The sequence below is a fragment of the Salvia splendens genome, chromosome 18 (assembly GCF_004379255.2).
Source record: "Salvia splendens isolate huo1 chromosome 18, SspV2, whole genome shotgun sequence".
Lineage (NCBI taxonomy): Eukaryota > Viridiplantae > Streptophyta > Magnoliopsida > Lamiales > Lamiaceae > Salvia > Salvia splendens.
Window position 1 is genome coordinate 9451240 of NC_056049.1, and position 71458 is coordinate 9522697.

The window sequence follows — 71458 nt, forward strand, 5'->3', positions numbered from 1 at the left end:
GTTCCCTGCTCCCCTGACGTTGCCGCCGCCGGTCGAGACCTCCGGATTCACCACTGGTCCGAGGCCGATCGTTCCCCCACGACCCCCGTTCTTGTTTCGCCCCTGTTCTTCCTCGGTTAATCCGACTGCAATTTTCGCCGCTCTCGTTCGCTGCCTCTCCTCCCACCAATCGGGGTATCCCAACCGTTTAAAACATGTCTCGTACGTGTGTTTGGACCTTTGGCAGTGGGTGCACCACAGTCCCAATTTATCCGGACGGTTTCCCGGTCGGCCGGTAGCTCCTGCGGAACGCGGTGGTCCTCCACTCCGGTGCGGTGGCCTTTGGGTCTGTGCAGCCAGTCCGCTCCCAATTCCTCCCCCAGATGATGTATCTCCGGCATTCACGCTGACGGTTTCAAGGGTGGGGGAGGACGATGCCGGTGGCATGATGTGTCGTCGAGCCGCCTCCGTCTTCACCCACCCATAAGCCGACTCCACTGATGGGTAGGGATCCTCCTTGAGGATATCCCTCTTGATCGAGTCATACTCCGGGTTCAGCCCCGCCAAGAACTTGAATAGCCGCTTTTCATTCGAGTGAGTCCGATATTGATCGACTCCCTTGTCACAGCAAGTAATCGGTTGCTTCTGGCAGCGGTCCACGTTGATCCATAATCCATGGATCCTCCGGTAATACGTTTCCAGATCCATGCTTCCCTGTTTAATTGTGATAATTTTCTCTTCCAGATCGTAGATAAGGTATTTGTCTACCTTGTTTTCGAACGTCACCGCAAGGCTATCCCACAGTGCCTTGGATGTTTGATGGTGAGCGAAATCAGCTATGATTTCATCTTCAATGTTGTCGACGATCCACGAGAATACTACCAGATCGTCCTCTTCCCATTCATCGTACCCCTTGCTTCCTGGTTCTGGGGGTTCTTTCCTGATGTGTGAGTATGCGCCTCGGCCGCCTATCTTGACTTTCATAAGTCTCGACCATATCGGGTAGTTTTTTCCATCGAGCTTGAATGCCACGGTGACATTCTTGCTATTCTTCAACTTTGACAGTTCTGGATTCGGTTTTGGTTCCTCTGTTTCTGACATTTTTCTGCAGGATTTTTTTTCTTTTTGGTGGTGAATTGGTTATTCTGGGTCTCGGTTTAAAGGGTCGGGAATGGTATTTTCTTCGGCTATGATGAGATTGCTCTGAGCCGACGTAGAACCTGCTCGGATGCCATGATAAAAGTGATCGATTCTATGGAGAAGGGATTGTCGATTTCATTGCAGAATATCATACATATAGGGCTAGGTTAAGCTATACAAGGTAAACTACTAATTTACACTGATTTGGTATCTTCCAACTTTGGTATAGTATAATTCTAGAATGATTCCATGATCTTCGGTAATTTGGAGTTGATCCTCCGAGATCTTCTCCAACAGGCTGCAAATGGAGCGGGAGAGAATGTGTCTCAGTGGTGCGGCAATGGGGGAAGTGATGGAAGAAATGGAGATGAGGTGGTGTGGCTGGCGAACAGCGCCGGTTAGATGGAGTTGGGGAAGACGATTTCCCAATTCCCACTACGCCCATGAATTCAATTATGGATGTTTTGTTAATTTGTTTGTCATCAGTGAATACCAATATTCAGCACTTCATCGTGTACTCCGTCGTTGAAACGTTTATTTTTCGATACTGGATTTAATATAACGTTGTTTAGTGAATTAAATGTTTAATGAATTCATTAACAGAAGATAAAGTAAGATAAAAGGTTGAATGGAGATGGTGGTATTTTTATTTTAGTAAATATTTTATTTTTAATATGATAACACAAAAAAAAACGTTTCCTTTTTATTGTGGCAGAGAGGTATAAAAACAAATAAATTATCGTAATTTAAAAAAATGTCATACGTATACGAGTAGTCGAGTATATAGTACTTCCTTCTTTCATTATTATTTGTCACTAAATTTGTTTGTCCATCGGAATACTTGTCATACTTATCATTTTAGGTAATGAATTTCATTAAATTATTTTATTTAAATTTTATTATTTCTCTCCGTCCTATAAAAATATAAGCATACGATATGGTACTAGAATTAAGACAAAAATGTTAAAGTAACAGAGAAAAAGAGAAATGTAGTTGAAGTAGTGCGAGGGTGGATTTGCAAGATTATATCTCATTATTAAATTTATAAGTATTATATTTGGTTCATGAGATTAAATCTCATGACTTAATCCCGTCATGTGATAATTAGTAAGAGCCACCCCTTCTATTAAATAATATCACAACTTAATTCTAGATTATATCTTGCTACTATTTTATCTAGTAAACTGAATATCACATTTATGGATAGTGGGAGACTTATATTATTATTGTCGTTTTGATTGTTGTATAAGTGATAAATAATAATGTATAGTATAGTAATTTTTATGGACATATATAGCATACATTAATATGGTACTCCAAAATACTAAAATTATATATTTCCCAACTTCTTTTTAACTAATTTTTATTTATAGTAATTTATAATTCGAGCTAACTCAACTTGGGGTAATTATGGTGGAGAAGAAACAAAGAAAAGTAGTAAGCAGCAGAGAAGACAAGACATATGGAGTAGTATATTTTTGACACCAAATTTTTTTAGCGGCCCCACCAACGTGACGCGCGGCCGTGCATTGACTCTGCTCCGTTTCATCATACACCTGTTGGGTGGTGGGTGGGGTGGGGGATGGATAGGGAGAGGAGAGGAGAGGAGAGGAGAGGGCAGCAGAACTAATTTAATCATATTCATATTTGAAGTTGGGTTTTAACAGCTACAAAAAGTAAAGGAAGGATTCATTCCACCCAACCTCCATCTTCAATTTTGTTTCAAATAAAATTATTTTTTTGCTTTTCCGGAACGCCTTTGAATTTCATGAGAATTGATGGTCATCCTGGGTGGATTGGTTGCCGGAGGAGTTGAGATTTTCTAGGGTTTTGGCTATGGAGAATATAGAGACACTGTTAGCTGCCGTAGCTCAGACCATGGGCTTCGGCGATGAGGAGCCGGTGGTTCCTACTCCATCGGAGCTGGACCTGGAGAGCTCTGCCTCTCCTGCGGCTGTCGGAGACGCGCATCCTCCACCGGCGGTGGTAGTTCCAGATCTGACTGCTGCTGCTCCGGTTCCGGTGAGTGCGAGCGCCGTCTGTGAGAAGCGTAAGCGAGGACGGCCGCCGAGAGGGCAGCTCACGGCGAAGCCTCCACCGATTAAGAAGGTGAAAGTTGAAGATGAAGATGAGGATGTTTGCTTTATTTGCTTTGATGGAGGCTCTCTGGTTCTCTGTGATCGAAAGTGAGTTTGTAGATGACGATGATTAGTTTTTGTATGCGCAGCTGTTAGTTTGCTAATTGTAATTGCTGTGATCATTTCATGCTTATCCATGTTTTCATATGACAGATTAAAGGTTTTTTGAATGTGGATATGTTAGTAGACCAAGTGATAGTAATATAGATCCAATTTTGGGATATAATGAGTTTATGTTGTTTTCTTTAGGGGTTGTCCAAAGGCGTACCATCCAGCTTGTATCAAACGCGACGAAGCCTTTTTCAGATCAAAAGCTAAATGGAACTGCGGTAAGTCGGCTTTAGTTTCACTTGAAGAACTAAGAATTTCAATGTAGTTCTAATATTCTGCACAATTATAACTTTTGCTGAAGTAGCCCAATCGTTTTTGCTTTTCTTCTTTCATTCCATAAGTCTACGTGTTACTTGTCTAAATTGCTATGCTGCTATTTCTCCCAGGGTGGCACATATGCAGTGGATGCAAAAAGACTTCTCATTATATGTGCTACACTTGCACCTACTCGTGGTGCAAGGGATGCACTAAAGATGCGGATTTCGTGTGTGTGAGAGGAAACATGGGGTTTTGCCCAACATGCATGAAAACTATCATGATGATTGAAAATAAAGACCAAGCAACCAATGATTCGGTATGTTGATTTTTCTTTTGCATTTATTAAATTCTAAAATTGTTTAGCCGAATTGTAGGTTTATTGAGTTAATTTGTTGATGAGATTTACTTCACAGTGAGGAAGGCTTTGTTATTCATTATTTTGGCATCATCATAGATCTCTCTCTTATAAACTGATTGTGATAATGAGTAGTACTTTCTTTTTGTTCCTAGAAATCTTTGGTGGATTTTTATGTTCCAGCTTAAAAATGGACAAATGCGGAATGTTAGTGATATTGAGGAATTCAAATTTCACATAGATAGTTGTATTTAAGGTCTGCCATTTGGGGCAACATTACTTGTTGAGTCAATACTCCCGTAACATGTCTGAAAGAAGTCTTCAGAGTACCTATAGTAAATAACTTTCTCATGATGTGAAATTATAATCTTTAGAAAAAATGGAAGTTGTACCTTTGTGCAGTATTTTAATTTTATTATATCCATACTTGTATGATATGTGTTTATTCTACTGGGCTTGTCTTGTGCAGATTCAAGTAGATTTTGACGACAAACTTAGCTGGGAGTATCTCTTCAAGATGTATTGGGTAACCTTAAAAGAGAAATTATCTTTTACACTGAGTGAGCTCATTCAAGCCAAAAGTCCCTGGAAAGGGGTGGCTGCAGTGACGCGTAACCCGCGGTTAAATAATGCAGTTCCCTCTTCAGTCGGCGCAGGCGTTTCTATGTCATATAGCGGTACTGGACATTTCGAGTTGAATAAGCCCCACATCGAGATGAATTTGGTACAAAATGATGGGTTACGAACATCACTGTTGAGTAATGGCAACCATGTCAAGAAATTAAACAATGACAATGGAGAATATGGCCCTACTTACAGCAAAGAGACTGTAAAACCGAAAGTCGAGACGAGCATTGCCAAAATCAATGACAAGCCAGACATTAAGGAAGTTGTTCATGAGCCATGCATTAAAAAAGATCTAGATGATCCGTGCAGCGTAAAAAATACTAGCAAACTGTGCATCAGCAAGAACACAAATAGCATAGAGACAGACAAGCTGGCGGTTTACAGTACTGAATGGGCATCTAAAGACCTCTTGGATTTTGTTAAACACATGAAGAATGGCGACACATCTGCTTTGTCGCAGTTTGATGTTCAAACACTATTGGTTGAATATGTAAAGAGAAACAATCTCTGGGATCCACACCAGAAGAGTCAAATTGTATGTGATCAAAGGCTCAAAAATATATTTGGAAAGCCATATGTTGATCAAACTGAAATGCTGAAGCTCCTTGACTTTCATTTTGTTGTAAAGGAAGATACACAGAAAAATCCGTTCTTTCCTGCTAGAGCTGTTGGATCTGCTGCAAATAATTTGGATGCAGATGGAAAAATAAATGGGTTGCCAGTGCCAGTGCCAGTGCCAGTGCCAAGTAACAGTAGAAAGCGGAAAACACGCAAGAAGAATGAAAACAGAGTAGCCCAGCTTGATCTGAATGAATATGCTGCAATTGATGTTCATAATATCAATCTGATCTATTTGCAGCGTAATTTGATGGTGACTCTTGCTGAAAATAGTGAGAGTTTCAATGACAAGGTTATTGGATCTATCGCAAGGATCAAAATATCAGCCAATGATCAGAAACCAGAAGTTCATAGGCTTGTCCAAGTTATAGGTATAGTGCATGTACTTACTGCCTCTTGCTTTAGCTGTTTCGATTTTTTCTTTGCACTGCTTGCTAGGACCTTTGTCGTGACATTAATTTTTCTTCAATATATTATATTTTTAATTCAGGTACTAGCAAGGTGTCTGAGCCCTATAAAATTGGCAACAAGACAACAGATCTCATGCTTGAAGTTTTAAATTTGGACAGAAGAGAAGTTGTATCTATCGATTCCATTTCAAATGAAGAGTTTACTGAGGTAACAAAAGATATCTTATCAATGAGTTTCTTACAGATCTCTGATACTTTACTTCAATTTCAGATATTTCTGGAGGTTAAATTCATTCATGAAATGTTTGTTTATTTTACACATACACACGCACTCACCAGTGATGTTAGGGTCGCGGGGCGCACTGGGTCGATGAGGTGAAAATTCGGGTCGCGGGTCGATGAGTCGACGTGGTCGAGAGACCCACGAATCTAGGCTTATTTTTTTGCCTTTTAATATTAAATCAAATAATATATTGCTCTAATGTTTATAATATATCAAATAATATAAATGTAGATGTAATTCATGTGAATAGAGATAAAGTGGAAAATAGAAATCATCAAAAATATCAAAACAATTCTTAAGTCATAACACAAAATAAATAATTGAAACCATTATCTGAAAATATCAAAAGAAAGGAATATATGAAGGGTGGCAGCAAAAGATCTTTGAACCGAATTCTAAAGTGTAGAAAGTAGGTTTGAAAAGTTTGATGTGGTGCATGCATATATATATAGAGAATTGAGATTGAGAAAGTCAGAAAACGTGTGATATATTTGAGAAAATAAGAGAGAACAGATTTTTAGGCAAGTTTTACTTTTATATTTGGTTTATTTTAATAAAAACAAATCAGCATCGAAGGGAAAGATTTACATAAAAAAGATTTAGGGATTTATCTTAAAACATGACTGCGCAGCATGTGTTTGGGCGACCCAGCCGACACACTCGACCCGGGCGACCCAGCGGCGACCCTGTATCTCGATCAACCCACCCATGTTGGGGCGGTGATGGTCTTGACCCAGGCGACCCGAGCGACCCGAACGACATTTTGACAACACGGGCACTCACACAGTCACAGTTCAAAAGTTATGCACTGTAAAGATCATTAAACTTATTTATGAACTATATATGGAGTTTTAAAATTGAATGTTTTTTTGAAAAATTATAGAAATCGCAGCCTTATGTCTGAACATGTGGTAGAATTCTTATATATAGTATCAGCATATACTTATGTGGACCCCACAAAATTCTGGCCCAACTTGACTGCACAACCATGAATGCCCGTATCTTTTTCCTTAAAAGTTGTGTATGATAATGTTACTCCTATAATCTTTATTCAGGATGAATGCAAATGGCTACGTCAGAGCATTAGATGCGGTCTTGTGAAACAATTTACTGTTGTAAGTCCTCATGCTCAATTGCTTCTTAATCTGGCATATAACTGCAGCACTATCATACCATTTATCTGTTTTATATTTGCAGGATGAGGTAAAAAAGAAAGCCTCTGCACTTCAATCAGTTAGAGTCAATGATGTAAGTTTGCTGGTTCTTCTTATCTGTGAATTTAAGTTTTGTGATCGGTTACCATGATAATGTTCTTCCAAAGAACCAGTTCTCTTCTTGTGCCCTTAAAGAAGCAAGAAAAAAACACTACATCTGATCCATAGCTTTTTTCTTGGTTCTGATTTTGTAATTTTCTGAACACAGTGGCTTGATGCGGAAATATTGCGGCTAAGTCATCTTAGAGACCAAGCTGGCGGGAAGGGGAATAAGAGACAATATCCTTCAGCTCTTACTACTGCATTTATTATGAAAATGTAATCATCGCATTATACCTCCTTAAATTATGGTGCAAAAACATTTGGTTTTCTAGATTCAAATCCCAACTTCTTGAAAATCACTGACGTCTTCCCAATTTAAATCATTAGATGACATTCTATCATCTCATGTCTTTACTGATATGCTGCACTTTTAATATTTCTGGGGGCATATTGAGTTAGACCTTTGGTGCTTTTTTTTATTCCACGTTTGTTATAGACAGTTTGCAAAATAAGGTTTGAAATAATTTATTCATTATTTGTAGCTAAATAACATCGTTATCTTCATATACTTTTTTATGTGTTCCATTAAGTTCCTTGACTCTCTTCACGCTTAGAAAAAATGCCGAAAGATTACTGTTGCTAAAATCACCTGAGGAGCGCCAACGAAGAATTTCTGATGTTCTAGAGATACACGCTGATCCGACAATGAATCCAAATTATGAATCTGAAGAAGATATCAGAAGTAGTGACCACATTAAAAAAGGTACATCACACAATACTCTTCAGATGCTGTTTATTAATTGCACCCCACACGTTATTATATACTTTATTCTCCATTTCCCTGAACTGATTGTGAGTCCATTTTTTCTAATAAAAGATGTGACATTTAGTTGTAAATCTATCAATGAAATGCTCGCTCTTCCTCAATTTAATATGCAGAAATTTGCTATGCATCTTATTCAGGCAAAGAAGAGCATTCTGTAGAGGTGCAAGATAGAATCACGAAGAAAACAAATGCTAGTGCATCAAATGATTTGGAGAAACACACAAACCAGATTGATATTGGTTGCTCACCTTCTGGTGCTGGGAATGATCAAACCATGGAAAGGTCTGGGTTGGAGACATCGACTGCAATTGCCTCCATCGGAAACTCACAGGCTGCTGACAACATAGAAACTGAGAAACTTTGGCATTATCGTGACCCCAATAGTAAGATTCAAGGGCCTTTTTCCATGATGCAGCTGCGGAAATGTAATAGTACTGGACTGTTTCCACATGACATGCGGATATGGACCAATCACGAGCAATATGACTCGTTACTTCTAACTGATGCTTTGGATGGGAAATTATATGCAGCACCAGACATGTCACATAAAGCCTCTTCAAATTCACAGGAAAACGGGCCCGCTGGGGGAGCTGTCCCGAGCGAGGGTGCAAATGGGACTACTAAAGATGCTAAACAAACAGAAGTTGCTGGGTGTAGTAATTCGGATGGTTTGCCTGACGCTGCTGCTAGACCCGTGAAAGTAGATGAGTCTTGCTCCTCTGGGTGGCCTCAATGTTGGGATTTGCTTAAAGATGGTAAACCAATTGCTGATGGTGTCCAATTACGTGATCTGCTTCCTCCATCAAACCCTGAGACAAGAGATGAACCTTTGACTGATCGAGTCCTAGAGAGAGATGAATTAAACCTTAGTTCACAAAATGGAGAAAAGAATGCAGCTGGCCCAACTCAAAATCCTATGCCCTGTGAAGATGAACTTCGAACTGAACATAAAGATGATGACCGAACAGGTCAATCTTCAGAAGGAAATTTGAGATCCCTGAACATCAACTTGAGCTCAACCATCCCTGAACCTGTGCCGGTTTTGACTTCTGTGCCAACGTCGCTAGTTTCAAGCAAACAGCCTGAGAATATAGATGTCTTGGATCTTCTTAGTCCTACCTCAAAGTCTGAAAACCAGCAGTCAGTCGATGCAGATATTCCTGCTCATGGCACGAGTTTTCTGGAGCTGCTGACTCCTGCACCAAGATCCAACAATGAAGATCAGGCTGCTCAGGAAACTGACACGAAGCCTGGGTGTAAAAATCTTCCTATGTCTAATTCTGGCCCCGGCTGGATAGGTGCATCTAGTCTAGGTATCGGTGGCGTCCAGCTCCCAGATGTAGCTGATGAATGGTGTGGATATTCTCAGACACATGCTGCAAAACCACCTATGCAAGAATGGGATTCTGGTCTAGTCTCCGCATCTGCTTTAGGGCCACCTGAAGTCACCGGGGAAAATGCTGATGCCTCTGCACCCGAAGCTCACCATCTTTCTCATACTCCTCCGTCCCATCCTCCATCTAATGGACCTAATTGGCTTGCCATAATGAACGAGCCAATTGAGTTTGTTGCTCTAGGTGAGGATTCAGTGTCTGATCTGTTGGCTGAAGTGGATGCTATGGAATCGCGAGGCGCTCTGCCTTCGCCTACTTCAGCCATCAAGTTTGCTCGGGAATTGCTTGAAGATTGTAAAGACGATTGCTTTAGTTCAATGGAGGGTTTTAGCCCTACCCCAGAACCTCGAAAAAGTGATGCATTCAGCTCCACCACCGATGTACATCTGACATCCCAATCCTCTGCCCCATGTAAACCAAATGGAACATCTCCAGTTGACGCCTTCGATTTTTTCCGGAGGTCGAGCGTGAATTCATCTGCAAGCAGTGAGGGTGAAACAAGCGCTGCAGTTCATTCTGGGGATCCCGGTTCGGAATTCCACCACTCTCCTGCACCAAACCAAGAGATGGTCGGTGCTGGTGCTGGTGCTGGTGCTGGTGCTGGTGCTGGTGCTGGTGCTGGTGCTGGTGCTGGTGCTGGAGCAGGAGCAGGAGCAGGAGCAGCCATGGCTCCCGGGCTGGGATCCGATGCTACGGATCCCAGTTGGGGACAGATGCAGGGCAACATCAACCTAGTCACAGTGCAAGGTAATGTTAATCTCGTCCTCGGAGGATCGGCTGCCCAGGGGATGGCGAACCTCCCATGGGGAGCGAACCAGGGCCCCAACTGGGCCAACCCAAACTCGATCCGGAGCCCTAGAAACGGGAGTCAGCCATGGGACGGGCAGCGCAAGTTCGGTGGGGATAGGTTCAACTGTCCTAGAGAATGGGGGGGTTATCAAGGTAGTGATCCGGGATTCGGGGGCGGGAGGGGCAGGCCGCCGTGGGGCCGTCAGCAGTACAACAGTGGTGGATATTTGAGGCCTCTTCCAAAGGGGCAGAGGGTGTGTAAATTCTACGAGAGCGGTCGCTGCAAAAAGGGAGCTTTCTGTGATTATCTTCATCCATGATTGTTGTGAGTTTTCATACACTGGATTTGGTAACTTCTTGTTGTATAATTATTTGTTAAGAGTAATCTCTCTAGGCCAGATATCTTTTTTTTTGCAAAGTTAATTTTGAGAGTAATCTCCTTAATTAGCTGTAGATTTGTACTTGGAGCTTAATTTTAATAATAATAAAAAAAATAATATTGTTACTCTAATTTTACTAGCATGTAATCAGTACACATCCAAGTAAATTATGTTTTATGTTTGGGTTAAAACTTTTAAAAATCTTGTCCACCGACTTAGTGATGATCCTAGCTCATCTATATAATTATTGATAATCCTCTCTCTTATAAGTAGGGATATCAATGTAACTCGGAATCCGCGGGCCTGCTCGAATAACCCGATAAAAACACGCGGTCGGGTCGCCGGGTTAGGCGGACTGACTCGGTCGGGTTACGGTTCGACCCGTCAGGTTGAGGGCATCTGGACAACGCGCAGTCTTTGTAACGGGTATAACTTCTCTATAAAGCTCCGATTGAGGCATGCAAGATACTCACACGAAGCTCTTTCGAAGACGAAGAGAATGATATGCATTATGGGCTTATCGGACTTCAAAATCGCGAGAAACATTACCTCGAACAAGGCTGATGCACATCCACATATTTTATGTACATTTTTCTAATCCATTTTCAATTAATTCTCAACAAACATGTAAACATACCAAAATATAGAAATATAATCAAAATCATCCAAGACAACTCTCTAAAACCTTGTAAAATCCAAATACGTCAACCGACTATATAAGATCACGAAAAAAAAATCATTCGGTGGTTCATGAATTCATAAATACTCGTATATATTAGTATTTGACTTATCTACAGTTGAAATAAATTAAATTTGACCAATCATAATTCAAGAAAACTTTAGAGTTACTCCAATTAGCTAGCATCTTGATAATTCACTCTTTAACAATTCAAAATATTTTTGTTACATCGACCCTCCACCTCTCACGTTATGAAATTTTATTCAATTTACTAAGAATTGATTTATGTTTGAATTTTGAAAGAAAGTGTTGATTTATATTTTAAATACATTAACATAAACATATTATTGATAGATATTTTGTAAATAATTATGTAAATATGTAATGAATAAGTTATTTTAATTTGAAAAACTTAATTTTTTTTTCTAAAATCTTAAAGAAAATTAAAAATACATGTTTATTGTTGCATGACTAATTAAAAATATGTATATAATTAAAAAAAATAAAAATACATATTATTTTATTGAAAATAGTAAAAAACCCTAAAAATACGTGTTGGCCCGAATAACCCAATGGGTAAGCCCGAAACCCAAAGGGTTAAGGGTTATGGTTGAACTTTTGCAACACGAAAAAAAAATCATAACCCGAATAGCCAGTACCCGAATGGCCCGACAACCCAAACGCGTTGGCCCGATTGACATCCCTACTTATAAAGCTTTTTAAGGGGTGAGTGGCCTAGAGGTGAGCATTCGGGTTTCGGTTCGGTTTTTTGACAAAACCGAAATTGAAAACCGAACAAAACCGAAAAACCCGAAAAACCGAAAAAAACATATAATACATATATATATATATATAATATAATTTATTTTATTTTATTTTATTTTATATATACTAATAGGATATACATATATATAATATAAAATTAATAATATATATTATATAGTAGAATATACTAAAAGAATATATATATTATATATAATATAATATATTAGATTAATAGAATATATATAGAGGTGCGTTAAAATGATAACCATATTTATGGTGATAACCTAATAACCTATCATTTTATGGTATTCTATTTCATAAAATGATATATTTCGTCCATAGAATGATAGGTTATTAGGTTATCACCATAAATATGAGTTATCATATGATCACATCCCTATATATATATATATATATATATAGATGGATGTATTCATTTCCTTTTTTGTATCTTTTGTTCTATTGTTCTTTTTAATCTCAGCCCCACGATTTTGTCATCCGACGGTTAGATTGATGCCACGTGTCATTTAATAATGCAGATTTTCAGTTGAATAATGCATACCGACTAATAATGCAAATTTTTCGTCAAATAATGCAGATCATCACAACCATCCAATTCAAGGATCCAAGGGTTGTGATTAAAAAGAACATTGGACTGAAAAGCTGCGAAGGACCTTAACACACCCATATATATATATATATATATATATATATATATATATATATATATATATATATATATAGGAAGATGATCAAAATAAAAATGCATTTAAATCCATAAATGCAGCCCAAATCTTGGCCCTAGGATTAGATGATCTAATGGTCAATAATTAACCAAAAACACGGAAGGTCATAATTAAGTAATTTTAGGTCATATGATAACATTTGGGTTTAATGTCATGCTAAGATCATTTTAGGTCATGCTTTATTAGCATGACCTAAAAATTAACTAACTATGACCTAAAAGTGCCCTACGTATGATATTGTTCTGCGTTTCTGTATTTAAATCTAGTTTTGCATAGATCAAAACCCTATATATATATATATATATATATATATAGGGTTGTATTATATACCAAACTAGTTTAAAACACTAAACGCCAAACACATCATTATATAATAACACGAAGTTCATTACAACTTTATTTGTAGTTCATTATAGGGAATTCTGAGATTTAAAAACAATGACATCATCATGCATAGTTTAGAAATCTGAAGTTCATTATAAGTTTGTTATTAGTTCATTATAATGGACTCCAGGTTATCATATAATGATGTTGTTCGGCGTTTAAGGTTTATGAGTGGTTTGATATTGATCACAATCCTATATATATAATTCGGGTTTTCGGTTTTTTTTTGCCCGAACCGAACCGAAATGAAAAACCGAAATTTTTATATTTTCAAAACCGAACCGAACCGAAAAACCAAAAAAAACCGAACCGAATTTCAAAATTTCGGTATGGTTCGGTTCGGATATTCGATTTTCAGTTTTTTTGCTTACCCCTAGAGTGGTCCATTTTTAATATGGTATCCGAACAGCCTCAAGTCAATGATGGATTACCTCCCCCTTATAAGGTTTTTTAAGGGGTGAATGGTATATTTCTAATAGTTTGTATCATGTTTCTGTATCCCCTATATTCTCATTTATCTATTTTCATTTTTACCGTCGCATTTGAGTCAAGCTTGAGCCCACAGTTTCTTAGTGTATTTGGTGTTTTAGATAAAATAATACTCTTTTTGTCCCACAATAAGCGTCTCACAATAAGACTCAACATTTTATTTTTACCATAAATAGTGAGTAGGTCCCACATTCCACTACTTATTTCACTCACATTCTATTATAAAACCAATATAAAAAAATGGACTCTATATTAGACTAACTTTTCCAATCCATCATTATTCACATTCGTGTCCGCACCAAATGTGACTCCTATTGTAGGACGAGGGAGTAGGAAATACAAATTAGATAAGCCAAAATTGAATATATTGTTAAATGAAAGATTAACAAGGTGTTTGGTTGACTTGATAAGTTTTCGTATAAATAAAAACATGCTTGGTATCCAATAATATAGTGCCAATATACTAATGAGCGTCGTGTCTTGGAAGTTCGTCCTTCCTCCTTCTCTATTTTCATTTATAGGAAAGCGTGAGGTCTTGATCCTTAGGGTATTTTTTCTTTGGAAAGTCTGCTTTACCCTTTACCCTTGGGGATCTTTCTTGTGTGACGCATTAGTCTTCTAACTAGGTGCTCTCGCTGCATGCCATTTGATCCAACTTGATCCATTTGCGTAGCAAATTTGACTCCTTCTGATCCATTCGTCCCCCCAGTTGATCAACTCAGTTTCTGAAAATGGCGGACTTTCATACACAACTGGCTCAAGATTATACGTTAGTTCACAGAATTTGATGTAGTTTCATGATAGAACACATGCGTGAAACGAGCCTCATCATCTACCTCTCTTACTTTACCAATTTTGCATTAAAACCCGTGCCGAACACAAAATGCATATTCTTTGGAGACAGAGAGAGTACCTACTTTAAAAAAACTTAGACAAGGTTATAAATGGCACTGTTTTTAATGCATAACGACACAGGTTTTACTGCATTGGTAAGTAACAAAGGAGAGATGGGGAAAAGGTGGTGGAAGTAGTGTTAATGGATTGTGACGTTCACATTTAGAATGATGTGTAGAATTAGTATCTGTTTAAAAGTCTCAAGTTGGTGATGCATGGGTGAATCATATCCCTGCAAAACCGTCAAAAGTGTGGCTTGACTTATGGGACGTCATGAGCTACTTCCCCATCTCTTGCACCATCGCAACATCATTTTCTATCTTTGTTCTTTGATCAAGATTGATATTAAATTCATGATATATTTCTTGTCGCAATTCTTCCCACAATTTTTGGTGGAATTATTGGCGCAATTCCACGCATAATTCCTCTCGTATTTTGGCTCGCACAAAAGGATCTAAGTTGGCCGGAGCTGAGCATGCATTCCTAACGTTCATTCCGAACTGACATCCATGAGGCTTTTTGCTAGATTCCCAGTTCCAAACATTCTTTTTATTTTTTCGAGTTTACCTCCAATCTGATGATGTGTTCGAGAAGACTACCCCTTGTGCATCTATGTATATGAAACCTGACCCAAGGCAGTGTTCAGAAACATATTGATGCGTAGTACGAATGGCTATAACTTTGGATACATGGGGAAGCAAAATCCCATACTGACAATATGAAATGCATGAATAAATAAACTGTCATGCGATAGCAATATAGAACCTGTGCCGATCATAATGGACTCTGAATGTAACTACATCCGTGTAACACCGCTAGCTTTCGGATGGGGCTGTTCCAGTGGCGAATTGTGGAACGCAATGAGTTGTGGGGTTTGCGGGAGGGCATATTTGTTTTCCACCTTGTGCCGTTTGCCATTCTACAAGCGTTTTCCAAGCGTGGTCAACTATTACTCCAGGTGGAACACAATTTCCACTCCATACCACCTGGTTGCATGCCCACGAAATCCGTCGAGAAATCATAATAAACTCTTCCATCAAATATTTGTTGTTTAACTCCTTGATAGTTTTCTAACACTACAAATGGAATTTATAAAGTTGTTTCATATTTTCCCCAATATTGTCACATGGCTCTTGCTTTATGACTAGTCAATAGGGCATGGTTGAGATCTTCATCTAATGCGCCTCGGCCGCAGATAGTATCAATAGATATGTCGTGTTGCTATAAGCGACATTTCGTTGGTAACACATTTTGTAACACACGCCATAGGTATTCACAAACTTTTGGGGGAACGTGGAGTTGTCATATCTTCTTCCAGTCAATAACATGGAATAGTTCAGATACTCTATTGAGATGTGATGCAACATAATAACCGCACTTCACTGTGTAAATGCTACATTTATCAAAGTACCAAATACATCTGTCAGGGATAGTCGGGGAGGTAGAGATAGATAGAATGGTAGGAATGTCACGTTCGTTGAATACAATACAAACTTTATCCAAATTCCATTGTTTTTTAGACTGGTCAAGTAAGTCGACAATGCTTAGTTCAGAATAGATAAAGTTGTTGGAAGAAATAAAGTTGTTCGCCATTAGGGATGTCAATCGGGCCAATCCGTTCGGGTTGTCGAGCCATTCGGGTTATAAAAGTTCAGCCCTAACCCTAACCCTTCGGGTTTCGGGTTTACCCATCGGGTTATTCGGGTCAATGCATATTTTCACTTTTTTTAATATTTCTGAAAAAATAATACATGTTTTTAATTTTCTTTAATTATATACATATTTTAAATTAGTCATGCAACAATGAAATACGTATTTTTAATTTTCTTTAATAATTTTGAAAAAAGATTAAATTTTTCAAATTAAAATAACTCATTCATTACATATTTACGTAATTAATTATAAAATATCCATGTTTATGTATTTAAAACATGAATCAACACTATATTTCAAAATTCAAATATAAATCAATACTTAAAAAACTGAATAAAATTTTCATAACGTTAGAGGTGGAGCGTAAATGTAACAAAAATATTTTGAATTGTTGAAGAGTGAATTATCAAGATGTTAGCTAATTGAAGTAACTCTTAAGTTTTCTTGAATTATGATTGGTCAAATTTAATTTATTCCAGCTGTAAATAAGTCAAATATTAATTTATCTTTGTTTTAAGAATCATCAAAGTACATATAATGCATATCATTCTCTTCGCATTCGAAAGAACTTCGCTTGGGTATCTTGCACGCCTCAATTGAAGCTTTGTAGAAAAAGTTATGACTGTTACAAAGATTGTGCGCTGTCCAGAAGCCTTCAACCCAACGGGCTGACCCATAAACCGACCGGGCCAACCCGCCTAACACGGCAACCCGAATGGTCCGAATTTAAATTCGAGCTGCGAAATTGCAACCCTAACCTTATATTTTTACCGTGTTATTCGGATCAGCCCACGGATTACATCGACATCCCTATTCGCCATACAAGAATCCTAGAGTAGCAATATTTTTAATTATTATTAAAATGAAGCTCTAAGTACAAATCTACAGCTAATTAAGGAGATTACTCTCACAATTAACGGTACAAAAAAGATATCCGAGCCTAGAGAGATTACTCCAACAATTAATTATACAACAAAAAAGTTACTAAAGCAAAGTGTAGGAAAACACAACAATCATGGATGAAGATAATCACAGAAGGCACCCTTTTTGCATCGACCGCTCTCGTAGAATTTACACACCCTCTGCCCCTTTGGAAGAGGCCTCGAATATCCACCACTGTTGTACTGCTGACGGCCCCACGGCGGCCTTCCCCTACCGCCCCCGAATCCCGGATCACTACCCTGATAACCCCCCCATTCTCTAGGACAGTTGAACCTCTCACCACCGAACGGGCGCTGCCCGTCCCATGGCTGACTCCCGTTTCTAGGGCTCCGGATCGAGTTTGGGTTGGCCCAGTGGGGGCCCTGGTTCGTTCCCCATGGGAGGTTTGCCATCCCTTGGGCAGCGGGTCCTCTGAGAACGAGATTGACATTACCTTGCACTGTGACTAGGTTGATGTTGCCCTGCATCTGTCCCCAACTGGGATCCGTGGCATCGGATCCCAGCCCGGGAGCCATGGCTGCTCCAGCACCGACCATATCTTGGTTCGGTGCAGGAGAGTGGTGGAATTCCAAACCGGGATCCCCAGAATGAACCGCAGTGCTTGTTTCACCCTCACTGCTTGCAGATGAATTCACGCTCGACCTCCGGAAAAAATCGAAGCCGTCGACAGGAGACGTTCCATTCGGTTTACATGGGGCAGATGATTGGGACGTCAGATGTACATCGCTGGTGGAGCTGAATGCATCACTTTTTCGAGGTTCTGGGGTTGGGCTAAAACCCTCGATTGAACTAAAGCAATCGTCTTTGCAATCTTCAAGCAATTCCCGAGCAAACTTGATGGCTGAAGTAGGTGAAGGCAGAGCGCCTCGCGATTCCATAGCATCCACTTCAGCCAACAGATCAGACACTGAATCCTCACCTAGAGCAACAAACTCAATTGGCTCATTCATTATAGCAAGCCAATTAGGTCCATTCGATGGAGGATGGGACGGAGGAGCATGAGAAAGATGGTGGGCTTCAGGAGCAGAGGCATCAGCATTTTCCCCGGTGACTTCAGGTGGCCCCAAAGCAGATGCGGGGACTACACCAGAATCCCATTCCTGCATAGGTGGTTTCGCAGCATGTGTCTGAGAATATCCACACCATTCATCAGCTACATCTGGTAGCTGCATGCCACCAATCCCTAGACTAGATGCACCGATCCAGCCGGGGCCAGAATTAGGCATAGGAAGATTTTTACACCCAGGCTTCATGTCAGTTTCCTGAGCTGCCTGATCTTCATTTTTGGATCTTGGTGCAGGACTCAGCAGCTCCAGAAAACTCGTGCCATGCGCAGGAATATGTGCATCTACTGTCTGCTGGTTTTGAGTCTTCGAGGTGGAACTAAGAAGATCCAAGACATCTATATTCTCAGGCTGTTTGATTGAAACTAGGGACGTTGATACAGACGTCAAAACGGGAACAGGTTCAGGGATGGTTGAGCACAAGTTGATGTTCAAGGATCTCAAATTTCCTTCGGAAGATTGACCACTTCTGTCATCATCTTTAGGTTGAGATCGAAGTTCATCTTCACTGGGCATAGGATTTTGAGTCGGCCGAGCAGCATTCTTTTGTCTATTTTGTGAACTAAGATTTAATTCATCACCTTCTCGGACTCGATCTGTCAAAGGTTCATCCCTTGTCTCAGGTTTTGATGGAGGAAGCAGATCACGTAATTGGACACCATCAGCAATTGGTTTACCATCTTTAAGCAAATCCCAACATCGAGGCCACCCAGAGGAGCAGGACTCATCTGCTTTCACGGGTCTTGCAACAGTGTCAGGCAAACCATCCGAATTACTACACCCAGCAACTTCAGTTTGTTTAGCATCTTTAGTAGTCCCATTTGCACCCTCGCTCGGGACAGCTCCCCCAGCGGGCCCGTTTTCCTGTGAATTTGAAGAGGCTTTTTGTGACATGTCTGGTGCTGAATATAATTTCCCATCCAAAGCATCAGTTAGAAGTAACGAGTCATATTGCTCGTGATTGGTCCATATCCTCATATCATGTGGAAACAGTCCAGTACTATTACATTTCCGCAGCTGCATCATGGAAAAAGGCCCTTGAATCTTACTATTGGGGTCACGATAATGCCAAAGTTTCTCAGTTTCTATGTTGTCAGCAGCCTGTGAGTTTCCGATGGAGGCAATTGCAGTCGATGTCTCCAACCCAGACCTTTCCATGGTTTGATCATTCCCAGCACCAGAAGGTGAGCAACCAATATCAATCTGGTTTGTGTGTTTCTCCAAATCATTTGATGCACTAGCATTTGTTTTCTTCGTGATTCTATCTTGCACCTCTACAGAATGCTCTTCTTTGCCTGAATAAGATGCATAGCAAATTTCTGCATATTAAATTGAGGAAGAGCGAGCATTTCATTGATAGATTTACAACTGAATGTCACCTCTTTTATTAGAAGAAATGGACTCATAATCAGTTGTGGGAAATGGAGAATGGTTTGGCCCAGCATATTCATTTTCATAAATAAACTGCCTCCGACGAGTATTGTTGGATGTACCTTTTTTACTGTGGTCACTACTTCTGATATCTTCTTCTGATTCATAATTTGGATTCATTGTCGGATCAGCATGTATCTCTGGAACTTCAGAAATTCTGCGTTGGCGCTCCTCAGGTGATTTTAGTAACAGTAATCTCTCAGCATTTTTTCTAAGCGTGAAGAGAGTCAAGGAACTTAATGAAACACATAAAAAAGTATATGAAGATAACGATGTTATTTAGCTAGAAATAATGAATAAATTATTTAAAATCTTATTTTGTCAACTATCTATAACAAATGTGGGATAAAAAAGCAGCAAAAGTCTAACTCAATGTTCTCCCAGAAATATTGGAAGTGCAGGACAGAGACATGACTATAAACTTCATCTAATGATTTAAACAGGGAAGAAGACATCACTGATTTTCCAGAAGTTTGGGCATTTGAATCTTGAAAACCAAATGTTTTTGCACCACAATTTAAGAAAGTATTAATGCGATGATTACATTTAATTAATAAATGCAGTAGTAATAGATGGAGGATATTCTTTCTTAATCCCCTTCCCATCAGCACGGTCTCTAAGATGACTTAGCCGCAATATTTCCGCCTCAAGCCACTGTGTTCAGAAAATTACACAATCAGAACCAACAAGAGCCACAATAATTAAGAGTAACAAAAAAGGAAAAAAATTAAAAACTATGGATTAGATGTAGTGTTTATTCTTGCTCCTTTAAGGGCACAAGAAGAGAAATGGTGCTTTGGAAATTGGAAGAACTATATTGTGGTAACTGGTGACCGATCACAAAACTTAAACTCGCAGATAAGAAGAACCAGCACACTCACATCATTGACTCTAACTGATTGGAGTGCAGTGGCTTTCTTTTTTACCTCGTCCTGCAAAAATAAAACAGATAAAATGGTATGATAATGTTGCAGTTATACGCCAGATTAAGAAGCGAACATGAGGACTTACAACAGTAAATTGTTTCACAAGACCGCATCTAATGCTCTGACGTAGCCATTTGCACTCGTCCTGAATAAAAGAAAAGTTTATAGCATTCAACGCAACTTTAAAGAAAAAAAATATGTGCGTTCATGGCTGTGCAATCAAGTTGAGCCAGAATTTCGTGGGGGCATATGTTCTTGCTAGCAAATTTACCCTACTGACTGATGCAAGAGTCCACATAAGTATATGCTGATACTATATATCACAATCCTACCACATGTTCACACATAAGGCTGCGATTTCTATAATTTTTAAAAACATTAAATTTTAACATATATGATATATATGTTTCATAAATAATTTTAAGTATCTTTACTTACAATGCATAACTTTTGAAGGGACTACACTGAGGAAAGAATCTCGATCTTACACTCGATATTCTTAGAACACTTAAACAAGCAATAAGTAAATACACCCTGAGAGCATCACGATGAGCAAAGAACACATAAATTATGACAGATACGGAAACTGGGACTGGTAAATTATACTACTCCACCCATTCCTTGTTAATTGAGTCATTTTTTCATCTCGGAAAGTTCCAAGATAATGGGGTCATTTCTATGTTTTGGCAAAAGTAATACTCTCTCCTACTTTGATCTCCCTCCACTTAACACACTAAACATCTTTTTTAAATCTTGTGCCGAAAAGAATCAACTCAATTAACAAGGAAAGGAGGGAGTATATGTGTGTGTGATTGTGTGTGAAATAAAATGTCATGAATGCACATAACCTCCAGAAAATATATGAAATCAAACTAAAGCATCAGAGATTAGAAAGAAAAGCGACTGATAAGATATCCTTTGTTACCTCAGTAAACTCTTCATTTGAAATGGAATCGATAGATACAACTTCTCTTTTGTCCAAATTTAACACTTCAAGCATGACATCTGCTGACTTGTTGCCAATTTTATAAGGCTCGGCCACCTTGCTAGTACCTGAATTATCAATATAACATATTGAAGAAAAAATTAATGTCAGGACAAACAAGTCCTAGAGAGCAGTGCAGAGAAACAAATAGGAACAGCTAAAGCAAGAGACAGTAAGTACATGCACTATACCTATAACTTGGACAAGCCTATGAACTTCTGGCTTCTGATCATTGGGCGATATTTTGATCCTTGCGATAGATCCAATAACCTTGTCATTGAAACTCTCACGATTTTCAGCAAGAGTCACCATTAAATCATGCCGCAAATAGATCAGATTGATATTATGAACATCAATTGCAGCATATTCATTCAGATTAAGCTGGGCTTCTCTGTTTTCAACCTTCTTGCGTGTTTTCCGCTTTCTGCTGTTACTTGGCACCTGCTCTGGCGACCCATTTATTTTCCCATTGGCATCCAAATTACTTGCAGCAGATCTAACAGCTCTAGCAGGAAAGAACGGATTTTTCGGAGTATCTTCCTTTACAACAAAATGAAATTCAAGAAGCTTCAACATTTCAGTTTGATCAACATATGGCTTCCCAAAGATATTTTTGAGCCTTTGATCGCATAAAATTTGACTATTCTGATGTGGGTCCCAGAGATTGTTTCTCTTCACATATTCAACCAATAATGTTTGGACATCAAACTGTGATAAAGCAGATGTGTCACCGTTCTTCATATGTTTAACAAAATCCAAGAGGTCTTTAGATGCCCATTCAGTACTGTCAACCGCCAGCTTGTCTGTCTCTACGCTATTTCTGTTCTTGCTGATGCATGGTTTGTTGGTATTTTTGACGATGCACGGATCATCTAGATCTTTTTTAATGCATAGCTCATGAACAACTTCTTTAACGTCTGGCTTGTCATTGGGTTTGGCAATCCTCGTCTCATCAGTGACTTTCGGTTTTACAGTCACATTGCTGTAAGTTGGGCCATATTCTCCATTGTCATTGTTTGGTTTCTTGAAATGGTTGCCGTTACTCAACAGTGATGTTCGTAACCCATCATTTTGTAACAAATTTATCTCCACATGGGGCTTATTCAACTCGAAATGTCCAGTACCCCCATGTGACAAAGAAACGCCTGCGCCAACTGAAGAGGGAAATGCATTATTTAACCGCGGCTTACGCGTCACTGCAGCCACACCTTTCCAGGGACTTTTAGCTTGAGTGAGCTCACTCAGTGTAAAAGATAATTTCTCTTTTAAGATTACCCAATACATCTTGAAGAGATACTCCCAGCTAAGTTTGTCATCAAAATCTACTTGATTCTGCACGAGATAAGCCCAGTAGAATGAACACAAGTATACATATAATGGAATTAAAAATCGACAAAAGATTTCTAGGTACAAAAAGAAAGTAATCATGATCATAATCAGTTTATACGAGAGAAATCTCTATGACAAGAATTAATATATTGATGATGCCAAAATAATGAATAACGATGCCTTCCTCACTACGAAGCATATCTCATAAACAAACTTACTCAATAAACCTGCAATTCAGCTAAGCAATTATTAGAATTTAATTTAATAAAAGCAGCAGAAAATATCAACATACCGAATCATTCGTTGCTTGGTCTTTATTTTCAATCATCATGATAGTTTTCATGCATGTTGAGCAAAACCCCACGTTTCCTCTCACACTCACGAAATCCGCATCTTTAGTACATCCCTTGCACAACGAATAGGTGCAAGTATAGCACATATAATGAGAAGTCTTCCTGCATCCACTACATATGTGCCACCCTGGAAGAAATAACAGCAAAGCAACGTAGATAAGCAACATAGACTTAATGAATGAATGAAAGAATTAAAGCTAAAATCAACGGGCTACTTCAGCTTCAACCAGTGTTGTTACTTGTTGGGTGCGGGGAGCGCAAAGGGGCAATTATTTGAGATCCAGGAACTTCGATTTAATATCATTTAAGATACTTTTTCACTGTTTCAAACTTTTTTTAGGTAAAAATACCCTCAAGCCCATGAAGGATATTTCAGTCTATTTACTCTCCCTTCTCTCTTCTTCATTAAAATATTGAGAGAACATATTTTTGGTCCGTGAACTTTTGCCAAAATATCATTTTTGGTCCGTGAACTTTAATTCCTTGAGAAAGTGGGAGCTCTCCGGTGAGATTGTTTTCGGAGAGATCAAGGGAGGTTTAAAGAGGTGATGTTTCCGATGATATGTGGGATTCCACCGCGGAATCAGTTTTTGTTTAGGTTTAAAACATAGACATTTAGAAGTTTTTTAATTGAATCTGGAATCGAACCATCAAGATTGTTGTTCTCAAGATTCATCCTCTTTAAAGAGGACAAACCGCCAATTTCATCAAATGATTTTTTCAATTGGTTGCGACTCGAATCCAACTCCTCAAGAAAAACCAATCTCCTTAAGAATTGGGGATTTTTCCAAATAGAGAATTGTGATCAAGAGTTAAAGAATTTAAGCTTGTCAGCAGATCTCCATGAATTTGGGGGAGATGAAGTGAGATTATTGTATTGAAGAGTGATAGAGAATGAGAGAGAAAGGCTTGCCGGATCGCACTATAGCTAGGACCAAAAATGATATTTTAGTAAAGTTCGCGGACCAAAAAAGATGTCCTCTCCAAAATGATATTTTAGTAAAGCTCACAGCCCAAAAAAGATGTTCTCTCAATAAAGGAGTAAATAGATAGAGTTGCCATTTATGGCATTGAGGGTATTTTCGCCCAAAAAAGTTTGAATCAATGAAAAAATAGCTCAAATGATATTAACCTGAAGTTCATGGAACTCAAAAGATATTTTCAAATGTTACAAACCAAAATTGATACCTTGACAACGTTGGCGGACCAAAAAATTGTTCCCTCTATTATTTTTTAAGAAATTGTTCCAGATTTGAAGGATTTCAGATCAGATTATAAGTAAAAGGCTTAAACATTAATTATAACCGAGTTATTTTAGGAAAATAAGATTTAAAGCCTTTGGGTCTACTGATTTTAAAACTTTAGCCACCCCAGTAGCCCTAGCCATCTCCAACCATACACCTAATCTCATTTTTGGTGTATAACACTACTCCAATTATGCTGCAAACTCAAACCATTTTTGCTCTTTTCCACATAACACCAAATATGAGTGTATTTGTATCTACTACAAAAATTTAAATCTATGAGACATACTAAAATGCTAAAAAAATGGTGTAAAATTAGAGTTGGGTGTAAATGGTTGGAGTAAAATTACTTTTTGACGTGACATATACTCAAAAATGGGATTGAGTTTGGTGTAAATGGTTAGAGATGGCCTAAGGCTCGCCCCATGAACATGGCTCACCCTAGCCGCCTCGGGGAGATTCAATTGGAGCCCAGTGCGCCCCGTGCCCCAAGCACGCCCGGGGCGTGCTTTTAACAACACTAGCCTCAACAAGTGTAAGGCTTATCGAATAAAAAAATAGGAAAACAGTGTGCATTACAAAAGGAGAGGGGTGCCAAATGAGAGGATATGCAATGTTGCAAAAAAGTAAATAGGATTCACGTGTAAGAAATGCATGCCACATACAATGTCACTGCAAGTTCATAAGTTTGTCAATCGATTGCACAACACCACACACCAAGTAAAAGATAATCCCTTCGTCCCATTACATGTGAGACATTTCTTTTGGGCACAGGTTTTTATGAGTGAAAAAAAGTAGATAGAAAAAAGTAGGAGAGTGGAGAAAGTAAGAGAGAGATAGAGTGTTGCTTTTTAGGTCTCACTTATAGTGGGGTGGCCAAAAAAAAGGAATACGCCTTATAATGGGACGGAAGGAGTATAATTGTATAAATAAGTAGAAGTACAGAACATTAGAACTACATTGAGATTCTTAGTTCTTCAAATGAAACTAAAGCCAACTTACCGCAGTTCCATTTAGCTTTTGATTTGAAAAAGGCTTCGTCGCGTTTGATACAAGCTGGATGGTACGCCTTCGGACAACCCCTAAAGAAAACAACATAAACTCGTTATATCCCCAAATTGGATCTATATCTACTACTTAGTCTACTAACATAACTGAACTCAACAAACAATTAATCTGCCATATGAAAACATGGAGAGAGACGCAACGGAATCAACCACGCATTCTACAAAAACTTAGTCTACTAAATGAAAATAAGCATGAAAGTGATCACAGCAATTACAATTAGCAAACTAACAGCTGGCGCATACAAAAATTAATTCTCATCATCTCTACAAACTCACTTTCGATCACAGAGAACCAGAGAGCCTCCATCAAAGCAAATAAAGCAAACATCCTCATCTTCGTCTTCAACTTTCACCTTCTTAATCGGTGGAGGCTTCGCCGTGAGCAGCCCTTTCGGCGGCCGTCCTCGCTTACGCTTCTCACAGACGGCGCTCGCACTCACCGGAACCGGAGCAGCAGCAGCAGTCAGATCTGGAACTACCACCGCCGGTGAAGGATGCGCGTCTCTGACAGCCGCATCAACCGCCGGAGAGGCAGAGCTCTCCAGGTCCAGCTCCGATGGAGTAGAAACCACCGGCTCCTCATCGCCGAAGCCCGTGGTCTGAGCCACGGCAGCTAACAGTGTCTCTATATTCTCCATAGCCAAAACCCTAGAAAATCTCAACTCCTCCAGCAACCAATTCACCCAAGATGGCCATCAATTATCATCAAATTCAAACACGGTCCAGAAAAGTAAAAAAAAAAAATTCAATTAGTTTGAATCAAATTGAAGATGGAGATGGGAGGAATGAATCTTTTCTCCTTTTTCTAGCTGGTAAAAACCAAACTTCGAAACATGAATATGAGTAGCTTACCCCCCCTCTCCCCCACCCACCACCCAGCAAGTGTATGATGAAATGGAGCAGAGTCAATGCACGGCCGCGCGTCACGTTGGTGGGGCCGGGAAAAAAAATGGTGTCAAATAAAGTATACAAATATGGTTTTTCTTTAGTTAATTGTGAATTTCACAATTGTAAGCACGATTTTCTCCGTTTAGAAAATATTGTATACTCCCTCTGTCCACGGACTACTTGCACTTATTTCCTTTCTGGGCGTTCCAAGTTATTTGCACTTTTTCTATTTTTAATAAAAATTATCACCTACAGCCGCAATTGTTGACTTTGCTATACACTCATTCTTTAATCTCCGTGCCGAAAAAGAAATGTGCGAGTAGTCCGGGACGGGGGGAGTACTATTTTTTTAATTACAAAGCTTTTTATTTTCTACTAAGAGCATCCACAACCGTGCTCTTGCCAGCGGCACGGTTGTGGGCCCGGGCGGTACTATTCATGCCTGCTCTCTGGCAAGAGCACAACACCCACAACTGTGCTCTTCCGCAAGGACGAGCACAATTAATTTAAAATTCAATTAAACAATAACATTTCCATAATATTAAAATTCATTTAAAAACCACAATAAATATTACAAATGACAAATAAAATTAAACATTACATAATTAAAATCCTAAAAATGAAAAATTACATAATTAAAATCCTAAAAATTAAAAAAACCACTACTCGTTGCCGAATTTCGCCCACATGTGGTTGATTAGGTCTTCTTGTAGTTGATTGTGGATTCGAGTATCGCGCATTGTGTGTCTTGTCTTGATCCTCTGGCCAACCGTCGTATGCTCGCCTCGGCGTGGGGGAGACCTCGCTGTTGAGCTTCCGGCTTCGTCCTCGTCGTAGAAGCTAGCCGCCCTCGGCCCTTCGTCGGCTATAATCATGTTGTGTAATATAATACACGTGAACATGATGTCGGCGATATTATTCACGTACCACAGCCGAGCCGGGGCCTTCACAATGTTGAATCGAGCTTGAAGGACCCCAAAGGCTCTTTCGACGTCCTTCCGCGCTGACTCTTGACGCTGCGCAAAAAGAACCCGTCTCGGGTCGTGCTGGTTGTGGAGCGTCTTCACGAACGTCGACCACCTTGGGTAGATACCATCGGCGAGATAGTAACCCATGCGGTATGTATTTCCGTTGATGGTGAAGTCGATCGCCGGTGCTACACCATTCATCACATCATTGAAGAGTGGTGAAGAATAGAGCACGTTCAAGTCGTTGTTGGATCCGGCAACGCCGAAATATGCATGCCAAATCCATAGGCGATAGTCGGCGACCGCCTCAAGGATAAGTGTTGGGCCGCCGCCTTTGTGACCGCTTAAGTGTTGCCCCCTCCAAGCAGTCGGGCAATTCTTCCACCTCCAATGCATGCAGTCAATGCTGCCAAGCATTCCGGGAAAGCCATGGACTGATTCGTGAAGACGAAGCAACCGTTGGCAATCATCGGTGGTGGGTGCCCGAAGGAATTCATCCCCAAAAGCAGAACGATCGCCCTCGCAAAAATTCTTTAAACAAAGGATTCCAGTGGACTCACCGATATGCAAATACTCGTCGAAGATGTCGGCCGTTTGCCCAGTAGCGAGTTGTCGGATGGCACACGTACACTTCTGCAACGCCGTGATACTTTGCCGGCCGGCTGCATCTACACCTGTTTGAAAGTATTCAACACGTGCGGATAATGTGTTGACAATTCGCATGAACAAGCGCTTTGACATGCGAAAACGGCGCCTGAAGTAATCTGCCGGAAACCGCGGATGGTCGGCAAAGTAGTCGGCAACGAGCCTTTCGTGGGCTCCCTCCCGGTCACGATGGATGTAGCGGCGATTTGATCTAGTGCGTTGAGGAGGATGAGCGGGGGTATTCGCCGCGACATATGCTTCGTAAGCGGCACGATGTTGTTCGTAGTATTCTTGTTCTTCGCGCTCCACTTCCGCCATGAGATGAGTGAAATCCATTTGTTGTTTTGAGTGAAGGTTGAATGTGTTGATAGTTTGTATAAGAATTATGAATGAGAGATGAATGAGAGATGAATTGATGTGATAAATGAGTGATGAATGTGTGTATTTATAGATGATTTTGGGGAAAAAATAAAAAAAAATCAAAAAAATTCAGAAAAAACGGGAAAAAAACGGCCATATTTTTGGGATTTGGAAAATATTTTTTTTTTTATTTTTTATCATTATTTATAATTAAATACCGATTTTTTAAAAAAATAAATAAAAAATGTTTAAACACAACGGCTATGTCGTTGACGAATGAGAGCGCGCCACGTGTGCGTCCGCTGACACGGACGTGCTCGATACATCGAGCAGCGCCGTGCCAGCAGCGCGAGCGCAGCGACGGCGGATGGCGTCCGTGCCGCTGGCGCGGACGGCGGTGGCGACGGACGCTACCGCTGCGCACTCTCTAAATGCCAAAATATCGGTAGACAAGATGGAATGGCTCAAGGCAAACAAGTTCGATCTCACCGGAGGAGGTGGACCCTACACATGAATTCATTCCACTCCTAGTCCTATCATCATATTTAAAAGTTTAGCTTCCTCAATTTACTACTACAATAAATAACTACTTAAAACTCCAATCCAAGTTTCAATATTTATGCCTGTCTCACCAGCCCAGCTCCACCGTCCATCTCTCTAATTCTCTCTCTCTTTTTTTTATAAAATCTGCTTACTTCTGATTTTGCATGATTGTGCCTGATCGACGATTGCGGAGCTCGTGATTTGGTGGTGCATAAATTAGGGAATTTTTCTTGTGTTTTCACGAAATGGAGAATATTGAGGCTTTGCTAGCTGCTGTAGCAGCTCAGACGCAAGGGTTTGGCGACGACGATGACGACGATGAGATGGGGAATTCCGCTGCATCGGCGGCCAGTCGACCGGTTCCGGCTCCGGGGCGGGCGATCGGCGGGGGGAAGCGGAGGAGAGGGCGGCCGCCGAAGCCACAGCACGCGGCGAAGCCTCCTCCGCCGCCTAAGCGGCGGAAGGTTGAGGATGAGGAAGACGATGTGTGCTTTATCTGTTTGAATGGTGGTTCTTTGGTGCTCTGCGATCGCAAGTGAGTTTTATTTAGATGTGATGAACTGTTTTCTTCTGATAATTTTGTTGAACAAATTTCTGCTGAGTTTGGGTTAATGTATGCTTGGAGTTAGGGCGTGGAATGTGTGTTTTGTTGCTTTAATTAGATCGTTGGATTCTCTGGTAATTTATGACTGGTTTCATATCAATGTGATTAGGGGATGTCCAAAGGCATATCATCCGGCTTGTATTAAGCGAGACGAGGCATTTTTCCAGTCGACGGCAAAGTGGAACTGCGGTATGTTTGTTATCTCTTTTGTAAGGGCTTTAAGGAGTCTATATAGGAGTGTAATTTTTAGTAACTTCACATTCATAAAGATCGAAAATGATGTCGAATACCCTAAACACTAACATGCAGTTGCTGCAAAATTGAGCTGATTCCGTAAATCTCACACTTGTCGACAAATTGTTTCGTGATGAGCTCTTTGTGGTATGGCGTTATTTACTTATTATTATGTTGATATTTCTTTCAGGGTGGCACATATGCAGTGCATGTCAAAAGGCTTCTTCCTTCATGTGCTACACTTGCACCAATTCGTGGTGCAAGTCATGTATTAAGAATGAAGAGTTTGTGCGTGTTAGAGGAAACAAAGGGTTTTGCTCGACATGCATCAAACCCATCATGCTTATCGAGAATAAGGAGCAAGCAACCGATGACTTGGTATGGTCTTGTTTCTTCTCATGTTTTCAAGTTTTAATGATTTCTTAATTCACATTTCTTGCCTTCCTTGCGTAACCTTGGTGAGTAAATGTGCTTCAGTTAGGGTAAAACTTCATTATATGTTATTTCTTCATTTTCCATCCTTCTGGTCCTGTTATAATTATTAGTTCTTCTTTTATACTCCTAGTTCTTACCAATCATGAAACTAGCATTTATGAGGACTTCCGTTCGTTGATCTTTCTGGTTTACTTGTTTATAATGGCAATGTCAAAAACTAGCTTTAGATATTCTAACGGCAGGTATTAATTTTATTATGATTCGATCTGGTTCTGTAATTCTATTGCATCTTATGTCGTATTTAATATGGGTGGAACCAACTTAACCTAACTGGAAGACCTTGATTCTATCTCTAATTAAAGTAGATATAATGTTATTATTCTTAATGTAATTTGGATGTGATACTCAGGTGATAATTATCAATTTCTTGCACAAACACATTTCAGTGATTCATGATTCTTTTTTTCTACTGGGATTATCTTTGCAGATTATAGTTGATTTTGATGACGAACTTAGCTGGGAGTATCTTTTCAAAATGTATTGGCTACTCTTAAAAGAGAAGCTATCGTTAACATTTGATGAGATTAATCAAGCTAAAAACCCCTGGAAAGTTGTGGCTACAGTGGCTTGCAAACCACAGTGTGATAATGTGTTTCCTGTGTCTGTTAGTGGAGAAGTTTCTCCGTCAAATAAGACTACCAAACACTTGGAGCTGAACAAGCCCCGTGTAGATATTAATTTTGTTCCGCATGATTGTTTGAGGACTTCAAGCAATGTTGACCACATCGAGAAACTACTCAGCAACAAGGAGGAAATGAGGTCACAGTGCGACAAAGATACTTTGAAGCCAAACATGGACAAAGTCACGGTGCAACATGATGGTTTGAAGACTTCAATCAATGGTGACCACATCGAGAAACTGCACACCAACAAGGAGGAAATGGGGTCACAGTGCAACAGCAATGATACTTTGAAGCCAAACATGGACAAAGTCACTAACCAGACGAACACTGAAAAAGCAACCGACGACTCAATCATCAAGAAAAACCTAGATAGTTTGAGCCCTGTCAAAGATGCCAACATGCCATGCATCTCCCAGAACATGAACACCAGAGAGTCGGACAAGATTGCAGTTGACAGTGAATGGGCGTCCAAAGAACTCTTGGAGTTTGTTGCACACATGAAGAATGGTGATACACAAGCTATAGCACAATCTGATATTCAAATACTAGTACTTGACTACATAAAGAGAAACAACCTACGGGATCCCCGCTGGAAGAGTCATATTATATGTGATCAAAGGCTAAAAAGTTTATTTGGAAAGTCACGTGTTGGTCACATTGAAATGCTGAAGCTTCTTGAATTTCATTTTCTCATGAAGGATGATTCTCTTAAAAGTTCTTTCATTCCTGCTGGATCTGTTAGTTCTGTAGAAAATGATGTGGAGAGTAATGGTAAAATGTTTGTATTGGCGATGCCGGCTAGCAGCAGAAAGCGAAAAAGTTGTAAAAAGGGCGAAGACAAAGGGCAGAAGCATGATTCCAATGAATATGCTGCAGTTGATGTCTATAACATTAGATTGATCTATATGCGCCGCAATTTGGTGGAGAAACTTTTGGATGATCATGAGAATTTCAATAATAAGGTTATTGGTTCTATTGTAAGGATTAGAATATCAACTAATGATCATAAGACTCAAATTCACAGGCTTGTCCAAGTTGTAGGTATGTCTATTCATTTATCACATTCGCACTTTAGTTTCTTTCATTTTATCTTCCATACTGCTTATTTTTACCAGATTATGCTGACACCAATTATACGTTAATATCGGTGATTCAGGGACTAGTAGGGTGTCTGAGCCTTATAGAATTGGAAACAGGACAGCAGATGCCATGCTTGAAGTTTTGAATTTAGACAAGAAAGAAGTGGTGTCAATTGATGGCATTTCAAATCAAGAGTTTACTGAGGTAACCAGAGATGATTGCTTTAGAGTTTTTTTGGAATGTACTTTATGGTACTAGAACTATTAGTTTCATTAGCATTATAATATCTGTAGAACAGTAAAATATAGATATAAGCGGAAAAGTAAATAGACATAGTAGAGAAAGTAGTAGTGTATTTGGTGTATTTTATTACTCAACACAAGCCACATATATATTACAAAACACTAAGTTAGGCTATGTCACATCACCGATGTGGGACAGAATACTAATATTCTTAACACTCCCCCTCAAGCTGGAACTGTTCAGCTTGGTACAAAGTTCTCAAAAATGTTTTTCCTCAAACATCGGCAGCAATAGTAGTAGTCGAAACTATAGGGCAGTAGTAGTTGCAGCCGTTGCATAAGTAGAGCTGCAAGGCAGAATAGTAGTAGCTGTAGCAGAGTAGCTTCTATAGGGCAGAAGTAGCAGATGCAGAGCAGTAGTAGCAACTGTAGCAAAGTACTAGATGCATGGTAGTTAGTATCAGCTGTAGCAGAGTAGCAGGAGTAGCAGCTGTGGCAGAAACCCTAATTTCATTTTTTTTGTGGAAACCCTAATTTTCTAGAGACGGATTCAAATCCGCTCGGATACCATGTAGAACAGTAAAATATAAATATAAGCGGAAAAGTAAATAGACATAGTAGAGAAAGTAGTAGTGTATTTGGTGTATTTTATTACTCAACACAAGCCACATATATATAGTACAAAACACTAAGCTAGGCTATGTCACATCACCGATGTGGGACAGAATACTAATATTCTTAACAATATATTTCTAGCATACTGTTTCCTTTATAAGCTCTGAAAATCATAAATTTGTAAAAATTGTAATGCATTGATCTGTTCTGTGCTCTTCATGATGCAAGACACTTTTAAAACTAAAATATTTCCTGCTCTTCAAATTCAGATTAAGATGAATTTCCACTCTTTTTCTTTGAATGTTCCATATGACCATTAATAATCACTCCCCCCCCCCCCATTTAGGAAGAATGCGGAAGGCTTCGTCAAAGCATCAGATGCGGTCTTGTGAAACATTTTACTGTTGTAAGTTCTCATGTTTCTTTGCTTCTGAAATTGATCGTGAACTTCAAAACCACTGGACCACTAAAAGCTGTTTGCTTGCAGGGTGAGGTGCAAACGAAAGCTGTGGCGCTTCAGTCAGTCCGGGTCAATAATGTAAGTATGAATTTGATTTAGTAATCAGGCTCCATGGTTCATGCTTTAAGAAGCACATAGAGATATAATTTTATGTCTCCTTTTGTTTTGATATCCTGTTACTCTGAACATAGTGGCTGGAAGCAGAGATATTGAGACTAAATCATCTTAGAGATCGAGCTAGCGAGAGGGGGTATACGAAAGAATATCCTTCGTTTATGGCTACTTCATATATACCCCATTTCGATTGTTAAATGTCATTCTATCTTCACTAATCCATGCTGCAGTTCTCAATATATCTACCCAAAATTTGGGAGTACATATTGAGTACTAGTTGTATGATAAGTTAGTACAAACAATTTGTTCTGGATTTCCTTGACAGTCTTCACGCTTCTAGAATGTGTGAAGGAATTGCAGCTTCTCAAATCCCCTGAGGAGCGAAGACGCCGAATTGCTGAAGTTCCAGAGATACATGCTGATCCAAAAATGAATCCAAATTATGATTCTGAAGAAGATGACAGAAGTGTTGGCGATAGTAAAAAAGGTACATAACTGGGGTGTGGAATTCTCCTGGATAGTGTATATGCCTCAGTTTTAATAGTAGTTGGGTTTTTCAATGATGGTTTAATTATGCAGATGAATATGTGAGGCCAAGCCACTTTCGATTTCCTCAAAATGCACAAAAGACAAGCTCCAATAAGAAAGGTGACATTAAGATAACACTAACATGTAGGATTAGATAGTCAGTGGGAGTTATTTTCTACATTGAGATTAAATCAGAAAAATTTGTATTAAATTTTATTCAGGTAAAGAAGAGCGATATACTGAGGCGAAGGAAAAAATAATAGAGAATACAGATACAAATGGATCAAGTAGTGGCAGGAATGAGCAGGCCACGCAAAGATCTGATTTAGAGACATCTACTGCAACTGTCTGCACGGGAAACTCACCGTCTGCAGAAACTGAGAAACTGTGGCATTATCGCGATCCCAATGGTAAGATTCAAGGACCATTTTCCATGATGCAGCTTCGGAAGTGGAATACAACCAGTCTTTTTCCACCTCATATGAGGATATGGACGAATCATGAGCAATACAACTCGTTACTTCTCACTGATGCACTGAGCGGGAAACTCCATGTACCATCAGATTTGTCACGTGCACGGTCTTCAGGTCTGCATGGAAAGAGGCCTCCCGATGGAATTAATGTAAGGGAAGAAACCAGCGGGACCAGTAGAGATGGTAATAAACAAGCAGAGGCTACTGGAATTCTGAAGGTGGGCGACTCGAGCTCCTCTAGCCGGCCACAATGTTGGGATTTGCTCAAAGATAGTAATTCTAGTGTCGATGATGTCAAAGTGCATACTTTTCCTCCTCCGTCAAGCCCTGGAATGATACCTGCAGCTTTGACTGATCAATTCCAGGGGGAAGATGATCCCAACAGGAGTTCACAAACTGAAGAAAAGAACTCAGTTGGGCTAACTGAAAGTCCTATGACTAGAGAGCTCGAGGAGGATCGATCAGGCAAACCTTCTGAAGAGAATTTGAGACCTTTAAATATTAATTTGAGCTCAAATGGTATCGAATCTGCGCCTGTGTTAGAGCCATCCAGCTCATGTAAACCAGCTGAGGATGTAAATGTCTTGTTTCTCCCAAGTCCTACGCCTGAGATTGAAAACCAGCCGTTTGTATCTGCAGATGTCCCTGCCCAGAACTCTGGTGTTTTGGAGCTGCTAAGTCCACCAAACTCTAACAATGGAAATGAGGGAGCTGAGGCAACTCAGACCAAACCAGATGGGTTTGTAAGTCTCCCCATGTCGAACTCAGGGCCAGTCTGTAACGGTAGCATCCAACTTCCAGAAGTAGCCGATGAATGGTGTGGATATTCTCCGACGCCTGCAAGACCATCAATCCAGGAATGGGATCCGGCCTCCATCCCTGCATCTCCTTCGAAACATCCCGAAGTTAAGATTGATACTATGGACACCATGCCACCAGATTCTGCGTCCCATCCGACGTCGAACATGCCTGACTGGCATGCGATGATGAATGAGCCGTTCGAGTTCATTGATTTAGGGGAAAATTCGGTGTCAGACTTGTTAGCTGAAGTCGATGCAATGGAATCGCAAGGCGCATTGTGTTCGCCCACTTCAGCTATCAAATTTGCTAGGGAATTTCTCTTAGATGATTGTATAGATGATTGCTCTAGTTCAATCGAGGAATTCAGCTCGGTGCTGGAACCTCAAAAAGGCAATGTCTTGAGCTCCACCAGCGACGTGAATTTGAGTCCCCAGTCATCCGAGCCGAGCAAGCAGAGCGGGACGTCTCCAGTCGACGCCTTCGATTTCTTCCGGAGGTCATGTAACTCGTCTGCAAGCAGTGAGGGGGAGACGAACGCTCCTGTCCATTGCAGCGACGCTGGTTCGGAGATTCACCCCCCGACACCGACCTACGTGAATCAAGTGATCACCGGTGCAGCCGTGGCTCCTGGGACGGGGTCCGAAAAATCGGACCCTGGATGGGGTACAATGCAGGGGAACATTGGTAACATAAACCTGGTGACAGTGCAAGGTAATGTTAACCTTGTCCTCGGAGAGCCTAGCCAGGGAATGGCGAACCTTGGGTGGGGAACGAACGTGGGACCCGCATGGCCAAACTCTAGTACCAACCGCAGCCCAAGGGATGGAAGCTTGCTGTGGGACGGGCAACGGAAATACAGCGGTGAGAGGTTCAATAGTCCTAGAGAACGGGGTGGGTACCAAGGTGGTGGTGAAGGAGGGTACGGGAACGGGAGGAGTCGACAACCATGGGGTCGGCCGCCATATGGAGGTGGCAGTGGTGGATATTCGCGGCCGCTGCCGAAAGGGCAGAGGATATGTAGATTCTACGAGGGTGGTCACTGTAAAAAGGGGGCTTTCTGCGACTACCTGCATCCATGATCTGCTGGTTTTCTTCAACAATTTGTTTCCAAAATAACTTATGTTAAGTTATTTGTTTGGAAAATTCTCAGGTATTTTTTTTACAGTTCATCGCACTTTGAATAAACCACAGTTTAACATTCATTCGAACCTTGAATTGAGCTTCGATTGAGAGGATGCTCAAGGGTATATTTTGTTTATTTTTTGAGAATCTAATGATGTCGAGCTCGAACGCTATTTGTACGAATTTGTCATTTGTCATTTGTCATTTGTCATTTGTCATTTGTCATTTGTCATTTGCAATTATCATAATTGAATTCACATCCTTATTAGAAATCAAGCTGTGAAATTTCTTCTAAGAGGTAAGGTTTAAGAGCACCCACAACCGTGCTCTTGCCAACGAGCACGGTTGTGGGCCCGGCGCTACTATTCCTGACTGCTCTTCGCAAGAGCACAACACCCACAGATGTCCTCTTCCGCAAGGACGAACACGATTTATTTTAAATAAAAACATTTCCATAACATTAAAATTCATTAAAAAAACTGAAATAATATTACAAATTACAAATAAAATAAAAAAGACATAATTAAAATCTTAAAAAATAAAAATTACATAATTCAATTCGTAAAATTTAAAAAACCCACTACGCGTTGCCGAGTTTCGTCCACATGTGTTTGATTAGGTCTTCTTGTACCTCAACGTGGGTTCGGGTATCTCACATTGTATGCCTTGTTTCGATCCTCTCACCCACAGTCGTATGCACACCTCGGCGTGGGGGAGACCTCGCGCTTGAGCTTCCGGTTTCATCCTCGTCGTAGAAGCTAGCCGCCCTCGGTCCTTCGTCGGCTATAATCATGTTGTGTAAGATAATACACGTGTACATGATGTCAGCGATATTGTTCAAGTACCACAGCCGAGCTGGGGCCTTCACAATGTTGAATCGGGCTTGAAGGACCCAAAGACTCTTTCGACGTCTTTCCGCGCGGACTCTTGACGCTGCGCAAAAAGAACCCGTCTCGGGTCTTGCGGGTTGCTGAGCGTCTTCACGAAAGTCGACCACCTTGGGTAGATACCATCGGCGAGATAGTAACCCATGTGTGGTATGTGTTTCCGTTGACGGTGAAGTCGATCTCCGATGCTACACCATTCAACACATCATTGAAAATGTGTGAAGAATAGAGCACGTTCAAGTCGTTGTTGGATCCGGCAACGCCGAAATATGTATGCCAAATCCATAGGCGATAGTCGGTGACCGCCTCAAGGATAAGTGTTGGGCCGCCGCCTTTGTGGCCGTTTAAGTGTTGCCCCCTCCAAGCAGTCGGGCAATTCTTCCACCTCCAATGCATGCAGTCAATGCTGCCAAGCATTCCGGGAAAGCCATTGACTGATTCGTGAAGATAAAGCAACCGTTGGCAATCATCGGTGGTGGGTGCCCGAAGAAATTCATCACCGAAAGCTGTACGAGCGCCCTCGCAAAAATTTTTAAGACAAAGGATTCCAGTGGACTCACCGACATGCAAATACTCTTATAAGAGGTCGGCCGTTTGCCCAGTAGCGAGTTGTCGGATGGCACACGTACACTTCTGCAACTGCGTGATACTTTGCCGGTCGGCTGCATTTGTACCTGTTTGGAAGAATTTAACACGGGCGGGCAATGTGTTGACAATACGCATAAACACACGCTTTGACATGCGGAAACGGCGCCTGTAGTAATCCACCGGAAACCGCGGTGGGTCGGCAAAATAGTCGGCAACGAGCCTTTCGTGGGCTCTCTCCCGGTCACGATAGATGTAGAGGCGAGTTGATCTAGTTGGTTGAGGAGGAGGGGCGGAGGTATTCGCTGCGACATATGCATCATAAGCGGCACGATGTTGTTCGTAGTATTCTTGTTCTTCGCACTCCGCTTCCGCAATAAGATGGGTGAAATCCATTTGAGGTTTTGAGTGAGAGATGAATGTGTAGATAAGTTATATGAAAAATATGAATGAGAGATGAATGAGAGATGATTTGATGTGGAAAATGGAAGGTGAGTGTGTGTATTTATAGATGATTTTGGAGAAAAAATAAAAAAATATAGAAAACCCAGCAAAAAAAACGGCCATTTTTTGGGGATTGGTAAAATATATTTTTTATTTTTAATCGGTTTTTATAATTAAAAATAGAATTTTGAAAAAAAAATTAAAATATTCAAATGCAACGGCATAGCCGTTGCCCAATCGCAGCACGACACGTCACCTGCTCGCTAGCACGGACGTGCTCGATGCATCGAGCAGCGCCGTGCCGGCGGCGGACGACGTCTTCCGTGCCGCTAGCACGGACGGACGGACGGACGCACCGCAGATGCTCTAATGCACAATCATATGACAAAAATTAAATATGAGGAGACCCCAGTCTTATCAAATACTTAATCAAAGAGAACATTTCAAATTTTATTTTATTCCTATTTTTATATAAAATTAAATATGAGGAGACCCTAGTCTTATCAAATACTTAATCAAAGAGAACATTTCAAATTTTATTTTATTCCTATTTTTAATATAAAAAAAAGAGAACATTTCAAACTACTACAAATATACCATATATAAATAGTATAGTTAAAGATCAACAATACCAACACATCGAACATGGGGACCAATATGCAAACTATCTATCGCAAGCAACAAATGCGGATTTTTGGTTGATTTTCTATAACTAAAACAAAATAATAATAATGAAGCAAATAAAAAATAAGGTAAATTTGTAATACCCCATCCTCTTACACCATCGCCACTTCCAGTAGCAGTACCGACTCATTCAAGTGGAACCTCATCCCCGTCTCCGTTCTCTTTCGTAGCTCTAGGATCTACCACATTCACATCAACCTTGATGGTATCAACAACAACATCCCCCCTCAGCCGCGACTCCCACTTCAGCAACTTCTTCTTGCTCTGGCTCTAGCTCTAGTTCTAGTTCGTTAGAATTGGCTCCTTTTTCTTTTATCACCCTAACAGATGCCACCAACATCAACCTCTTTCTCATGAACTATATAATCCTCCTTTTTTGTGAGGCTAACATCAACTATCAACCACATCCCATCTTTCAGATTCAACCACATTTACTGCTAATGAGTGCCTTCTGGTGATGAGTATGTGCATGCTTGTAGAGGTGGAAAACTGGGAGGGCAATTTGGGCATAAAGCTCCAAATCAGGAGAAAAAATTATACCACCAATTTTTTGAATCGCCGTTTCTATTCTCTATTTCACCGAGATCCGGGAAATTTGTGTCAGGTTCTCCGACAAAATTGAGCTCTACCAAATGGTGGAGAAGAAGGGATAATGCAACATTTTATGAGCTTTTATGGGCTACCAATAAAGCTAGAGAAAAAATTTATACTTGGGAGAATGAGAGATGTGTAGAAATTAGCAATGTGCACTCCATCAATGGAGGAAAAAAAAGGAAATTTTATTGATAGTGAAAAGAGAATACAAAGTCTTAGATCACACATTACACAACTCACTATTTATATCATACAACTCAAAATATCTCACTAACTAACTCCTAACTAACTCGCCACATCAGGAAGGAGAAGTCCACATCAGAATCCAGCTCAGCTTCTTCCAGAATCTTCCTACGTCCAAGATTGCTCATGCATAGCTTCATGCACACCATTCTCAACACGCCCTCTCAAGATGGACTGTATATACTGTGAAAGTTCATCTTGTTTAAGATGGAATTGAAGGCGCTATCACCCAAAGGCTTTGTAAAAATGTCAGCTAGTTGAAGATTATTCCTTATATGCAAGGGCTTGATAACTCCCTTTAGATATTTCTCTCTAACCGTGTGACAATCAATCTCGATGTTCTTGGTTCTCTCATGGAAAACCGGGTTGAAACAGATGTATATAGCTGATTGGTTGTCACAATACAAAGGCACTGCTTTCTCAACTTTTATCCCAAAATCTTCCAGTATAGCTACTGCCCATACAACTTCACATGTAGCTTGAGCCATGGCTCTATATTCTGCTTCGGCAGAGGATCTGGAAATGGTATTTTGTTTTTTTACCTTCCAAGAAACTATGGAATTCCCAAGGAAAAGACAATATCCAGTCATGGACTTTCTTGTATATAGGCATGAAGCCCAATCTGCAACAGAAAATATGCTAAGTGTAGGCTTTGAACTACTACAGTAGAACAACCCATGCCCTGGTGTTCTCTTAAGATATTTCAGGATTCTCTCAGCTGCTTGCCAGTGTTCTATACGTGGCTTCGACACATATTGACTCAGTTTATGTACAACAAAAGTGATATCTGGTCTTGTGATGCACAAGTATAGAAGTCTCCCAATCAATCTCCTATACTTTGAAGATTCATCCAAGGCTGTTCATGCCTCCATTTGCAGCTTCTTTATGGGATCCATAGGGGTTGCTGCCGGTTTACAGCCTAGAAATCCAGTTTCTTTCAATAGATCCATAACATATTTTCTTTGTGATATTTGAATCCCCTTTTTGTTTCTAGCAATCTCAAGTCCAAGAAAGTATTTAGGAACTCCAAGATCTTTGAACTTGAAGTGTTTTGTGAGGAATTCCTTGAAGTCATTAATCATCTCTGGATCAGTTGTAGCAACTAAAATGTCATCAACATACACAACTATTCCAAAGAATTTCTCAGCTCCATCAGATTTGAAGAAAAATGAATGATCTGAGGCTGACTTATGTAGACCAAAGCCCTTAAGCACTTCTGATAATTTCAAATACCACTGCCTTGAGGCTTGTTTCAAGCCATAAAGAGATTTCTTCAATTTGCACACTAAAGTAGATTCTGGAGTTGCCCCCTCAACAGTCAGCCTATCTACTTCAAGGCCCGGTGGAAGTGTCATGTATATTTCTTCTTCCAAGTCCCCATATAGAAAAGCATTGTTGATGTCTAGGTGAGTCAGAGACCATCCTTTGATTGCAGCTAAGGCTAACATCATTTTTACTGTGTGAGTTTTGCAACTGGAGAGAAAGTGTCTGATAAACTCATATTTTAACTATTTTATTGGGCATTAAACGTGATGATAATTGGTGTTTAAATGCATATTACTTTATTTTACGTCCATATTTCACTATAAAGGTGCTTTAATGAGTTTATCCAGTGTTTAAAGTTAAAATAGGTACAAAAGGGTCAAAATGAGCCAAGCCGTGACTGGGGTCTACTTCAAACGTTAATCTGCCTAACAATATGGGGTCCAAATACTATTTTGAGAGTACCATTGTCTTTATCATCGAAAGAGCTTCGCGTGGATACCTCACACGCCCCAATCGGAGTTCGGATGAGAGAGATTTGGCCGATCTACGAAAGCCGCGCGGACTGTCGGGAGCTACCCGGCCGGGTGAATTTTATGTGCAATAATTCCACCCGGCCGGGTGGCCAATTTTATTCATAAAGAGTCCAGAGACTTCTGCCCGACCGGGTGGATTTTATGTGCAATAATTCCACCCGGTCGCGTCCGTCTGACTGACGATTTTTAGCCCAGACGTGATTTTTCTGAAGGGAAATAAAAAGAGAAAAGCTAGGGCAACGAAAGGAAATTCTTCCCCAGCCGCGAAAATACACTTTCACTCTCTCTCTCTCTGAAGAACTCTTGGAAGAAGATTGAAGATTCAAGCTTCGATTCCTCCGCCAATTGTAATTCGTATCATGGTTTTTCTTGTTTTTCTTAGTTTTTGTCTGATTTCCGCCATGAATATGAGTAACTAAACCCTTTATGTGGAATTCTTGGTGAAGCTGCATTGATTCATAGTTTTAATCCAATTGATTTCGTTTTTATCTTGCTCTTGTAATTGTTTGAATTATTCTTGTGCTTTTTCCTATCAATTGCTTGATCACCAATTGGGAGTGTTAGGATTTCTTAGAGTAATCGGGAGATGAAATATTTAATCTTGAAAGAGGAATAATTCACACCTTAATTCAATAAAACTCGGGAGAGTTGAGATTATGAGTGGGATCTTTAATCTAATCAAACCTTTGGGAGTTAGGTCTAAGATTTAGAAGGGGACTTCACTTATTACATCTAATCTACAGATTTCTCACCTCGGGAGGGGGTTTAATCTACAATTGTGATTGATTCAACAATTCTGGAGACTTTAAATGGTAAATCGGTTTCAATTGGGTTAGGCTATGAGTTGTGCATCGGATCCTTGAATTCTGCATATTTTTCCATCATCTACACAACTTGCTTTATCGCTCTCTTGTTTATTTGTTCTAATTTAATCTTTGCATTTACATGTTTTCAGTAGTTGTTAGTTTCAAAACCAAAATTCCTGATTGTCTGGATAGTAGTTGAAGTTTGTTCGTGGTACTTAAGTTGACACTTAATTGTCTCTGTGGGATACGATATACTCTTGTTTGCTATTTGCTACGATAACCCCGTACACTTGCGGGTATTATTTGGGTAAAATAAAGTTGAGTCAAGTTTTTGGCGCCGTTGCAGGGGACAATTTTGTGTTATATAGCTTGATATCGTGATAATAATCAAGATTACTACTTCAGATTTTACTGCTTTATTTTTCGTTTAATTTCTATTTTTTTTAGTTCTCACATTTGTGTTTCTTGTTCAGGTGTATGCACACACGTTCTAAAGGCTTGCCTCTAGAACCTTTCGACTCTGAGATCGAAGCATCGAACCGGAAGAGGAACGCATATAGGAGGCTCACGCAGAAAATTCACACCTCTTCGCCTACCCGCGCAGGAGCATCTTCAGATCAGAGGGATCTTTCACCCATCCGATCACCAGTTCAGGATCATATTCAGTTTGATCTCGTTTCTCCTAGTCTGATGGAGAACGAAGAGGGTAACAACGGTCCACCACCTCCTCCTCCTAATTATGCTGAGCTTCTACGACAGCTGGAGGAGTTGCGTCAATAGGTCAACCGTGGACCACCTGTGCCTGTGTAGAATCAATATGTATACCAAGGCCAGGCAAATCCAACCTTCCATAGCAACATCGCGGCCAATACTTTTGAGCTGAAAAGAGGACTAATTCAAATGGCGGAGAACATTGCTTTTAGGGGCAAATCCACAGATGACCCTAACAAGCATATCACCAAGTTCATTCAGATTTGCAACACAACAAAGATGAATGGAGTGACAGATGAGCAGGTTCGACTAAGGCTGTTTCCTTTCTCTTTAGAGGATTCAACAAAGGATTGGTTGGAGAGTTTGGAGCCAGGATCAATTAGAACATGGGATGTTATGGTGAAATTTTTTTTGGAGAAATTCTACCCCCTAGTGAAGCTATAAAGAGACAACACGAGACCATTGCCTTTCAGATGACTCATACAGAGAATATCAGAGACGCATGGGGGAGGTTTAAATCTTTGATGAAACGGTGTCCCAACCATGGGTTAACCCCGACAGTCCAAGTTATTACATTTTTCAAGGGATGTGTGCCTGAAGCACAAAGGGAATTGAACTTGAGCTCAGGCGGTAATTTTCTCAAGAAATGAGTGAATGAAGCCATGGAAGTAATAGAGGAGCTTGCATCTAATGAAGAAGGATGGAGCAACGAAAGGAGTAAGGTGCATAGGGTAGCGTCTACTACAGATCATGATCCTATGAGTGCCCTATCCGACAAGTTGGATGCGCTGACTATGAAATTTGACTGCATTGCAATGGGACAGCCGTCTCAAGAACCCCAAGGAAAAATGGGGGACGTGAACTATGTGAATCAAGGGGACAACAACCGGTACTTCAATAATCACCGCCCCAACTTTCAGGGTGGAGGATATAATCAGTTCGGGAACAAATGTCATCCCAATCTCTCTTATGGAAACCCAAATAATGCTCTGCAACCACCCCTGGGGTTCACAGTTACTGATGGAGTGGTTAATGATCCGAAGAAGATGACACGGAAGACATACTCAAGTCTTTCATGCTACAGTCCAACAAGCTCATGGAGCAGAACAATCAAAGGATGGAGAAGGTTGAGACAGATGTGCAAAGTATGGCCACTCATCTGAAGAATATCGACACACAGATCAGCCAGATTTCCCAGACTGTGAGTACTATTACTCAATCGGGAAAATTCCCTTCGAACACCATCATAAATCCCAAAGAATGCAAAGCTGTGCATCTAAGGAGTGGCACTGTTTATGAAGCTCCCTCACTGCCTGCGACCACATCTGATACAGTTCTTGAGCCCAAGGCTGCCGTGGCAGAGAAGGAAAAGGAGGTTGGAAAGGAGAATATTGGCACCACTTCTGGAGTAAAGGTGCCATTCCCGCAGGTACTGAATCAGAAGAAGAAGAAGAAAGATGAGCAGTTCACTCGATTTATGGACATCTTCAGAAAGGTGCATGTGAACATTCCTTTAATCGAGGCACTGCAGCAGATGCCTAAGTACGCTAAGTTTCTGAAGGAGGTGATAGCCCAGAAGACCAGTTGGGGGCAGGTTGACACTATTAATCTAACTGAAAATTGCAGTGCTCTGCTGCAAAGGAAACTGCCTGCCAAGCTGAAGGATCCTGGAAGTTTCATTGTCGACTGCCTCATTGGGGGCTATAAGGTGGAGAATGCTCTCTGCGATCTAGGCGCGAGCATTAATCTAATGCCACTATCGGTGTTCAAGCAAATGAACATTGGTACTTTGAAGCCCACCTCAGCCACACTACAGATGGCAGACAGATCTGTCGTGTATCCAGAGGGCATTGTGGAAGACCTACTGATTAAGGTCGGGGAATTTATTTTTCCCATCGACTTTATGGTCTTGGACATGGAAGAAGACAAGGGAGTCCCCCTACTGCTAGGACGTCCCTTCCTTGCCACTGCTGAGGCAAATATAAACGTGAAAAATGGAGAGTTGACAATCTTCATGGGAGAAGAAAGTCAAACGTTTTCCCACAAACCGAGAAGCATGGATGGAAGAACTGAGGAGTGCAAGGTGGTGCGTCTGAAGCACCAAGAGACTACTGAAGAAAGAGGATCGAGTGCAGTCAGAAAAGTGAAGTAGAAGGACTTTTATGAGCTTCACATGGAGATGATGGCTTCCACTGACTCGGAGCCAATAGCATGGATCGATGCAGACCATAGTCGCCCTTCGCCGGTGCACGGGATGATCACTACTGAACCCCCTAGGATGGGGGGTAAAATACCAACTGATGTCAAGGGAAGAAAGATAACTGCTCCAACACTGAAGGAGCCTATCCCGAGAGAGCCTGAAAAGTGGTGGCTCACCAAGACGTGGAACGATCTATTTCCTCATGGAGGAGGAGCCAAGCGATCACCTGGAGGCACAACTCTGGGATGAAAGGGGATCTCGGTTGATATTTGAAGACGTCGGGCACACGACGATAAAAAGGTGCGCTGCATGGGAGGCAACCCATGGAAGGTATCTTGTAGTGTTTTATGTATTTCTTTTAGTGTGTTTGCTCAGTAGGCATCACCTCTTCACCAACGTTTCAAACTTATTTCTTTGCGTAGCTTTGAATAAGTTTGGGGGGTGATATGGTGGATGGTGAACCTATGAGCATGTTTATTGTTTTCATGTTATTTTTGGGTAGTTTTAAAATTTTTGCTTAGGATTTTAGTTTAGGATTAATAAACTCCCTTGGATGAAATTGAATGGGGTCGGAGCAATTTGAATTGAATTCAAGCATGTTTGTTGGATGAGTTGCTAATGATGCTATATGTTAAAATGTTTTTGAAAACTTGTTGATATGACCAAGCATGCTTGTATGTCCTTATTGTGATTTGCCTAAAGTGAATTGCTCGTTGTATTGTCCTTTGCCATAACCTGTGAGACTTGAGCCTATATATTTCTAAATGTGTGATTATCGTCATTGTGTTATATGTTTCTAGAACTTGCTCGCGATCTTCCTTGAGTCTACATAGTGAGTATAGATTTAGGAAGTGACGTTAGGCCATCCGTTCTAGCCTTGTCTTTACTTTCACCCTAAAATAAAAATCATAATCCTTTGTTAGCCATATTTGAGCCTAATAGCCTATTATTTGATAACTTGGGGTTGTATATATGCTTGAAAATAAGTTTGGGGGAAAAGAACACTTTTGGATGATAAGAAGAGTTTAAAGATGAAGTATTGACTTGAATATCTTTGGGAAAGTGGATGTATGCTTTTAGTTGTGAAAAAAGAGTTGTAAAAAAAAGAATAATTTTGTGGTATAAGCTAGGCGAAGCCTAGAGGGGGTATAAGCTAGACGAAGTCTAGAAATGCGTAAGAAACCAAGTTTGGGGGAGAATTGGTAGATGAGAAGAGTCTATAAAGACTACTGAGGAGTTGAGTTGTTTTAAGAACGAAGTTATTATAGTTTCGAAAGGGATTATAAGTCACTTTGGCCAAATTTTCCTCACCTAACCAAAAAGCCTACATTACAACCTACAAATAATACCTTTCAGATCCTTGATTTACAGTCACAAAATAGTAGAGGAGAGGTTAGATTTCGAGCAAGCCTATGGTAAACTATGCATGATTGATTGATTTGAGAGCTTGGATTTTACCTATACACTTTGAGAGTGGGAGAAATACACTACATATCTATCTTGTGAGGGCAAATTGACAAGGTTGCATACGTGTTAGTAACTTGAAGCAATGATCAGTTGGTTTACATGTGTGTGAAGTTATTGATGCATGCTATTGTTTATTAACTGAGGCAATGATGGGATCCAACTTATGTGTACGAATTTATATTTGATTGTTGTCTGCTTCTTGTTTGAGGACAAACAAGTGATTAAGTTTGGGGGAGTTGATAAACTCGTATTTTAACTGTTTTATTGGGCGTTAAACGTGATGATAATTGGTGTTTAAATGCATATTACTTGAGTTTACGTCCATATTTCACTATAAAGGTGCTTTAATGAGTTTATCCAGTGTTTAAAGTTAAAATAGGTAAAAAAGGGTCAAAATGAGCCAAGCCGTGACTGGGGTATGCTTCAAACGTTAATCTGCCTATCAATATGGGGTCCAAATCCTATTTTGAGAGTACCATTGTCTTCATCATCGAAAGAGCTTCGCGTGGGTACCTCACACGCCCCAATCAAAGTTCAGATGAGAGAGATATGGCCGATCTACAAAAGCCGCGCGGACTGCCGGGAGCTACCCGGCCGGGTGAATTTTATGTGCAATAATTCCACCCGGCCGGGTGGCCAATTTTGTTCATAAAGAGTCCAGAGACTTCTGCCCGACCGGGTGGATTTTATGTGCAATAATTCCACCCGGCCGGGTCCGTCTGACTGACGATTTTTAGCCCAGACGTGATTTTTCTGAAGGGAAATAAAAAGAGAAAAGCTAGGGCAACGAAAGGAAATTCTTCCCCAGCCGCGAAAATACACTTTCTCTCTCTCTCTGAAGAACTCTTGGAAGAAGATTGAAGATTCAAGCTTTGATTCCTCCGCCTATTGTAATTCGTATCATGGGTTTTCTTGTTTTTCTTAGTTTTTGTCTGATTTCCGCCATGAATAAGAGTAACTAAACCCTTTATGTGGAATTCTTGGTGAAGATGCATTGATTCATAGTTTTAATCCAATTGATTTCGTTTTTATCTTGCTCTTGTAATTGTTTGAATTATTCTTGTGCTTTTTCCTATCAATTGCTTGATCACCAATCGGGAGATGAAATATTTAATCTTGAAAGAAGAATAATTCACACCTTAATTCAATAAAACTCGGGAGAGTTGAGATTATGAGTGGGATCTTTAATCTAATCAAACATTTGGGAGTTAGGTCTAAGATTTAGAAGGGGACTTCACTTATTACACCTAATCTACAGATTTCTCACCTCAGGAGGGGGTTTAATCTACAATTGTGATTGATTCAACAATTCTGGAGACTTTAAATGGTAAATCGGTTTCAATTGGGTTAGGCTATGAGTTGTGCATCGGATCCTTGAATTCTGCATATTTCTCCATCATCTACACAACTTGCTTTATCGCTCTTTTGTTTATTTGTTCTAATTTAATCTCTGCATTTACATGTTTTCAGTAGTTGTTAGTTTCAAAACCAAAATTCCTGATTGTCTGGATAGTAGTTGAAGTTTGTTCGTGGTACTTAGGTTTACACTTAATTGTCTCTGTGGGATACGATATACTCTTGCTTGCTATTTGCTACGATAACCCCGTACACTTGCGGATATTATTTGGGTAAAATAAAGTTGAGTCAGTGTCCACAAAATCTACACCTTCAAGTTGTGTAAAGCCTTTTGCTACCAATCTAGCTTTATACGTTTCAATAGAGGCATCTGCATTAAACTTCACTTTATACACCCATTTGCAATCAATGGGAATTTTTCCCGGAGGAAGAACTGTTATATACCAAGTGTCAGTTCTTATGAAGGCTGAAAGCTCTTCTTGCATTGCCAACTGCCATTCTTTGATGGTTGAGGCTTGTGTATAGGTGGCTGGCTCATATATGGAGGACATGAGGATGATATATTTCAGATATTCTGGGCTGAGTTTTGAAAGAGAGAAGTGAGCAGAGATGGGATAAGAGCAAGATGACACATAATTACATATGTAATCTGTCAAGTGAGTGGGTTGTTTAGTGACTCTGTCTGTCCTCGTGGTGGTGGAGTCAAGAGAATTATTTTGAGTGTTTGAGGATGATGAAGTAGAAGAAGACTCAGAGGAATTTTGAACTCCAGTGGGGAATTCAGATGGTGACAGATGGGAGGAAGAAGGATGGGAGGCAGAAGGATTCTGAATTCCAGTGGGAAATTCAGATGGTGAAAGATGAGAAAGAGGAAAAACATCCTCATGAAAGATAACATTTCTTGTGATGATTTCTTGCATAGTGTCAAGCTCAAGTAGTTTGTATCCTTTATAATCAGCAGGATATCCCAACAAAACACATTTAGTGGCTCGTGGAGAAAATTTGTTTCTGCCTCTGTCCAAAGTGGAAGCATAGCAAAGGCAGCCTACAATTCTCAGATATGTATATGAGGGTGGCTTCAGGAAAAGAGCTTGAAAAGAAGTGATGTTGTTAGTGAGGACAAATGAAGGTGTTCTATTTATCAGATATGAGGCATTCAAGATACAATCACCCCAATATTGGATGGGTAAGTGTGACTGAAACATCAAACTTCTAGCCACATTCAAAAGGTGTTTGTGTTTTCTTTCAACTCGGGCATTTTGTTGCGGGGTTTCAACACATGAGTGTTGTACCACGGTTCCAAAAGAGTTGTATAATAAGGTTAAGTTGAACTCAGGAGCATTATCAGATCGAATGGCCTTGATTTTTCTGGAAAATTGGGTAAGAATGGTGTTGAAAAATTGTTTAAGTATAGTGGCTACACCAGATTTGTTTTGCATCAGAAAAGTCCAAACAAATCTTGAACAATCATCAACAATGGTGAGGAAATATTTGTATCCTTGACGAGTTGATGGATTAAAAGGTCCCCAAACATCACAATGAATGAGATCAAAGGGGTTAGAAGCAACAGAATCAGACTTAGAGAAAGGTAAATGTTGTTGCTTAGCAATGGGACAAATGTCACATAAACAGTGAGTTTTATTGCTGAATGAAAGAGTTTCAGACATAGATTTCAATTTGGTGTAAGATAAATGCCCAAGTCTTTTGTGCCAAACATCAATTGAAACAACCGAATTGACACAAAGATGAGAAAACTGAGCAGACATGGAATTTTCTGGTATAGAATCCACTTGAAGAGTGTATAAGTTTCCTAATCGGTTACCCCTCCCAATCACAGTTTCCTGAAAAGCTTCCTGAATCACAAGAGAGTTGGAAGTAAAAGTTATGGAGCAAGATAGAGAGCTGGTCAGAGAACTAACTGAGATGAGATTAAAGCTGAACGAAGGAACATAGAGAACGGATTGCAGAGTTATTGTAGGTGTTAGGCAAACTGTTCCTATGTGGGATATGGAGGCTGTGGAACCATTTGGTAAATTCACAGAGGCATTGTTCACAGGATAAGATGATGCAAACAAAGCTAAATTGCAACATACATGATGTGTTGCTCCTGTGTCAAGAAGCCACACAGCAGGGGGATATAGAGTAGTACATGTGAATGGAGAAGATTGAGAGGAATGAGTTGTGGATGGACCGATGGCAAGTTGACTTTGCAAGAGAGAAATCACTTGCTGACATTGATCATAGGTTGGCATAGCAGATGTTGCAGCAGACTGAGATTGCACAGCCTTGTCCATCTGATCAGTAGAAGAATCATCAACAAAATTTACTGATTTATTTGCTCCAAAATCCTTAGGACCTGGTTTAAACTTTCCTTTTCCAAATCCTGGAGGAAATCCATGAAGAACAAAGCATCTATCCACAGTGTGATTTGTCCTTCCACAGTGAGAACACAACCTTTGGTTGAAGGATGAAGATGCAGCATTTGCAGAGTAAGACTGCTCACTCAGCACTGGTGGGGTGTATGAAGATACGTTTCCTTCAATAGAACGCTGTCTTTCCTCTTGCAACACCGGAGAAAAAACTTTTGATAAAGTTGAAAGAGGAACCATAGATAAAATATGAGATCTGATTTGAGAGTAGGTTGAATTTAAACCAACTAGAAACTGCATCACACACTCTTCTTCCTGATGAGTGTGCCACTTAATTGCACTACGGCATCTGCAGGTGGATACACCATTATACCGGCTGAGTATTCTTATACTCATCCCAAATAATTCGAAGGTTAGTAAAATAGGTGTTGATATCATCAGATCCTAGAGATAACGCCATAATTTTCTAACGAAGTTGATATATGTGAGCTGAATCACAGACTGAGAAACGATCACGTAGATCTAACCATATATCTCGAGCATCATCCAAGTACATGATGCTGGAGCAGATCTGTAGCGATATTGAGTTCCTGATCCAGGAAACAACCATGCTATTGCAATGAATCCACGATTGAAAGAGGAGATCTTCATTATCTGGACGAAGAAGAGCTCCATTAACAAACTCAAGCTTATTTTTCACAATTAGCATCGTAGTCATTGATCGGCTCCAGTTGATGTAATTCGATCCGATCAAAGGCTGAGAAACAAGAGTAAGAGCTGGATTATCGCTCGCATGCAGATAATAGGAGCTGCTAGTATCTTCAAAGTGATGATGAGCTCCGTTGTTGTTGTTGCCATTGGTGTTGTTGCCATTGTTGTTCGCATTACCTCGACGGCCATTCATTTTGCTCAATAAAGGAGAATGAATGAAGAAACAAAGCTGAGAGAAGCTTGAATGAAGCGGAAATTGGAAAATTTCACTAATACCATGTAGAAATTAACAATGTGCACTCCATAATGGAGGAAAACAAAGGAAATTTTATTGATAGTGAAAAGAGAATACAAAGTCTTAGATCACACATTACACGAGCTCACTATTTATATCATACAACTCAAAATATCTCACTGATAAGGCTAATTTCATGCATCGGTCTAGGGGTTCATTTCATGAAATTGCTGGGTCTAACGCATTGAATTAAGTCAGGTATGTGAAGTTTTTCGCCAGATCCAGGAAAAGAAGAGGACGCTTGCATGGTCCTAGGAAACTGGCGAAAGGGTGAACAATTGGAAGAAAATTGCTAGACGGAGGAAGCCTCGGAGTTGAAGGGTAGAATAGGGATTTCTACGAAAACTCTAGAAGGCTATGTCCGCATCTATAAAAAGGGAGAAGCATGCAGGCTGGAGGGACCTTCTCGGTGGAGGCCTCACTAACAGCTCCTAGCTCGATTCACCTTTCCACACACTTGACTCTAAATTCGCGGGAGATTCCAGTAGCACTTGGCTGGTGGTTCACGTTTAGCTGTCCGATAATGGTTCGAGGGTTGTAACACCGTCCTAGTTCAAGGGCGAAGAAACAATTTACATTTCCGTTGCTATTTACACTGATTCCGCCGAGCTTCGCTGTTCGAAGCTCGGTTTTCTTTTGACAACCAATATTTCCAGTTTTATTCCAGATTTTACTTTCGCTTATGTCTATTGTGTTCATTTCTGGTTTGCTGGTTGAGTTCGATTAATTTCGAGTTTGGATTGTCGGAGTTAGTTATTTTCGCAGTTGGTTCTGATTTATTGCCGATACTTGTTGTTTGGATCTGATGAATGGTTCTATTTTTTGGATGAATCGGAGGTTGGGTTTTGCTGGAGTTTGTGATTTGTTTGCAGATTGTTCACGATTGATTGAGATTGGAGTAGATCTGTGAAAATCGGAGTTATGGCATTGGTTTTGCTGTTTGTTGGGTTCGGATGGCTTGGATCCGGAGTGGATTAAGCGTCCGACGTAATCGGAGAAGGAGTACTTGATTTCCATGCCTAGTTTACGCATTTACATTTCATTTCGCCTAGTTTACGTAGATCTGTCGTATCTTCGAGTTATTGTAAGTTTCCGTCGACCAAATCTGTTTATTATGTTTGAATCTGGGCATTTCCTCTGTTTTCTCCATTTGCGAATCTGAATTAGTTAGAAAAGTGCATGAAGATTGTTAGCTGCAGCTTTACCGTACGTTGTCAGGCTTGGATTCCATGGTCCCCACTTTTTATTTCCTTTGTCTAGTGGTTATCGGTAGTTATGTTCTCGGTCTAGGAGTTGTTTAACCTTTTCTGCTTGTTACTTGGTTTAAGAGTCCTTTGTTCTTCGGTCTAGTATTTACTTTTTGTGCCTAGGTCTAGTAGTAGTTAAAATCTCACCCCCTTTTGCGTGGCAGCAGCCATTTTGACCAAATTCTCTCAATACTTGTAACGGCCCGAATAAAAAAAAAATTAATTAGTTCAAATGCGTCGGAAGTCGTAAATAAATTAAATTCTAGAAGTGTGTAGATAGTTTCTTATTATGTGAATTATTTGTTTGTGTGGTGTTTTTTATTAGAAATAGAGAAAGAATAAAAGAAAAGAAGGAAATGAAATAGAGAATAAGAAAAAGAAGAGGGTGGAAGGGTGAAAGATTTTTATCTCTACTCCCTTCTAGAAGCCACGTAACAAAAAAATCATCTCCCACCCCCATTCTACATTTTTTTTCACTCTCTTTTACACAAAGACACACACTCTAATACGCAAGGAGAGAACTCTCCCTTCGGACGATTCGCTGCTCCTCCGGCGACAGCGAGGAAGCTCCCGTCATCTCATCCCTGTCTGGATACCTCTCTACTCACCTACACACAACACCATCTCTCTCCGCTGAATTGTCGTCGTTGTCGACTGCTCGGCAGTTTCCGTCGCCGGTTTCCGACAATATTAGAGTAGACTTGTCTTCCCTTTGAGTAAGCAAGTCCCTCACCTTTCGAATTTGTTCAATTTCTGCATCATCTTAAAGCTAGGGTTCTTAAATTGGTTTCTCCCCAATTTGAATTTAAATAAAATTAGAGTATATAGTTGGATTATCTTAGATAGTAGGTTTTTGGAGGTTGCAAATATATATTATGTTGTGGTGAAAGAAACAAAGGAGATAGCCTTTTGTGTCATGTTCTGGCCGAATTTGTCAACTCCAGTTTAACCAAGTAAACGATCTCTTTTTCTTACGAAATTTTAACTGAACATACATTTAGGTGTCTTCTGCTATGTGGCCAAATTTCAGCTTCATCCGAATTGAAATGAAATTATAATGAATTTTGAAAGGGGACTGCGCAGTTCAGCTACGTTTGGATATATTTTTGCTGTTTTCAGCTGCTGGTTTTGAAGTTTTCGACACCCTTAGAGTGTTGCAAATTGTATTTTTAAATTTTCTGTATGAACCTTGATGTGTTGGAGAGCTCTCTGTAAAATTTCAACTGATTTGGATGTCATTTACTATTTTTAGAAAATCTCCAAACACAGCTGCTAGAACCTGTCGGGTAGTGATAGACAGTGGGAAAATGGCCATATCTCCCAACCTACTTGGAAATTTTGAGAGAACTTTGTTTTAAAATTTAACTAGACACCAAGGGGATTCTTTTGGTATAGGGCTTGACCTCTTATACTCCGTGCAAAAGAAGTAACTAAAGAGAACTTGTTTATTGCTTAAGCTATTTTTTTTGGTGTTGTGTTGATAAGAATTATTTATTGAAAGGTAATCCTGGCCTGAGGGATAGCACGGGCAAGGAGAAGGCGAATGAGTAAAGTGATCTAGTACGGCATTTTGGATTTTAAGGTAGGGTATTCACAACCTATTAACTTATTGCTCTTAATAAAGATGATATTATACTCTGCATATGGTTTTTATTAAATGCAATTTTTATATATGGGAAAATGTTCGATAATGAGTGGAAGTTGTTAATGTACTATGGTTGAAATTGTTAGAAATAAGTGTTGATATATGTGTACTCTGAATAAACCAGTTATTATATGGTGTTGAATAATTATGCATTATATGATATCAATTTGGGTATGACTTTAAATGCTAGTGTATTGTTTAATATGAAAAATATGAATGAATGTGTTCATGTCTCGTGCTTGAGTATGTTCTGTGAGTACAATTGTCATGTCAGGACGGCAGTGCTGCATCATCTGAGATCGCTAGCGTTCTGGAAACCGAAGCGGGATCATTCTGTTATCTGAATATCTGTCTGCACCCTAAAGGGGTGATCTGATCTTCTGTCTGCACCCTAAACGGGTGATCTGAATATCTGTCTGCACCCTAAATGGGTGATCTGAATATCTGTCTGAAATACCTGTCTGCACCCTAAATGGGTGATCTGAATATCTGTCTGAAATACCTGTCTGCATCCTAAAGGGGGGGGAGATCTGATCTTCTGTCTGCACCCTAAATGGGTTATCTGAATATCTGTCTGCACCCTAAATGGGTGATTTGAATATCTTTCTGAAATATCTGTCCGCACCCTAAAAGGGTGATCTGATCTTCTGTCGGGATCATTCTGTTATCTAAATATCTGTCTGCATCCTAAACATGTGATCCGATCTTCTGTCTGCACCCTGAATGGGTGATTTGTGCGGAGTTCCTTGAGGACAAAAATCTGCTTATGTTTCTGATCTGTTCCGAGTACCCTGGTCTGTCACTAAGCACTTAATGGGAATATGTGTTATGATTAGTGATTGTGTAAAACCTATGTTATAACTCTGATATATTTGGTACACGAGGTCAGGTTTCGTTATACGTGTTTTGGATATGTGGAAGGTTGATGATATGTATATGTGTTGGTGTGTAGATAATAGTGTAAATGAATAGGTTGCATAATGTTTACTTAACTCCGGAAATTAGACTCTAATGTTGAGTATACTACTGGGCTTGTTGAAGCTCATTCATTTCTTTCCCCCTGCAGATTAGGTGATCAGACTAGCTCTTTTGCTGTACAGCTGCTCAAGTCGGGTCACTAGCCAAGCTTTTGCGTTGGGTAAATCTTTTGGATTTGATAAATGTGGCATGTAGTAGGAGTGTAATGTACCTTGGACGTTATATTACTTCGTAAACTTTTGCTAAGCATGTATATTTTGTGAGTAGTGTCCAGGTTGTGTGTATGTATATATATAGACTTTTGGAGACAGGTTTATGGTTTAATTCTAGACGTTATATAGCAGTTTCTCCGTTTGCCAAGGAAAAAAAAATATAAATATAAATCATCTATAAACAAAAAAAAAAAATTATGGACTTATATGACATCACTTATTCGATTATTAAATTGAATGGGGTAAGGGATGTTACAATACTAGCCTACGAATCAATCTCTGTGGGATCGACTCCACTTCCCTATACTAATCCATAGTATTCGGGTTGAGGAAATTTAATTGTTGAAGGAGAGTCATGAGTGCCCAACGACCGAAGCGCCATTCGATCCCTCGAGTTACTGGACCCTGTGATTCAGTTAATTCGGAGAAGCGTGGTGTCTCGACCTAGCAGTTGCTCAGATCGATTTTTGCAAGCGCATAACTCACTAAACACAGCTCTCGACCTTCAAATGGCGCCGTTGCCGGGGATGGATGGCGTGCTTAGTGCTAGTGTTAAGAGTCTGTGGTGTAAATAGTTTTGATTTGTTTTCTTTCTCTTTTTGTCTTGCAGTTTATGAGCAGAGGCTCAAGGTCTACCTACTGGAGCAACTCATCTGGGTGGTCACACGGCCAGTTTGGTTGGCGGGTTAAGGATACAGTCTCTACTGTGACCACCAGATCAGGGTTCACCACAGTAGGCCCGTTTCCGAGTGAATTTACTAGCGACGAATCTTGGACGTCATCAGGACGCGAAGATCCAGAATCACCACCCGAATCAGAAACAGAGTCAGAAACAGGGGAAGCAGAGGAATTAGTCATGGCGCAGGTGGTAGACCCAGATCCAGAAATCGGCTCTCTCACTGCCCATTTAGATGGAGAACCAGCTCAAGCTATAGTAATGAATCCACGCCAGAGGACTATCGAGATCAAGACAAACGTACTCGGCATCTTGCCGACGTTCTCTGGGCGTAGAAATGAGTGTCCGTATGAGTTCTTAAATGAATTCAGTAAGTTATGTGGTATTCAGAAGATGCCGAATGATGCAACAGAGGAGGATTATCGCTTACGAGCGATTCCGTTTACCTTGAAGGGGGAAGCTAATACGTGGCTATTGAGGTTGCCTCCGGATTCTATCCGCACGTGGAGGGACTTCAAGTTGGAATTCTTAGATTATTTCTTCCCATCCAACAAGACGAATGCACTTAAGAAAGAAATACTAGAGTGTAAGCAAGATTACGATGAATCGTTGAGTCAGTACTGGTCGAGATTTAAGGGGTTGTTGGATGCATGCCCGAATCACCGGATGATAGAGGCAGAGACCTACTCTCTGTTTTACGAAGGAGCCACTCCCGAGTCAAAGGACTTAATGAACTCCTCGAGTGGGGGAAATTTCACAAGAAAAAGGGGAAGTGAGGCAAGAGAGATCCTAGGGAAGTTGATTGACGCTAAGAAGGTGTACGATAACCCTAGGAATGCAGTGAAAAGAGGATCGGTGCATGCTGAGAGAGAACAAGAAGATAACAAAGTCGAAGCGAGGATTGATAGGCTCGAGAAGGCTCTTTTGAACGCGATTGAAAAGACGATTCCACTGGCTTCACAAGGGAAGGAGAAATCTCCTGGTCCAGGAGATAATCAAATGCAACAATATTACGGGACCCAGGAAGGAGATTATCAGGCCCAGGTCAATGCAATGGGAAGTTGGAATTCCGATGGGAGCTGGAATCCAGGGAGACAGAGAGATGCGCCTTGGAGAAACCATCCGAATTTCAGATGGACTGACAATGAACAGAATCAGCCGGCACCACAACAAGGTCAGCAGTTTGCACCTCAGCCCGAAAGACAAGGTAACTGGTCAGGAAGGAATCAAGAGGGGCAGGGCAACTGGATTAATCGGAACCAAGGAGACCACTCGAGCTGGGGAAACAGGAATCAGAATTATCAAGGGAACCCTTATGTACCACCGCACCAAAGGAATTTCCAAAACAATTACCAGGGCCAAGGAAATCAATACAATAACTCTTCAGGCGGTCAAGGAAACGCTCGTCAGAATCAAGCAAGTGGACCGACTCTGAGTATATGGCCGGGACCCAGTCAACCACCAAAGTTAACAAAGAATATCGATGATATGGTGCAAGACCTCGTCAGTTCTCAGCAACATATGCAAAACAACCTGCAATCGAACAATGACGTAGTGCACAAGCTGCAAGATGCTCAACAGGAGCAGAAAGCAGCCATGGATATGTTGGCTAAGCAATTGTCCCAAATAGCCACTTCTTTGAGTGACATGCGGGGAAACGAAGGAAAAATTCCGGCCTCAGTAAGGCCACCTGATAGAGCTAATATAAGTCAGATTACCTTGAGGTCCGGGAAAGGATATGAGGGACCGGTGGTGAGAACAAAGGAGGGGGCAGATCCTAAGGAAGGCAAGAAGAAAGAGGATACAACTCCCAGACCCAGACACTTGGAGGGAGGAAGTCCCTTGGTCAACGATGACCTTGAGGAGAAAGATTTGGAGAAACAATTGCCTAGACCGACCGAACCATTCTTCCTCGATCCAGAGCCGGAGTTGGAAGATGGGGCAGTGGGAAAAGAAACTGGAGAGTTATCAGCTGAAAGTTCTACCGGAGCAGGGAAGCGACTGAAACCCTTTCCGAGTCGGGGGGAAGCCAAGAAACAGAAGGAAGAACCGGTAGACTTCATGGACATTTTTGGGAAGTTGGAGATCAATCTGCCATTTTTACAGGCCCTGAAGATGTCAGTATTTAGCAAGTTCATCAAGGAATTTATAGCTGGGAAGGCTAGGCCCAGTGGGAAAATTTTGATAGGCGAGAATGTCTCCGCAGTAATTCAGAAAAGGAAGATGCCTTCAAAATGCAATGACCCAGGTATGTTCACCTTACCCATCTCTATTGGTAATGTAAAAATCGAGCATGCTATGTGTGATTTAGGTGCGTCGATAAACGTATTACCACTTTCCATATACAAGAAGTTAGTTGGGGTAGGCATGGTAGATACGAAAGTTGTGATTCAATTGGCGGATAGGTCATGCATCTGTCCTGAAGGGGTGCTTGAGAATGTGATAGTCAGGGTACATGACTTCTTGTACCCTGCTGATTTCCATGTGATTAAGATGAGTGATAATGAGTCTGCTGAGTCGGGCGGAGTACTTTTAGGGAGACCCTTCCTACGAACCGCTAAGACTATCATTGATGTTTTTGATGGAACAATTTGCCTTGATTACAATGGGGAGAAATATACATTCAGCATTGATGAGGCAATGAAGAAACCTCTTGACGTTGAAAATATGCATGCTATAGATGTTATTAGCCCTTTGGTCCAGGAATATCTTGAGACGGAATTAATGCAGGAACAGATTGAGAACTCCGAGATGAGTCTTGACATTGATAGAGAGGTAGCCAGTTGGTGTCAAGCAATGAACACAAGTGAGTTATCTGATGAGGAGTTAGCTGAAGCAATTCTGGAATTCTGTGCAAATCCGGAGCTAGCCAGGTCAAGGAATACACCTTATGTGGCGGGTGTGGAAGGTTCTGCTGGGTCAAGGAAGGGAATGACTACGGAAGTAACAGAGAAAAATCCCTTGCCCCAGGAAAAAGATGTTCCCAAGAAAGAGCTGAAAACACTCCCACCAGGCCTAAAGTATGCTTATCTAGAGAAGAACGAAACTTTCCCTGTTATTATCAACAGCAGCTTGACCGAGGGACAAGAAGAGGAACTGCTGAAGGTAATCCGAAGAAACAAGAAGGCTATTGGGTGGACACTCTCTGACCTGGTAGGAATTAGTCCAGATTTGTGCATGCATCACATCCGCTTAGAGGAAGGAGTAAAAGCCTGCAGAGACCCTCAACGCAAATTGAATCCTAACATGAGGGAGGAAGTGCTGAAGGAAGTATTGAAACTACTCTCCCTAGGAATCATTTATTCCATACCAGACAGTGAATGGGTGAGTCCAATCCATATGGTACCCAAGAAGTCAGGAATACAGGTGGTCGAGAACGACAAGAATGAATTGGTACCCACCAGACTAGTCACTGGGTGGAGGATGTGCATCGATTATAGGAAGTTAAATGAAGCGACCAAGAAAGATCATTTCCCTCTACCTTTCATTGACCAGATGCTGGAGAGGCTAGCGGGCAAGCAATACTTCTGTTTCCTAGACGGGTATAGTGGGTATTTTCAAATCTATGTGGATCCTGAGGACCAGGAGAAGACAACTTTCACGTGTCCTTTCGGCACGTATGCTTACAGGAGGATGCCGTTTGGCCTTTGCAATGCGCCAGGCACTTTTCAGCGGTGTATGATGAGTATCTTCTCAGATCTTTTGGAGGACTGCATCGAGATTTTTATGGACGACTTCACTGTGTACGGGAATTCATTTGACTCATGTTTGGCTAGTCTGGATAAAGTATTGAGAAGATGTCAGGAAAAACATTTGGTTTTGAACTTCGAGAAATGCCACTTTATGGTCCCTAAGGGAATTGTCCTAGGGCACGTAGTCTCGGAAAAAGGTATACAGGTAGACCAAGCAAAGATTGAGGTGATATCAAAACTGCCTTACCCGATGAACCAGAAGGAGGTAAGAGGATTCCTAGGGCACGCAGGATTTTATAGAAGATTCATTAAAGATTTTGCGAAGATTGCTCAGCCACTCACTCATTTGCTGCACAATGATGTTGAGTTTGTTTTTAATGAGGAGTGCATAAAGGCTTTTCAACTACTGAAAGATAGACTAGTATCGGCTCCCATTATCCGAGCGCCCGATTGGGGTTCGCCATTTGAAATAATGTGCAATGCGAGTGACTATGCAGTAGGGGCGGTGCTAGGTCAAAGAGTTGATGGAAAGAGTTATGTAATTTTCTATGCGTCAAAAACGCTCAACCAGGCCCAGAAAAACTATGACACCACGGAGAAGGAAATGTTGGCAGTCGTGTACTCTTTTGAAAAATTCCGACCATATTTGCTTGGGTCGAGGGTGATAGTCTTCACTGATCACGCTGCGATAAAGTACTTGCTGGCGAAGAAAGAATCCAAGCCGAGATTAATCCGTTGGGTGTTGCTTTTGCAAGAATTCGATTGGGAAGTTAGAGATAAAAAGGGAACTGAAAATAAAGTAGCCGATCATCTAAGCAGGATATTTCAAGGGGAGACCGAGGAAGCAATACCGGACGCATTCCCTGAGGAACATTTGTACTACGTGAAAAAATTTCCTCGACTTACCAGCTGGGAGGAGGTTATGGAGTTAACAGGTCCAGGGGATGACGAAAAAGGGAAAAGCCATCAAAACGCTGAGCCATGGTTCGCAGATCTGGCAAATTACTTAGTCACTGGAGAAGTGCCAAGTTCGCAAGTAATCTCTCGGGCACAGAAGATGAAATTGAAAAGCGAGGCCAAGTACTATTTCTGGGATGACCCGTATTTGTGGCGAATGGGAGCCGACCAAGTAATCCGGAGGTGTATCCCGGAGTGGGAACAGAGGGATGTGCTGACTCATTGCCATACCCTAGCTTGTGGAGGTCACTTTGGACCTAGGAAGACAGCAAGGAAGGTGTTAGATAGTGGTTTTTACTGGCCTACGTTGCATAAGGATGCGTTCGAGTTTTGTCAGAATTGTGAGAGGTGTCAACAGACCGGGGGAATATCCAGGAGGAATGAGATGCCGCAAGTCCCAGTGATTGTGTGTGAGATCTTCGATGTTTGGGGGATGGACTTCATGGGTCCATTTCCGTCTTCATACGGGAACACCTACATACTTGTGGCAGTGGATTATGTGTCAAAATGGATAGAGGCAAAAGCAACCACCTCGTGTGAAGCTAAGGAGGTAGCAAGGTTTCTTAGAGCTAACATTTTCAACAGGTACGGAGTGCCCAGAGCTATAATATCTGACAATGGGACACACTTCCGCAACCGGACTATTGAAGCTCTGATGAGAAAATATGGCGTCCATCACTGACTGTCTACACCTTATCATCCTCAATCCAACGGCCAGGCGGAAATATCCAACAGAGAAATAAAGGCGATACTGGAAAAGACGGTTAATCCGTCCAGGAAAGACTGGAGTAAGAGGCTTGGAGACGCATAGGCTTGGAGACGCACTATGGGCTTACCGGACGGCATACAAGACGCCTATTGGGATGTCACCATATAGGCTTGTGTTCGGCAAAATGTGTCACTTGCCCGTAGGAGTAGAACACCGAGCATATTGGGCGGTCAAGGAAATAAACATGAGACCCGAATCCTGCGAGGAAGAGAGGAAATTGCAGCTGCAGGAGTTGGAGGAGCTAAGGCTGGAGTCATATGAATCGGCGATGTGGTAGAAAGAGAAAACAAGACTCTGGCATGACAAGAACCTCCGGGTCAAGGAATTGCAAGTCGGGCAGAAGGTTCTCCTATTCCAATCCCGGCTCAAGCTAATGCCTGGTAAGTTAAAGTCCAAATGGATTGGGCCATACACTATTGTGAGTTTGCGTGCAAATGGAGCTGTAGAAATCCAGGGAAGTTCTTCAAACTCTACTCCTTTTCTTGTTAACGGTCATAGGGTAAAGGTATTTAGGGATAGCTCGGAGATGTGTGTAGTGGACGAAATGCCACTACGCGCACTCCACGATATCGCCTAATAGATCTGGGAAGTGAGTGTTCTTAGAGATTTCCTAGGTCCAGCATCCAAGAAGTTTTAGCATGACCTGACCTAGGGAATCTTGAGAACACTTGAACATAAATTGTAAATATTCAATCGCTTTCTTTAAATCAAGAAAAACCCAAACAAATCAGAAAAAAAATAATCTTCCAAAAATATTTTCGAAATACCAGACTCCTTAAGGAATTTTTTTTGATACTGTCATACCCTAGACCCGGGGAGTCTGGCGTTTCAATTTTTAGTTTAATGTGTTTCTTTAAGTGTGATTTTGCAGAAAGAATTCACAAGGGCAAGGAGTTGTGGAGTCAAATTTTGGAGGGAGTTGGCACAGGTTCGGATTTCAAAAGGAACTTTATGGGAAGGCGTACGGTCGCAAGCGTCATCATCTGCAACCGCCTGCCAAAAACGTCCTCTCTCATAACTACACTATAATCGGTTTAACCTTCCTATTTTCATTACCTATTCTCTCTCCAATATTCACAAACACAAAAATCCCCAATTTCCTCTCCCTTTTTTCTCTCTCTCTAACCCTAATCTGCAAATTCCGCCCCAAATTCTTTACAAAAATTCCACAAAACATCCATGGAAAACAAACAAGGAACCGGTAGCACCTCAGGATCCGCCGACTCTGGGGCGGCGGCGTTTATGGCCGAGCTATTCCAGAAATTTGGGGGTGCGGAGAAGGCGATGGAGGCATTCGCCATGTTTGCAACCGTAATGGGTAAATCCGTACAGGCTGCTCCGTTTTCTAGTGTACAACAACCGGAGGCCGTCTCAGAACCCGTCGCCGAACCTGAAGCCGTTCAAGAAGCCATCACCCAGGATCCCACTGCCGTACCAGAGGAGACAGTTGTTCCGGAGACCACCACACAACCAGAGGACATTCAAGAAGCCACGACCACTAGCCCGGAACCAACCACCGCAGGGAATCGTGAAGACGACTCAGATTTGGTAACAGGGTTGGAACTGTTGGCTATGTGCGAACCAAGGGTAGACTCTGCAACTGAGGGGGAAACCCCTGTTTCGGTTAGTGTTTCTGAGGGGGTGAAGCCCGTACTTGCTAGTGAGGAATGTGTTGAGAGAGATGTTCTGGAACCATCTGGGGAAGTCAAAGATTTTGTTGCTGACGTTAGTATTTCTGAGGGGGAAACCACCCCTGTTTTGGAAAAAGCTGTGGGGGGGAGGCCCCTATAGTTGGTGAAGATGGGGGCGACGAGGCCCTAATTTCTGAACAAAATGTGGAGGGGGATACCCCTGAGAAACCGGTGGGTACTGAGGCCCATGTCGGGGAAAGATTTGAGGGGGTAGAGACCCCTGTTTACATCTCGGGGGCAACCCCATTGTTGTCTAAGGAGGGAGAAGCCCTCGATTCTGAAATTAGCCAGGAACCAGCTGACGATGGGGTGAAGTTGATTGTGGATCTGACCGAGATCCCACAGGATACCGACTCGCCGGTCAACCCCAGAGATGCTAGGAGGCAGGCTCGCCGGAGCCTAATTGATGAGATTGTTGAGACAGTGGAGCCGACGGAGGAAGAATCGCTGGGTCCAGAGACCGCAGCATCTGAACAGGTGAACTCTCCCAGACCTGGCAGGGGGGAGAGTGATGAGGAGAAGCGTCGCCAAGCGGCTGACAAGAAAAGGAAGGGGAAACAAATTGCTCCTTCCTCGACCAAAAAGGCGAGAGGGAACTCTACTAAATCCACACTTCCGCAGGTAGCTAAGGTACCATATGCCACGGAAACCGAGAGCCCTTCTGAGTCCAACGACTTGGAAGAAGAACAGGAAGAGGAATTCAACTTTGAGCCGACCGAAGTGTGGATAACAAACAGCTTGCTAGATAAAATGAGGACGTTTGACGACCCAAAGCGCACGGCAATTTATAAGGAGAAGAGTACTGAGGGGAAGGTCGCTAAATCAGGAAAGATGTATAGCTCATCGGAGCTCAAAACGATTGCTTGCAACGATGAATTCCGGACTTATATCGACGCAATAGGCTTCGATTGGTTGCTCAAGCACAGTACTACCGAGGTCCCGATTGACCTGGCCCGAGAATTCTTTTCCACCTTCCGATTCAAGTCCACTACCGATTTGGATGCCGAATCCATTAATTTCAGACTCTTCAGTGAGGAACATACGATGAGCATCCGGGAATGGACCTTGCAGATGGGTTTGCAGACGCGAACGGAGGATGATGAAGGCCTGTGGAACGAGAGGATGATTGGTCCACCGAAAATGACACCGGGATTCAAAGCGCAAAGCGCCTGGGAGTTCTTGACTCACCCGAGGGTGGGTCAGTTTAAAACAAGCTTTTCGAAGGCACACCACATCGAAAATAGGGTCCTGCGATTTGCCCAGACTTTTATTAGTTACAATTTAATGGGAACTGCCAACAACGCTCTGACTACCGTCGATCTATACTTCACATGGTGCATGGCTACGGGGGTAAGAGTTCACTTGGGCTATTGGATAGCCCAAGCCTGCCATCAAGTGACTGCAAATCCTTCCCGGCACCTATACACGTGCCACCTGCTCGGAGCCTATCTGCAGAGGAATGTAATCATGAAGATCCATAAGGCATGCCGAGAGGTAAAGACATGTTCGCCCCCTGAGGTTTTTAACATGGATTATTTTTTCAATAAGGGGTTGCTGATCGTACGCGGAAGGGAAGTATGCTTTTACGAGGTTGGGCAGTCAGAGGCTCAGGTGAAACAGGACCCCGATGTGGTGGAAGTGAAGGATACGGCTGACGTAGAAGCAGGAGCCAGGATTGAAGTAGAGGAAGTGCGAAATGAGGTAGGTTGGATGAGGTCAGAAATGAAGATGGTTCGGGAGGAGATTGTGTCCCTGTGGGGAAAAAGTAAGAATAGTACTGAAAGTGTCAGGAAGGATGTCGCTGGAGTACGAACGGAGCTGGAAGACATACGGACGGAAGTTCGGAAGGTTAGGGAGGAAATGGTGGCCCTCAAGGGGCGCTTGTCCGATCTTGTGGCGACATCGACCAGATGTACTGAGAAGATGACGGAAGGAGTTGAGTTGATGATGGCGATGACAAAGTGGGTTAGAGCAAGGTTCCCAGAGACACCGAAGGAACTTCCGAAGCCTAACTGCGCAGAAGCCACCGCATGCCCCAAGGCCCCAGACTACTCCATCTCCCTCTCGGCCCGTGATATTGAAGACAACCGTACCCCGCCCGACAGAAGAACGACATGAAAAGCCGGAGTTGCCGGCCAGAAAGAAAGCTAAAGTGACACACCAGACAGCGCCACCAAAGTCTGGCCCTCGCGGGGGCCAGACCCCGAATTGAACCCCCCACGGAGCCAAGTAACCCTTATTTTCCTTTTTTTATTTTATTTTATTTTCCGTTTTGTTTATGTTCTTATATGCCAGCATGCTCTGTAATTGTACATATGTGTTGCCTTTCTTACACTTAGCCCAACTTTTGGTCTAAGTGTGAGAAGGGGGTGTTTTGCATGCCTTGGTTTGTTTGTTACGCCTTCTCCCACTTAGCCCGATGCTCGGTCTAAGTGTGAGAAGTTTTGCTCTGTATTTGTGTTTGTTGTTGTTTGCTTTATTAGTCTGCTGTTAGTACTTCCCTTTTCCCCCATTCACTACGATGGCTTGGGGACAAGCTTGAGTGAAGCGGGAAGGGGGGGGAGTAAGTTTCATTTTTGTGTCTTAGGATGTGTGCTTCGCATGAGCTAGCTAGATAATAAGGCGAGATCCCCTTAGTAAGAGTGATTGAAGAGAGAAAGCAGATCAACTTTGACACTTTCTTCCTTAATAAGCCGAATGCGATATGAATGAAGTTAGGACGATGGAAAATGCCTTAGATAACCTAGCTGTACAGCCCTACTATAAAGTGAGTTATAAGCCTAAACACTTTTAGAGCTAACATGAAAATAATGGGCTATCACGTGATGCTTAGGGAGTAGAGTATAAAGGAGAAAAAATGGGTTATGGAGGTATAAGCTGGACAAAGTCCAGGAAAAGGAGGTATAAGCTGGACGAAGTCCAGGAAAAGGAGGTATAAGCTGGACGAAGTCCAGGGGAGAAATAAACGAAAAAATTCGGAGGTATAAGTTGGACGAAGTCCAGGGGAAAGGGGTTATAATACAGGAAAATGAGGAAGAGGAAAAAAGAAAAAAATATAATCCTCAAGGGCAGAAAAAATCGTAGCCTGGCCCAGGGAAATTCATAGGAAAGGAGGAAGAATAGGGAGAAAACTCTCATAACCCGACGCATCAGTGGTATAACTCTAACTTTGGAGCATTTTGATCCTAACATCCCTGGTGAGGAATGAGTGATCAAGCGAACCTAACAGATGGGAAATCAATAGGCTATCTTGACTAACTGACAGACCGTTTAGGCAGACGAAGGAAGGGGGGAGATTTGAAGACTGTAATCGATCAGATTGAACTTGAGCTTGTGGGGATAGTAGCTTAAAAATTCGAAACTAGTTCATGCTTGTTTGTTTTGTTGTGTTTCTGTTCTTTGTGTTCTTTTCTTTTCTTAGTCCGTAGTTGCTTAGGTCTAGGAGTTTGTTTTGTTTTTTTTTTAGGGTTTTACTTGGCAACCATGCATTGAAATACGCCTTATTCCTATTTTCTTGTCTTTCATACTTGAGGACAAGCATGGTTTAAGTGTGAGCAGTTTGATAAGGCTAATTTCATGCATCGGTCTAGGGGTTCATTTCATGAAATTGCTGGGTCTAACGCATTGAATTAAGTCAGGTATGTGAAGTTTTTCGCCAGATCCAGGAAAAGAAGAGGACGCTTGCATGGTCCTAGGAAACTGGCGAAAGGGTGAACAATTTGAAGAAAATTGCTAGACGGAGGAAGCCTCGGAGTTGAAGGGTAGAATAGGGATTTCTACGAAAACTCTAGAAGGCTATGTCCGCATCTATAAAAAGGGAGAAGCATGCAGGCTGGAGGGACCTTCTCGGTGGAGGCCTCACTAACAGCTCCTTGCTCGATTTACCTTTCCACACACTTGACTCTAAATTCGCGGGAGATTCCAGTAGCACTTGGCTGGTGGTTCACGTTTAGCTGTCCGATAATGGTTCGAGGGTTGTAACACCGTCCTAGTTCAAGGGCGAAGAAACAATTTACATTTCCGTTGCTATTTACACTGATTCCGCCGAGCTTCGCTGTTCGAAGCTCGGTTTTCTTTTGACAACCAATATTTCCGGTTTTATTCCAGATTTTACTTTCGCTTATGTCTATTGTGTTCATTTCTGGTTTGCTGGTTGAGTTCGATTAATTTCGAGTTTGGATTGTCGGAGTTAGTTATTTTCGCAGTTGGTTCTGATTTATTGCCGATACTTGTTGTTTGGATCTGATGAATGGTTCTGTTTTTTGGATGAATCGGAGGTTGGGTTTTGCTGGAGTTTGTGATTTGTTTGCAGATTGTTCACGATTGATTGAGATTGGAGTAGATCTGTGAAAATCGGAGTTATGGCGTTGGTTTTGCTGTTTGTTGGGTTCGGATGGCTTGGATCCGGAGTGGATTAAGCGTCCGACGTAATCGGAGAAGGAGTACTTGATTTCCATGCCTAGTTTACGCAATTACATTTCATTTCGCCTAGTTTACGTAGATCTGTCGTATCTTCGAGTTATTGTAAGTTTCCGTCGACCAAATCTGTTTATTATGTTGAATCTGGGCATTTCCTCTGTTTTCTCCATTTGCGAATCTGAATTAGTTAGAAAAGTGCATGAAGATTGTTAGCTGCAGCTTTACCGTACGTTGTCAGGTTTGGATTCCATGGTCCCCACTTTTTATTTCCTTTGTCTAGTGGTTATCGGTAGTTATGTTCTCGGTCTAGGAGTTGTTTAACCTTTTCTGCCTGTTACTTGGTTTAAGAGTCATTTGTTCTTCGGTCTAGTATTTACGTTTTGTGCCTAGGTCTAGTAGTAGTTAAAATCTCAACCCCTTTTGCGTGGCAGCAGCCATTTTGACCAAATTCTCTCAATACTAGCCTACGAATCCATCTCTGTGGGATCGACTCCACTTCCCTATACTAATCCATAGTATTCGGGTTGAGGAAATTTAATTGTTGAAGGAGAGTCATGAGTGCCCAACGACCGAAGCGCCATTCGATCCCTCGAGTTACTGGACCCTGTGATTCAGTTAATTCGGAGAAGCGTGGTGTCTCGACCTAGCAGTTGCTCAGATCGATTTTTGCAAGCGCATAACTCACTAAACACAGCTCTCGACCTTCACTCACTAACTAACTCCTAACTAACTCGCCACATCAGGAAGGAGAAGTCCACATCAGAATCCAGCTCAGCTTCTTCCAGAATCTTCCTACGTCCAAGATTGCTCATGCATAGCTTCATCATCATGCACACCATTCTCAACAAGATGTGAATAAAACTTATTATCTCAGGCGCGCAATGCGTTGAGCGACCGTCGAGCACCCCTATTGTGATTTGTGATCGCTCTAATTAGAGATGGATATGGTTGAGATATATGAAAATTAGAAAGGGATGAATCAATGAGCTATACTTTATTAGGTGATTCGGCTTGAGGGTGTGGATGGAAGTCACACCCTCCAAATCGCGACACTTGTCATGATAAGCCATTTACAACACATTTTTTACGCAACCTGTCTGTCGATGTGACAGAGACTCTGTGTTATGAATGAAGCACTGATAATCATAATAGACCACCTGCGACACTTTTGTTAGACCGTCACCCTCGATAGTGACGGAGACTCTAAGTTATGAATAGGCTAACAATCACTATGGCTTTCCAAAAAAATGTTAAGGTCTTCAAAATTTATGGCCTTTTCTTCAATTTTTAAGAAATGAAAAACATGGTGGGATAATTACATATTTTATACAAAATGTTTCATATTTATTTCAATTTAATACAAAAAGTATTAAGTTTACGTATTTCATACAAAAATTTACCTAGTGTTTCAAAATAATACATTCCGTCAAGTCCGATTGGGAGTAAATATTTGAGCTTCGAACAGTCAATAAGTAAATATTTACGAAAAAGAGTCAATATTCTTTTGGTTTTATTCTCCATTGTTACATCAGAAAGCTTCGAAAAATAAAATACAATTCGCTAATTTGATTGTGAAGAGTGTGATTTCTTTTCTATGTATTTTTAATTTTTTTAAGTAATAAAAGTAATAGTATTTGAAATAATTAATGGAATGTTATAATTGAAAACTTTTTGTACAAACGTGAAACATTGGTGAAACTTTTTGTATGAATGATGTAATTGGAATTAATGGTGTTAGTAGGAACTTGACGGATATATAATTTTTAAATACTAGGTAAACTTTTTGTATGAAATATGTAAACTTAATACTTTTTATACTAAATTAAAACAAATGTGAACCATTTTATATGAAATATGTAATTATCCAAACATGATAGAAATGTTTAACACCCCTTTTTCGAATTCTTGATTTTCTATCATTTTCCTCAGCGTTCCTTAGGGCATCTCCAGTGGCTTTCGCCCAGCAATAGCTCAACCACAAACTCCTACTGCCACATCATCTGCACTAAAAATCCTCCTGCCACATCACCAGGACAAGCAAATAGCCCAGCAATAGCTTAGCCACATCACCCCTAATTATATAAAACAAATAATTGACAAGCACACAAAATTAGGGGTGAGAAATTATACCGAAATACCGGACTTACCGTACCGAAAAAATACCGAAAATACCGATTTTTCGGTATACCGTAGTTTCCGGTACGGTATGATACCGTACCGCAGTGTTTCGGTACGGTAATGGTATCAATTTTTCTATACCGCGGTATACCGGTATACCACGGTATACCGAAACTTCGGTATATACCGAATCCACGGTATACCGGTATACCGTGGTATACCGAATATTCGGTATATACCAAAGATTCGGTATATACCAAAGATTCGGTATACCGTGGTATGCCGGTATACCGATAGATTATTATATATATATATATATATATATATATATATATATATATATATATATATATTAATATTAAATATGTTGTAATATATATATTACATTTATATATATATTATATTAAAAAAATTTTAATACATCAATTAATACAATAAAATTAAACATTCAAATGATAATTTATTCAAACAAATTTAAAATTAATCTGAATTATTTTTTTTATCAACTCATCCTATTAAATATAATAAACACAGTAGCACATAACACCGAAAGAAGATTGGAAATACGATATCGGGAATATGTTTCAACAGAGCACATTTGAAAGAATTTGTATTAACTCACACCATTTAGTATATGATTCTTTGTGTAATGTCATATTCAAAATATACAAAGTAATTAAAAATTTTGTTTTATTTTTCGTCCCACTTCATAAAATGTCAATTAAAAATATGTGCAGCTGAAAATGAATCAAATCGTTTAATTAGTGTTTAATTCATTGTATGTTATCTTATTTTATATACTACTTAAATTGAAGGATGAATAAATAGGATACTGATCAGTCATTCTTAATTCTTAAAGAGAAATAAATGTCCAATTTAAATTACTAACTAGTGTCACGCCCGTGCGATGCACGGGTCATTTTAATTTCTTCATATTTATTTCATTTTGCGAAATAAAAGTTGTGAAATGATAAACAAAAGAATATTCGACATCCTCTTACTTTGGATTATACTTTTTTCAATCACATTAACCCCACATAGACACAAGAGTGTGTTTAAATGCTACATTTTCTTAAAAATGTCAATACGATCACATTAAAATTTCAACACATATTTGTGTTGACATTTTAATAAACTGTCTTGACATTTAAATATCAGACTTAAAATTAAAAAGCATTTTAAATCTGTGAAAATATGAATTAACCGTTGAGTTATAACTGTAGGAGCAATTTTACGTTGCAATAATTTAATATTGCACTGGTGAGACACTTTCTAGTCGAGATTCATTTCATTGCAATATAGCGACCCTATACACTAAAAACCCAAACCTTGAAACCTAAATCTTAAACCCTTAACTTTAAAATATACTCATCATAACCAACAAATGAGCCAAATTTTGATATATGTTGAATTTTATTATTTTCACATTAAAAAAATATTATTTGCTACTATTTTAAAATTTTATTGAAATCAAAGAAAGACCGTGCCTTGTTAATATTTTTGAGAATTTGTATGCATGTTTATAATGATAGATTGAAATTAAAGTCTATGGGGAAAAATTGAATCTTTATTTCATTACACTTGTAAATCTAT

The 71458-nt window shown here is 40.7% G+C and overlaps 4 protein-coding genes and 1 long non-coding RNA gene across 6 annotated transcripts; 4 read left to right on the forward strand and 1 right to left on the reverse strand.

Annotated features, from left to right (window-relative positions):
- Positions 1-2700: 2700 nt before the first annotated feature.
- LOC121776193 (zinc finger CCCH domain-containing protein 44-like) lies at positions 2701-10695 on the forward strand. Its single transcript, XM_042173347.1, has 10 exons — positions 2701-3305; positions 3507-3586; positions 3755-3942; positions 4451-5597; positions 5717-5844; positions 6975-7034; positions 7117-7167; positions 7342-7412; positions 7784-7938; positions 8139-10695. Exons 1-10 carry the CDS (start codon positions 2956-2958, stop codon positions 10502-10504), a joined length of 4596 nt encoding a protein of 1531 aa, XP_042029281.1. The 5' UTR covers positions 2701-2955; the 3' UTR covers positions 10505-10695.
- Positions 10696-17005: 6310 nt separating this feature from the next.
- Positions 17006-26381, reverse strand: LOC121776072 (zinc finger CCCH domain-containing protein 44-like). 2 transcript variants are annotated; one of them, XM_042173198.1, is made up of 10 exons: positions 25792-26381; positions 25451-25530; positions 23144-23331; positions 21714-22854; positions 21463-21590; positions 20623-20682; positions 20493-20543; positions 20195-20265; positions 19674-19828; positions 17006-19475 (listed from the first exon to the last, which is right to left on the reverse strand). In XM_042173198.1, exons 1-10 carry the CDS (start codon positions 26151-26153, stop codon positions 17188-17190), a joined length of 4524 nt encoding a protein of 1507 aa, XP_042029132.1. In that variant the 5' UTR covers positions 26154-26381; the 3' UTR covers positions 17006-17187. The 2 variants fall into 2 exon arrangements, with proteins under 2 accessions (XP_042029132.1, XP_042029131.1); XM_042173197.1 differs by having other exon boundaries at positions 19560-19828.
- Positions 26382-28926: 2545 nt separating this feature from the next.
- Positions 28927-36528, forward strand: LOC121777178 (zinc finger CCCH domain-containing protein 44-like). The gene is made up of 11 exons (XM_042174345.1): positions 28927-29454; positions 29633-29712; positions 29948-30135; positions 30680-31916; positions 32032-32159; positions 33159-33218; positions 33300-33350; positions 33464-33534; positions 33719-33873; positions 33966-34034; positions 34136-36528. Exons 1-11 carry the CDS (start codon positions 29165-29167, stop codon positions 36265-36267), a joined length of 4461 nt encoding a protein of 1486 aa, XP_042030279.1. The 5' UTR covers positions 28927-29164; the 3' UTR covers positions 36268-36528.
- A 7197-nt stretch (positions 36529-43725) lies between these two features.
- LOC121776711 lies at positions 43726-45215 on the forward strand. Its single transcript, XM_042173889.1, has 2 exons — positions 43726-44091; positions 44148-45215. Exons 1-2 carry the CDS (start codon positions 43726-43728, stop codon positions 45213-45215), a joined length of 1434 nt encoding a protein of 477 aa, XP_042029823.1.
- Positions 45216-53179: 7964 nt separating this feature from the next.
- Positions 53180-55586, forward strand: LOC121775907. Its single transcript, XR_006045211.1, has 3 exons — positions 53180-53424; positions 54210-54290; positions 55420-55586. It is a non-coding gene; the product is annotated as an uncharacterized LOC121775907 (long non-coding RNA).
- Positions 55587-71458: the final 15872 nt, after the last annotated feature.

What these genes read in the sequence shown, in the direction of transcription:
- LOC121776711 (XM_042173889.1), top strand. Translation starts at nt 43,726, where the DNA reads ATGGAAGTAATAGAGGAGCTTGCATCTAATGAAGAAGGATGGAGCAAC. An exon ending in TCACAGTTACTGATGGAGTG is followed by an intron (nt 44,092 to 44,147) that starts GTTAATGATCCG and finishes TTCATGCTACAG; the next exon opens with TCCAACAAGCTCATGGAGCA.
- LOC121777178 (XM_042174345.1), top strand. Translation starts at nt 29,165, where the DNA reads ATGGAGAATATTGAGGCTTTGCTAGCTGCTGTAGCAGCTCAGACGCAA. An exon ending in CAAATCAAGAGTTTACTGAG is followed by an intron (nt 32,160 to 33,158) that starts GTAACCAGAGAT and finishes CCCCCCATTTAG; the next exon opens with GAAGAATGCGGAAGGCTTCG. An exon ending in GACAAGCTCCAATAAGAAAG is followed by an intron (nt 34,035 to 34,135) that starts GTGACATTAAGA and finishes AATTTTATTCAG; the next exon opens with GTAAAGAAGAGCGATATACT.
- LOC121776072 (XM_042173197.1), bottom strand. Translation starts at nt 26,153, where the DNA reads ATGGAGAATATAGAGACACTGTTAGCTGCCGTGGCTCAGACCACGGGC. An exon ending in TAGGCTTGTCCAAGTTATAG is followed by an intron (nt 21,591 to 21,713) that starts GTATAGTGCATG and finishes TTGATAATTCAG; the next exon opens with GTACTAGCAAGGTGGCCGAG. An exon ending in TTGTGAAACAATTTACTGTT is followed by an intron (nt 20,544 to 20,622) that starts GTAAGTCCTCAT and finishes TTATTTTTGCAG; the next exon opens with GACGAGGTAAAAAAGAAAGC.
- LOC121776193 (XM_042173347.1), top strand. Translation starts at nt 2,956, where the DNA reads ATGGAGAATATAGAGACACTGTTAGCTGCCGTAGCTCAGACCATGGGC. An exon ending in CTGGTTCTCTGTGATCGAAA is followed by an intron (nt 3,306 to 3,506) that starts GTGAGTTTGTAG and finishes TGTTTTCTTTAG; the next exon opens with GGGTTGTCCAAAGGCGTACC. An exon ending in AATCAGTTAGAGTCAATGAT is followed by an intron (nt 7,168 to 7,341) that starts GTAAGTTTGCTG and finishes TTCTGAACACAG; the next exon opens with TGGCTTGATGCGGAAATATT.